The 72,089-nt window shown below is 43.3% G+C and overlaps 1 pseudogene; it reads right to left on the reverse strand.

Moving 5' to 3' along the window:
* Positions 1–4,037: 4,037 nt before the first annotated feature.
* Positions 4,038–46,731, reverse strand: LOC115743578 (annotated as a pseudogene).
* Between the last annotated feature and the right edge of the window lie 25,358 nt (positions 46,732–72,089).

Raw genomic sequence — 72,089 nt, forward strand, 5'->3', positions numbered from 1 at the left:
ATTTTGCAGAGAAAGTCCCTAGATTAGAAGTAATTTCAGAAATTAAAAATTCTAGGGACTAAATTGCAAAACTTTTGGGGATTCTTGTCTAATTCGTGCAATTCGTGCAATTGAGGGTGCAATTAATCAAATTGAAGTTCAAAGGGACTGCAATTGAATGTTTAGACAACAAATGTGCAAAAATTGCAAATAAAAAGACTCGATAGGTATTTTTTTATGGAAATTCAACCCTAGGCGTTGTGAAGGAACACCTAAAATTGAACTTAATTTTCAATTTTTATTGAGGTCAATATTAAAACGGAATTAAATGAAAAATATTGAACATTTTTGTGTATTTTTGTGACCTCGGAAAGTATTTTTTATGAATTTTGAAGTATTTTCCTATTTTCCGAAAATATTAAAAAATGTGAAAAATATGAAAAATTATTTTTTGTTCCAAATTGGTTCCTTAAGCTTGGCCAAGGCTTCCAATGTTGATTTTTAATTTTTTTGATTTTTTTTTGTGAATTTTTGAGAAATTTTAGAAAATAAAACTAAAGGAAAGATGACTAAAAATTCATGTGTCACATGTTGCCCCTCTTTGAAAGTAATCTCGGTTAGAGGTTGCTTTCAAAGACAAGGTGACACCTGAATCCTTAATCGACTCTGCTGGGGAAAAATTTAAAGAAAACTAGTCTTAACATTCAATTGCCTTTTCTTCGCAGTTTAAAGCTCTGACTTCGTGGGGAATTATTTCCAATTTATGCTCATTTCATGTGAAAGAGAGATGAGAAGAGAGAGAGAGACTTACCCGTAGCTCACCTGTCTATGGTTTGAGATTTGTCGATCCGAGGTTGAAAGATTCCGTATATGGAATTACCCGTGAATGGCGTGACGAGATTTGCAATGGTCGGCGTCCGTATGATGTCGAGCGGTGGTTTGAAGACTTAGAAGGGAGGTTCACCCTTGTAACAAAGGGATTTCACCTATTTAAAATGGTTTGACTATCCACTAGGGATTCATCATTTAAAAAGGGGCAGATCGGCTTTCATCTAGGAAGCTACTCACCGTCTGAAAGGGAGGTTCACCCTTGTAACAAAGGGGTTTCACCTATTTAAAAGAGATTGGCTATCCTCCATGCGGGGACTCACCATCTAAAACGCAGATCGGCTTTCGTCTATGCAGCTACTCACCGTCCGGAAGGAGAGGTTCACCCTTGTAACAAAGGGGTTTCACCTATTTAAAAGATATTAGCTATCCTCCATGCGGGGACTCACCATCTAAAACGCAGATCGGCTTTCGTCTATACAGCTACTCACCGTCCGGAAGGGTGCCATCTGAGGACCTAAGTTGACTAGTGTACCTACGTAAGCTCAAACCCTATTTCAAATTTTCTAAAAAGCAGATCGGCTTTCATCTAGGAAGCCACTCACCGTCCGATAGGGTGCCATTCGAGGACCTAGGTTGACTAGTGTACCTACAGAAGCTCAAACCCTATTTCAAATTTTCTAAAAAGCAGATCGGCTTTCATCTAGGAAGCTACTCACCGTCCGAGAGGGTGCCATCTGAGGACCTAGGTTGACTAGTGTACCTACAGAAGCTCAAACCCTATTTCAAATTTTCTAAGTTGAGGATCCGAGGACCCGGGAATGCCGGAAGACCCGCAGAGAATCAAAGTTAGTCAAATATTTCAAATGCAACTTTTCCGAGGATTTGGGATCACCGGGGAACTTGTAGAAAATTCAATTTAATAAAAAAATTTTAAAATGCAACTTTTCCGAGGATTTGGGATCACCGGGGAACCCGCAGAAAATTCAATCAAACATCATTAGAATGACAATTCTAAGTCATGTGGAGAAACTTAAGAATTCTTAGACAAATTTTCAAAGTGTATTTGCGAAGGAAATGTATCCAATCACAAGTTCAAATTTCCACTGGGGATGGATTTTGAATGACACATCTTGAGTGTTCTTCAAAAAGGTTGTTTTAAAAATTTTTCAAAAGGGTTTTCCTTCATCCAAGAGGGCTTCTCACCATTTTGGAAAGGCTTTTCTTAAAATTCGAATCTGCTCACGTAAAACCTAACCTTGAGGTTTCGGGATCATTCGAGATGCATACAATCCGACTAATCAGAGAAGGCATTTTAAAAGGGACCGTAATTCAGGCCAGGTCAAAGGCTCATCAAAGGATATTCATTTTGAGGCTTAAAAATGAACCCCGATTAACAATAGCTTCTTCGGGTTTACAAGTTAAGAACCCCGAAGTCATGATAAGACAGGATTGTACTTACCTCTTTAAGCGGTAGCTTCCTGTATGATTTCTTGCATCAACCCGAAACACCTCTTAGATCGAGAAAAGTTTTGGTGACGGGTTGTATCTTGGCTTAAGGTGGGCTCTTTAAGAATGGCCATATTTTCAAAAGAGGGGTGAACTTTGGTGATCACCTTGACATTTTTCCAGGATTCATTTGCTTTTACGGAAGATTCATGATCATTCTTTCTTCAATTGACTTTGAGGATTTTCCTCTTTTCATCTTGATGATCTTTCTTCAGGATTTTCCCCTTTTCGGGATGTTCTTTTCATGGGCTTTGGCCTTGCTTTTACCAGGCACTTTGCTTTTTCTAGCCCTTTCATTCCTCGTCATTTTTTGCATTGACCGGCTCTTTTGAGACCAGTATCAAAAGTTCTTCCAAATTATGCATTTTGACTTATTGCTAGCAATTCCTTTGTTTGCCCCAGTGTGGGGAGGTGATCACCAACAAGGGTTTAGAAATGAATATTCAAAGGCTCAAATTGGCTTTTCAAAGGGTAAGTGTTTGGGATATAGAAATGAAGTGCTTTTCTTCACTTTGAGGTGTTTCAAGTCTCTGCTAGAAATCACCCGAAGCTATCACAAAAAGATTGATGCAAGTTAGCACAATAAAGTCTTACCCGATCTTTTCTCCAAGGAATCATCCAATGAACCTCCAAATATGCCCCGGTGTGGGGTGGTTCTTGTGGGGGTTATATTCATAAAATTCTCCCTTTTTGGCTCGGAATGGTTATCAAGGGATATAAATGTGTATGGATAATTTTGAAATGGAAATGCCTTTCATCATTTCAATCCATGTAATCATCGCGAATGATCCCTACGTCCCAAAATTAAGCTCTTTCGCTCTATCACTCTCACTCATCACTCAAGTGTATCGGGGACGTGTTTGAGGATAATGCCCGCCTCTTTTCATCTGAAGGATCATTCTTTTGAAAAACTTTCAAAGCATGCCCTTTTATAGAAACTCAGGGCGTTTTCATCAAAATTCATCGTTTGCAAAATGTTCTCATCAAAAGATATATTCAAAAGATGTTTCTGAAACTTGTAATGAATGTCTCTTTGAAAGGGCCTTGTGGCTCTATGAATCTAAGTTTTTCAATTTCAAGCACGACGGCGTATGAAAAAATTCTTTGTAAAGGAAGAGAACCTCAAACCTGTCTTCTTCAAATATTGGCTTCTGTCCCCTGTAAAAACAAAAGGAAACAATCAGTTCAAGATATTCAAAATTTTAAGTTCCGAAGCGATTTCTTCTCATCTCCTCCGGATGTTGACTCCCGTTTCCTGTCTTCTTCAAATATTGGCTTCTGTCCCCTGTAAAAACAAAAGGAAACAAATCAATTCAAGATATTCAAAATTTTAAGTTCCGAAGCGATTTCTTCTCATCTCCTCCGGATGTTGACTCCCGTTTCCTGTAAAAACAAAAGGAAACAATCGGTTCAAAGATGTTCAAAGTTTTTTAAATCCCGAAGCGATTTCTTCTTGTCTCCTTCGGATGTTGACTCCCGTCTCCCGTAAAAAAACAAAAGGAATCAATCGGTTCAAAGATATTCAAAGTTTTTAAATTCCAAAGGTGACTTCCCTGTTTAATCCATGGCTCTGTAATATTTCCTCATGACTCCCGGTCTACCTACAAAATACAAATGTATGCAAATGCATGTATGCAAATGTCATGCGAATGCAAAATCTTATGTGACTCGGGATCTGCTCATCAATCGCTCCGAAGCTCAATTTTATTTCAAGGATAATATCTCTTCACGGCGTCGCATTTTCTTGGACTCGCCAATTCTTCTCCATCCATGTTTACAAGTATAAGAGCTCCCTCGGATAAGACCTTCTGAATCACGTAGGGGCCTTCATAATTTGGCATGAATTTGCCTCCTGGATGTTGAGCATTTGGGAGCATTTTCTTCACAACTAGCATCCCCGCTTCAAAATTTCTAGGCTTGACCTTCTTGTTAAAAGCCCTGGCTACTTTCTTCTGGTAGCTTTGACCATGACAGATAGCCTTTAGTCTCTTTTCATCAATCAAATTCAATTGCTCATGTCTCTGCCGGTTCCACTCATCTTACGTGAGTTCAACTTGAGACAGAATCCTTAAAGAGGGGATTTCCATCTCTACCGGTAGGACTGCTTCCATACCGTATACCAAAGAGTAGGGAGTTGCCCCGGTTGAAGTACGAATTGAAGTTCGATAGGCCATGAGAGCATATGGCAATCTTTCATGCCGGTCTCGATATTTTTCAGCAGTTTTAGCCAATATCTTCTTAATGTTCTTATTTGCCGCTTCCACGACTCCATTCATTTGTGGGCGGTAAGGTGAAGAATTAAGGTGTCGTACCTTAAATTGTTCCAATAGTTGATCGACAACCTTGTTGTTCAGATTGGAGCCATTGTCGGTGATGATGGCTCTTGGAACTCCATATCTTGAAATGATATCTCGCTTGATGAATTTGGCCACACTATTCGCAGCGACATTGGCATATGAGCTAGCTTCAATCCATTTGGTGAAGTAGTCAATAGCCACTAGAATAAAACGATGTCCGTTTGAGGCCTTTGGGTTGATAGGGCCAATCATATCAATTCCCCACATGCAAAATGGCCATGGTTCTGACATTTGGTGTAGCTCGGTTGGCGGCGCATTTATCCTGTCGCCGTATATCTGACATTGATGACAGGATCTAACATGCTGGTTGCAATCCGACTCGATAGTCATCCAAGAATACCCGAGCCTCATGATCTTCTTAGCGAGGAGGTGGCCATTCATATGCGGTCCGCATTCCCCTTCATGAATCTCTTTCATAATGAGATTTGCTTCTTACGAGTTTACGCACCTCAATAGGATTGAATCAAAAGACCTCTTGTATAGGATCCGTCCGCTAAGGAAAAATTTAGATGCCATCTTGCTTATGTACTTTTTATCTTCCGGTTGATCGTCTCGTGGGAATTCACCCTTCGATAGGTAATTCTTAATGTCATGATACCATGGTTCTTCATCGGGTTCTTTTTCAATGACCATGCAATATGCCGGTTGCTCAAGGATGTCAATCCTTAACGGCTCTATCTCAAGGCCATCTTACACTTGTAACATAGCCGATAGTGTGGCCGGAGCATCAGCAAAATGATTCTGGGTTCTTGGAAGATACTCGAAAGTGATCTCCTCAAAATGTTGGATCAATTCTTCAAGGTACTTATGATAGGGAATGAGCTTGGGATCCTTTGTCTTCCACTCCCCTTGGGTTTGTAAAATAATTAGCATGGAATCTCCATATACCAGTAGCTTTTTCACCTTTAATGATATGGCCAATTGTAATCCCAGTATGCAGGCTTCATATTTAGAAATGTTATTGGTGCATGGAAACACCAATTTGGCTGAAACTGGATAATGTTGATCTTTAGGGGATATCAGAATCGCCCCAGTGCCTGATCCAGTGAGGTTCACTGCGCCGTCAAAATACATTGTCCATTTGTCTTCGGATATGTTCGGGATTTGACCTCCTTTGTTTTGCTCTGAAACGTCTTTAGGAGGATTCTCGGCTAGCATGTCTGCAATTGCTCTTCCCTTGACGGACTTTTGGGGAGAGGTTTTGATATCAAACTACGAAAGAAGTATTTGCCATTTAGCCATCTTTCCTAACAATGTTGGTTTCTCCAAAAGGTATTTGATGGGGTCATTTTCGGTGACCGGTTCTATATGATAATGCAGCGTATCTTCGCCTCAATGCGTGGAGGACCCGCACCAATGCCACGCAAGTCCTTTCCATTGCTAGGTATTTGGCTTCGGACGTTGTGAACTTTTTGCTCAAATAATATATGGCCCGCTCTTTACGATCCTTGGGGTTGGTCTGAGCTAATAAAGCTCCCAAGGATTCATCATGGCCTGTCGGATATAGAGTTAATGGAACGTTAGGGATAGGAGGTACCAACACCGGAGGCTGTACCAAATATTCCTTGATCTTCTCAAACGCTTGTTGACATTACGCATCCCATTTTACTTTTGCGCCTTTCTTCGGGAGCTTGAAAAAGGGTTTCGCCGTTTCTGATAGTTGAGATATAAATCTGGATATATAATTCAATCTTCCAAGTAGGCCCCTTACCTCCTTAACAGTAGAAGGAGTCCCTATCTCCCATATGGCTTTGATCTTGGATGGATCAATCTCAATACCACGGCTGCTCACCACAAATCCTAGCAGCTTTCCGGATCTTGCGCCAAATATGCATTTTGCAGGATTCAACTTGAGCTTATATTTTCTCAATCGATCAAATAACTTCTTCATTACTTTAACATGGCCTTCTCCGGACTTGGACTTGGCAATCATATCGTCCACATAGACCTCAATCTCCTTATGTATCATATCATGAAAAAGGGTTACCATAGCCCTCTGATATGTTGCTCCCGCATTTTTCAATCCAAATGGCATTACCTTGTAAATGAAGGTTCCCCATTGCGTAGTGAATGAGGTCTTGATCTTATCTTCTTCCTTCAGCATGATCTGATTATATCCCGAGAATCCATCCATAAAGGAGAATAATTCAAAGCCCGCGGTACTATCAACGAGCACATCAATGTGCGGTAAGGGAAAATCATCCTTCGGACTAGCTTTGTTCAAGTCCCGATAATCCACGCATATTCTAATTCTCCCATCCTTTTTCTTAACTGGTACGATGTTGGCAACTCAATCAGCATATGGGACAGCCTCGATAAATCCAACCTTAAGGAGCTTCATCACCTCTTACTTGATCTTATCCGCAAGTTCGGGATTCATTCTTCTGGGCGATTGATTTACTGGTGTGCAAGAAGGATTTGTGGGCAAAACATGCTCCACAATTTCACGATCTAGACCCGGCATGTCAGCATATGACCAGGCGAAGATATCTTGATATTCTTTGAGCAATGCTGTCATTCTTAAAACATCTGCTGCCGACGTGTGTCCCCCTATTTTCACTTCCTTGACGTAGTCAGAATCTCCCAAATTAATAGTAATGGGTTCTTCGGAGATAGGGGGTTCGGATTCTTCAAAACAATCCCACTCTTTCTTGATATCCCTCACATCAACCTCTTCATGCATAATCATCGAGCCGATCCGAGTCACATATTAACCTGTTATGTATGGGTGGGATGACATGCCCGAAACGCACCATGAAAGGTTAGTATTCAAAGATGATAAAATCAAAGAATGCATGTATTTTTTTATCATGGAAACATTTTTCGAATTTTAATTTTGAAGAAAAAGGAAAGAGAACTAGTCCATAATTTCCCGGACATCCTTGTTCTCAAAAAGCTATTTAAAACCCAAGATCATATGGCGGATCGGGCCTCAAGTTTCATGGTAGAATCAATTGTCATCATCGGACCAATCCGTTGCTCCACATGTCCGTAATCAAATTTGTTTAATAAATGCAACTAAGAGCAATACAAGACCGCACTTCTTGGATCGCAGCATGCGACCCAAAGGGTGCTAAAACATCAAAAAGCTTTAAAGCAAATGCAGTAATCAAAATGCATTAAAAGATAAAGTTCGGAAAGAGCCTTTTACTCGGGGGTGGGGAAATCATCGTCCAGCCACTCAATTATCACGTTCACCCGATTATCCGGGAACGGGTTGAATAAGTCCGGCCCCGCATCCTCGGAGATGTCATCATCTTCCAGCCATTTGCCTCCTTTAGAGAATACCTTGAATAAGGGGTTTAGGAAAATTTTTCCTCTAGCTTTCCATGCATTGGTGCCTATAAAACGGCCACCTTGGTGTCCATGGCGTCCACGGTCTCCATAACACTTGTTTCGACCTCGGCCTCGACCCGTGTTATTCTTCACTATTCCATTATAACCCGGACCAACCTTGTGGTCATTTGAGCTCAAATTCAAAGGGTTACGGATTCCCCGACCGTGTTTCCCTAATCCAGCAACTGGAATAAATCCATTCGAGAGTAGCACTTTTCCCGCCATAGTCGCGGGTCTCGAAAGCTCTAGTGTAGCCACCTTTGCATCTGGTGACACATGCATGACAGATACAATGTCGAAGGTATGATAACTCAGCTCATCCTCCTTTGAAGGCTCGACGTATGGAACCATCCCTTTTAAAGCGGCCCGATGTCCCGTCTCGCCATGGACGGTGATCAACCGACCCTTGACCACAAATTTTAACTTTTGATGCGGGGAGGAAGGTACCGCTCCGGAGACATGAATCCACGGTCTTCCCGGGAGCAAGGTGAAGGCGCTAGAAATGTCCAATACTTGGAACGGTATAGAAAATGTTACCGGTCCAATGACAATGCCCAATTCGATCTCTCCCACCACATTCTTGGAGACTCCATCGAATGATCGGATTGTGGCTTTGGATGTCTTCACGAAATCTTCATTGATCCCCAAGCTTCTCAAAGTGCTCAAAGGACATAGGTTGAAAGCAGAGCCATTATCAATCGGGACGTGAGGGACCTCCTTCCCGTGGCACCTCACAGTAATATAGAGGGCTTTGTTGTGGACACGCCCCTCTCTTGGGAAATCCTCATCTAAGAAGGATATCTGGTCCTTCAGAAGGATAGCACCCACAAAATTTCCCGGTTGTACTTCGTTAATTGTTTCCGGAACATGCACCTCATCCAGCACTTTCAAGAGGGCATCCTTGTGCTTTTCAGAATTTTTGAAGAGATCCAAGAAGGGAAATGCGTGCGGGCATCTTCCGCAGTTGGTCAACGACCTCATATTCACCGGTCCTCACGACCGATTGCAACTTCTCGACCTCTTCTACGATCGGGACTTTCTTTTCGGAATCCGCCTCTCTCGGTGGATAACATCTTCCTGATCTCATTATGGCGTCAATCTCGCCCGTTCCATAATCCCAATGCACTGCCTTCGAGTTGTACTCTTCCAGGCAAGGTAACTTAATCTTCACTGGTATGATTTCTTCTTGTGATGACGGTTTTTTCGAACTAGAAGCTTCCAACTCCTAGCTATCAATTTTGTTTAAATCAATCACGAAACGAATCGGGGTATCTACCATCCCGATCATTTCGTCCTTATGAACATCTTCGGGGTTATGTTCTGGACCTGGCCTCGGCAACGTGGCATTTTCTTCATCCGGATCCCTCTGCCTTTCCTTTCTGACTCTCGGGATAATCCCCTCAATTCTCATACCAATCTCCACCGGATGTTGGAACGACGAGTACGTGTACGCATACATGCGGTCAAAATATTCAGCCGGAAGTGATTTTAGTACGAACTCCAGCATTTCCCTTTCCGACAGCGGCGGTTGCACCATCACAGCATGTTTCTTCCATCTCCTTGCAAAGAGTTCAAAACTCTCATCTTCACCTTTTCGGATGTTCATCAAATTAGCTTTAGTGAAATAACCTCCGATTCCAGCTTCAAAGTGTCGTATGAAGTGTTCTGATAAATCTTCCCGGCTCGGGACCCGGTCTAGGTCAATCAATCGAAACCATGCTAGCGCGGGGCTCGTTAAACTTTGTCCGAAGTTCCGGATCGGTGTTTCGTCATCTTCATGGTGGCCAACCATTTGGCGAAGATAGTATGAGATATGCGCCAGAGGACATCCAGCACCATTATACTTCGTGCGGAGGGTCACTCTCGGGTTCGCGCCTTGAGGCGGAACATTTCTTGCTTGAGTAAGTGGCTTAATTAGCTCCTTCAACTCATCCATTTTTCTCGACACGTAATCTCCTTGCTCTTGCAGTAGAGCGATCTTTCGATTTTGTGCCTCCATGGCCCGCCGCATTTCCAGAATCTGCATGTTCTCTTCTACTCTAATGGCGTCATTCTTAGCCATCGGTTGCGATAATTCCGCTACCATGGTTGTTAAATGTCGCATATGGGTCTCCAAATTAGAAAGTCGTACGTTTGACTCCCGATTCACCTGTTCATTCCGAGGAACCGCTTGGTCTTTGACTTCATCTACTGTCCCCACAAATTCTTCACTTTCGGGGTCGTCCATTCCACCCCATCCATCGGGGACTACATCTCCCGAGTCAACAAAGAAACTCGGGGGCGCCGAATATAGCACTTTAAAGTTGTAACTGCCACTATCCTCCCCCAGGTTGTCAACCATTTCGCCCCTCTCTAGGGCCCTTTGCAAAAACCTTCTATCGCCTCGGCGGGCCTTATCCAGACGGACTTCATATTCGTCTGTCTCTTCAATTTCTTGGCCATCTTTGATGCTCATCAAATATCCTGAGGGTATTTTCAAAATAGCTCCCCTCGTAGGTCTCATTGCGAACTCCTCACACAGCATATCCACCGCCACGTAGGTCCCCTTGAAAGCGACATCTTCCATTTTTCCTATGACACCCAAGTTAATCAGCTTTTCTAAGCAAGCTTCCTTTTGCTCTCGGGAAATACTCTCTTCTTCCGGGTATTGTGAGGCCAATGTCAAGACATCCCGCATTTTACTCATGTCCACTATGAACTCCAGAACCTCTTCTTCCTCGCCTCCAAAAATCGCATTCACCTCGCGATGCTCGGGTAACGGGTTCCGCTGCACATTTGGTTCAGCTTTATCAAACTCTAGAACTTTTCCATCGATCAATGCTTGCACCTTGAACTTGAGAGCGAGGCAATTGTCTACGTTATGCCCTCTTTCTCCCATATGGTATATGCACGCCTGGGTCTTATCATACCCAGGAAATCTTGGCGGGTGAGCTCTAGGTGGCTCTTTTGCAACTAAGCGATTCTCCAACAGCATGGGTAACAATTTGGATAAGGGTCGGGGTAGTGGGGTGAAAACAATTTGGTTCTTTTTTCTGAATTCCGGTGGTTTGGAAGCGGTCCAGGAGGACGTTCCTTGGGTAGGGATTGAAGGCGAGAAATTTCTGGGCTTTGGCGGGTTAGGGACAAAAGCTACTTCTCCAGTTTGCTCCCTATTATCCCTTCTCAAATGGTATTGGCGTTTGAAAGGCGCCTCGGGTATCTTCTTTTTTCTTAGTGCCCACTCGTGGCGCTCCGCCACCTTGATCGGGTGCGCAAATGTCCGACACCCTGAGGTGTTCAGCTTGTCGAAAAACTCAAAGGTAAGGGCCTTAAGAAACAGGTCTATTAGTTCTTCTTCCGGGACGGGTGGCTTTACCCGCACGGCCGGTGCCCTCCATCTCCGGGCGTAGGCGTGAACGGCCTCGCTCTTTCCCTTTGTAGTTCTCGGAAGGTCCTCTCTGGTGAAGGCGATCAAAGTGTTAAACTTGTATTGCCGAAGGAACTCGTTTGCCGGTTTGTCCCAATCGGCGAGCCTCTCTGGTTCCAATTCTATGAACCACGCCAGGGCTGCCCCAGATAGGCTCTCCTGGAAGGTGTTAACCAGGAGTGGGATGTTGTCGGAGAATTGCGACATTCGGCGCAAATAATACTTCAAGTACTCCTTGGGACACCCGGTCCCATTATATCTCCTCACAAAGTCCGGTTCCTTGTAGTCGGCGGGAACCTCTATCTTTTCAAACGGTGCAACCTTGTCAAACCTTGAAAGTTCATAACCCCGACTCGCCAAACACTCTTCAATCTTAGCAAGCCTTTTGATCTCCTCTTCCATTTTGAGGACCTGTTTCTCCTTCTTTTCCAAATCTATCACAACAGGAGGATCCTTAGGCGGTTTCTCCGAATTCAAAGTGGGATTAGCGCCGGGCGCCGGATTAGCGTTCGCTCCATCGGATGACCCCGCAGGGGCTTGGGGATTAGGATCAACGGGGTATCTCCCCCGGCTTGCAATCATCATTGCCTTCATCTCCGCCACCATTGTGGCGATCACATTCATTTGGTTTTCCAGATTACCCACACGAGGTGCGAGCTCTTCTTGTTCCATCCTTAATTTGCGCGTTTTGCTACGAGTCCTCGCATTTGTTACTCACCTGTTTTCAGAATATCAAATTAGTATGGGAAATATTAAAGGATTGGAGACATTGATCCGTGGTAATTGACTTTTCTATATGTATGCATGAAATTCTCATAAAAGAAATAATATGTATTTATTACAAACCAGATTGTTCAAAGGCATCTAAAAGATAACAAATATGTAAAATCTAAATAGGGGAATGGATCTATTCAAGTCGGGGACGCTTCCACTCTTCTTGCTCTTCTGACCCATCGGAATCCCACATGTATGGGTCTTCTCCTTCTTCCGACATCCACCGCTCCGGATCCTCGGGAATGTACGGCTCTACTCCCGGCACGTAGGGTACTATGTACTCCGGCTCATATGACTCCACCTCTTCAATCCGAGGAGATACGCACTCGGGTACATATGGCTCAACCGTTGATTGGCGATACTCCTTAAACTTCTGGATATACTCCTTGGAGGCTCTGTGAATGTTCATCTCGTCGTCCAAATAGTCCGGCCACTCAACTTGTTGCAGTGGGGAGTTCTTCAAAGCATGTAGAATGAGCTTGATCCGAGATTGATATAACTTCTTCGCCTCTTTTGTAAGCTTCCCACGTATCATGTCGAATGAGAAAATCCCGGGACAAACATCCGGTGGTATCTTTTGTAGAACTCCAAATTGTCTCACCACTCGGATGGGGTAATACGCCACAGCGCCAGTACATCCCAATAAGGGAATAAGGCTATCTTCCACACCCATAATGCGAGCCTCCACAATCTTGGGCCAAGTCGGGCGCCACCTAATGTGCTCGGGTTTCAAATTGTCCAATAGCTCAACCCACTTCTTAAACGAGTATTTGGGTATAAGGGATTGACACTTGAGGAAGGATCTAAGAGGGTGGACGTGCTCATTGATCTCATAGCACCCCACTCGGAGTTGAAAAGTCTTTATATGAGAGGTGAACCACATGTGAAGTAGCCCATTAGACGCTTGAAAAACAGCCTTTCTTGAAGTTTTGGAACGATTTAAGGAAAGAAAGGTCTCGACTAAGATCATGTACGTATAATCCCAGCGACAACATGCTTGTCTGGCTATATGGGTTATGGAAGGGTCAAAGGTAGTTCTAGAAGTTGGGAATAGGACAAATGCAAAGAAAGCCAAGATAAACACCTTTCCCGATTTATGACCGGTTTCGGTGGGTAGAGAGGAATAATTGTCGAAAAGGAATGAAAAGGTGAACTTGTTAGAATTGGACTTGTAAACTTTTTCAATCTCAGAAGTTTTAAGGCGAAGGAAACTCGAGAATAAACGAGTGGAGTCCATGTCCAAAGGGGGTTGACCTATACGTTCTTCAAATTTGGCCTCGATAATAGCGGTATACTCCTCAAGCGTAGGAGTCAACTCTAATCCTCGGAAGTTAAATGTCATTGTACGCGCGTCCCACGTCTTGGCTAGTGCTTAAATGAGCGCCGATTGGTATTCCACTTTGATCAAATCTACAAGTCGTCCCGGACGCCCTTCGACGTAGGCCTTGTTGACGATGTCGAGGCGATCCCACCATATAGCGAGTTCCTTGCGCGGTATTGGGATGACTTTGATGTCTCCATTCCCCATGATCTAAAAATGCAAAAATGATGATCCTAAAGTCAATTACCACGGTTTAATTTGCATATGCATGAAATGTGATGCAAATGTGCTAACCAGATTCCATGTCATCTTTTGGTAACATAAGGGTCAACTACTCCTACTTGACCCAAATAAGCCAAATAGGGTAGTTATGGACCTAATCTCACCCAAAGATGGCATGTAATTTGATTAGGATTGTTTAAGCGTAATCGGGGTAGAAAGTCACTCAAAATTTGACAACTCATGGAATTTACAAGTCTAATAAAGTCGAAAAAGATAGAACATGATAGTATCTAAAGATGTTCGGACAATAAATGCCAATGAAGGTACATAATAGACTCAAAATATAATGAAACCTAGAAAATGCCCCAAAGTCATACTAAACTAGGCAATCGGAACGGTATCCTCATCGGATGAAATCTCCACTATCTCGGGAAGCTTGACATCTTCTTCATCATCGGAAGATATGGTGATGACTTCCTCCTTCTTAATTGGGGAGTGCTTTGGGGCGGTCTTGGTCGCACGAGGCTTCTTCGCCAATTTCATGTACAACTCCCGGATTATCTCCTTTTCACGCTTCATTTCCAAATGGCGTCTACAACGGGTATAATCGCAACTCTCGCTACGGATGTGGTTCCGTCCATTGAGCTCTCGTCCATGAATAAATTCGAAAACCCGAAATGTAGCAGGCACTCGGTCTTCGCGTCGAATGGTCCTCCTCTCCCACGTGAATACGTCGGGTACATCAACACGACCTCGGGGCGCCATCTATCTAAAAAGGAAAATTTGACCTTCAACCCCGATCACTTAAACGATCTTACAAATTGTGATGATATGTCGTGAAAATGCATGATATGCAAAATTTAAATTTACAAGTTCAAAATAAAAAGGGTAGAAAGCCTTACCAACCGATGTTACTCTTTTTTTGGTTTTTGGTTTTAGGTATACCAACCGTCCATTTCACATGCGCATGAGACAAGTGAGGTTCAACTCTAAAGAAATCAAAAAGGCTCGGGTATGGACCTAAAAAGGCTCCCGCTATACAAATCGATGGGCCGCCCACAAGCGCAATCAAACAACAAGTGGGTAGGACCATCAATCTTGCATAGCGAGCGGGATCAAGTATGGTCAACCCAAGTGCAATCAAACACAAGGGCTTCGCATACCGATCCCTATCTATGGCGACCTATAAGGGTGAGTTCACGGCTTGGGTTTAGGCGCTTGTGTGTGCGGTGTCGTGATCCTCAAAATATGCAAGACATGCACCACAATTTATATTCAAAACACCGCTTCAAAATTTGCATAAATAAACAAACAATCCAAAACTCCATATCTGCATCAAAAATGATTAGCACGGACGCCACCCCTTATAACTCCCATCTGCATCAACATTTAACACTTTTCGTTAGTGGACGTACCTCATCTTCAAGAGCATCTGCAGAAAAGTGAGGTTAGAAAACAATCAACATTTTTATCGGCTTAAGTCCTCTTATAAATCCCCAACGGAGTCGCCGGTCGGTCGCGACCCTCTCCGTCGTCGGTCGTCTCCCGCGGGGGCGAGTGGGGTTAACGAACCAATCCCTATTATATATATATATATATATATATATATATATTTTATGGGATCGCGGGTCTCTCCCAAGGCCCATTACTCGAATCGCGATGTCGAGTAGAATTTATCAAATATCGAAATTGACCTTGTGTGGTCGGGTGGCATGTGCGAGGTGTACATGCAATTTAGAGTCGCCACCGATCGATTTATTGGGAGGTACGATCGGAAAACCTTACCGAGCGGTCGGGAGAAATGATTCGGTTCCACGAAAACCAGAGATTATTGGGTCCGGGGACTTGGTTATGCCGAGATTTTCATCAACGCCCTTTCGGTTACCAATGTTGAGTGTATTTCTAACCTAAAAATTCATGTAGACGCAATATCGGGTGAGGTAGGTTCTAACGGTTCTAAATGTACATGCAGATGGGAAATTTCTATTTCTAACAATCAAACTCAAAAATTAAAATGCGCATTCAAAACAATCAATATCAATTCAATCAATCAACCATACAGACATGTCTAAAAATGGCCCTATCGGCCCACACAAAAATCAAATTTGGGTGTCGGGATGATTTGGTAAAAATTTGGGGTGAAAGGCCCAGAAAGGGTAGAATGGTCATTTTTGGGGTTCGGGACACAAAAATCACAAAACCGGGGTCGGGCCAGTTGAATGTGGCCATTTCCCATTTTTTGTGATTTTCTTGAATTTTTATAATTTTTCTAATTTTTTTGAATTTTTATTTATTTTTCAAAAATATTGGGAATTTTCCGGATCGACATAGGTTGACCCTCGAAGTCTCAAAATTTTCGATCCAGACTTTATGAGTCCCGAATCGATCTACAAATTTTTAGAAATTTTTTGTGAAAATCTGGGAATTTTTTATGAATTTTTTAAGTATTTTTACAATTTTTTGGATTTTTTGGAAATTTCTTTTTATTTTTATTTATTTTTTTAAATAAATCGGACCGGGTCAAACCGGTCAACAACCGGTCAACCCGGTCCGACCGCCCATAGACCCGATCAAAACCCTATACGGTACCGTATATGTACTATCCTATTTATTTTTGATTTTTCTAAACTATTTTCTAATATTCGGAATATATTCAAAAGGAATGGACGGCTGAGATCAATCCTTAAATCAATCTCAGCCATTGACTCTATCTTAGTCAAAACGACGACGCTTCGGTCCATCCACATAAAACGACGCCGCATTTACTAATGAAACGGACGGTCACGATATGCTTTGCATTCAATCTCAACCGTTGGTCGCCCTATGATCAAAACGACGCCGCATTGTCTAACAAATGAACGACCACGATCTACTTTCAAATCTAATCTTGACCGTTCATTCTACCCGGACTAAAACGACGTAGCTTTAATTAATAGCACGGACGGTCACGATCTACGCCGGGTCGAATCTGAGCCGTTCGATCTCTATATGCCCTAAACGACATCGCCTAACACTCACTAATACGGCGCCGTTTCACCATTTTTTATTTTCTATCTAATATATCAATAACTAAAAAATGCAAAATCGGATCCGACGGCCACAGATCAAACTCATCTAATAATCCCGGCCGTCGGATCAAGGCCGATTCAGCCTATTCGCGCGCTCGTCCAGGCCGAGTCGGCGACAAGATGGTCCAACCACAGCACGACACGCATACTTTGACCCGTTGACCGGGCCACGTCACCTTCGTCTCCTACATCTCGACGACGCCTAAACGGACGGCCAAAAAGCTTCCGGCGAGATCCAACGGTGAGATCTCGCCGGATCGGCGCAAAACCATCGCCGATCGACTCTATCTAACCTCTATATTTACATACCTCGGAATCAAAGCATTTCATTCATAGAATCACGAGAATCAGATCATATACGATCGCAGTATCTAGAACTTCAATCAAGCAATGTAGAGCATAACAATGGAATTCAAGCTTCGGGCACGTTTAGATTAGGTCGAGAATACTTACCTCGGGCTCCGATTGAGCCCGGAGTTGCCGGATTTGTCCGGCCGAAGTCCGACCGGACTTCGAAATGTTGGAGGCTCGACTCGGGATTTTCAAGCAAAATCGATGCACAAACAAGACGCGATCGTGGTCGGTGAAGCTCAAGAAGGAAAACGCACACTATAATTTCACCAATCATGCTCAGAGCGGAGGGATGCCATGATCGCGCAGAAGAGAAATCGAGAGCTCACCTTGCAGTTTTTGGACGTTATAGACCGAGTGAGCTGGTCCGATCGTCTTCTCCAAGCTCGGGCGAACTTCCGGTGGTAATCCGGTGGTTCGATTTGGCCTGAATCGCCTAGGGCGAAGTTGCACGATCTCGGTTGAAGCTCCGGCGAAGGTATCGCTCGTAGTCTGTGTCTCTACTTCTCTCTCTTTCTCTCTCTATTTCGGTAGTCGAGCGAACGTAATGAGCCTCCCTCTCTTGATCCGGAACCTTCTCACCTTTTATACTTGGTTTTGAATTTGGGCGCGCGGACGGGCGAGCTTTCCCGAGCTGTCCACACGTGTGGATACGCGCAAATGAGTCGCCGGACGGCGACGGAATCACTTAGGATTCCGTCCGCGTCCGTTAGGCCTCCGTTGATCACAAAACGCGCGCTAATTTGACACGGGATTGAGAATGTTGACTTTTTGCCTCGCCGGAGCTTTGACCGTTGATTCCGCCGTACTCCGGCGGCCATTGGGTGTGCTGCCGGTGGCGATCGACGCCCCTTGATATGCACAACAAAAGCCCTAAATCAATTGGCTCAATTATACGCGAATTGACCTTCAATTTGGCCATTGAAATCCAACTCTCAATTCTGCAAATGGCGCGGCCGAGCTGGGGAAGACGACACTATTTGGACCGGTTCGATCGGTCCGACCGGCGATCCGACCGGTCCGAACCGGTTCAGACAGTGTTCTCTGTACAATTTTCAAAATTAACCACAATTGATGGGGAATTTTTGCAATTAAACCTCAAAATTAGACTTAGGACCCTGGATATTATCTAGAAAAGTGTTTTTGCCCAAAATTTCCCATCAACTTGCACAAAACCCCCAAATTTTTCTAAATTCCCAATTTGGGGAAATGTTCAATTGGATGTCAATTTGACCAAATTGGACTATGAGACCCATTCCAATCGATTTAGAATGCATGAAAACCCTAGGGGTAGTCCAATTTTGCAGAGAAAGTCCCTAGATTAGAAGTAATTTCGGAAATTAAAAATTCTAGGGACTAAATTGCAAAACTTTTGGGGATTCTTGTCTAATTCGTGCAATTCGTGCAATTGAGGGTGCAATTAATCAAATTGAAGTTCAAAGGGACTGTAATTGAATGTTTAGACAACAAATGTGCAAAAATTGCAAATAAAAAGACTCGATAGGTATTTTTTTATGGAAATTCAACCCTAGGCATTGTGAAGGAACACCTAAAATTGAACTTAATTTTCAATTTTTATTGAGGTCAATATTAAAACGGAATTAAATGAAAAATATTGAACATTTTTGTGTATTTTTGTGACCTCGGAAAGTATTTTTTATGAATTTTGAAGTATTTTCCTATTTTTCGAAAATATTAAAAAATGTGAAAAATATGAAAAATTATTTTTTGTTCCAAATTGGTTCCTTAAGCTTGGCCAAGGCTTCCAATGTTGATTTTTAATTTTTTTGATTTTTTTTGTGAATTTTTGAGAAATTTTAGAAAATAAAACTAAAGGAAAGATGACTAAAAATTCGGGTGTCAACACCAAGTTAATCAAATCTTTAAAAAAGTAACTTTTCTGAGGATTTGGGATTACCAGGGAACCTGCAGAAAATTTAATCAAACATCATTAGAAAGACAATTTTAAGTTCTGGGGAGAAACTTTAGAATTCCAGACAAATTTTCAAAGTGTATTTGTGAAGGAAATGTGTCCAATCACAAGTTCAAATTTCCACCGAGGATGGATTTTGAATGACACATCCCGAGTGTTCTACAAAAAGGTTGTTTTAAAAGTTTTTCAAAAGGATTTTCCTTCATCCAAGAGGGCTTCTCACCATTTGGGAAGGCTTTTCTTGAAATTCAAATCCGCTCATAGAAAACCTAACCTTGAGGTTTCGGGATCATTCGAGATGCATACAATCTGACCGATCAGAGAAGGCATTTTAAAAGGGACCGTAATTCAGGCCGGGTCAAAGGCTTATCAAAGGATATTCATTTTAAGGCTTAGAAATGAACCTTGATCAACAATAGCTTCTTCGGGCTTACAAGTCAAGAACCCCGAAGACATGATAAGACAGGATTGTACTTACCTCTTTAAGCGGTAGCTTCCTGTATGATTTCTTGCATCAACCTGAAACACTTCTTAGATCAGAAAATTTTTGGTGATAGGTTGTATCTTGGCTTAAGGTGGGCTTTTTAAGAAAGGCCATATTTTCAAAAGAGGGGTGAGCTTTGGTGATCACCTTGACATTTTTCCCAGCATTCATTTGCTTTTTGCAATAGATTCATGATCATTCTTCCTTTAATCGATTTTGAGGGTTTTTTCTCTTTTCATCTTGATGATTTTTCTTCAAAATTTGTCCCTTTTCGGGGTGCTCTTTTCATGGGCTTTGGCCTTGCTTTTACCAGGCAATTTGCTTTTTCTAGCCCTTTCATTTCTCATCATTTTTTGCATTGACTGGCTCTTTTGGCGACCAGCATCAAAAATCTTTCCGATCATGCTTTTTGACTCATTGCTGGTTATTCCTTTGTTTTGCCCCGGCGTGGGGAGGTGATCACTAACAAGGGTTTAGAAATGAATATTTAATGGCTCAAATTGGCTTTTTCAAAGGGTAAGTGTTTTGGGATATAGAAATGAAATGCTTTTCTTCACTTTGAGGTGTTCCAAGTCTCTCGCGTAAATCACCTGAAGCTATCACAAAAAGATTGATGCAAGTTAGCACAATAAAGTCTTACCCGATCTTTTCTCCAAGGAATCATCCAATAAACCTCCAAATATGCCCCAGTGTGGGGTGGTTCTTGACGGGGTTATATTTAGAAAATTCTTCCCTTTTTGGTTCGGATTGGTTATCAAGGGATACAAATGTGTATGGATAATTTTGAAATGGAAATATTTTTCGTCATTTCAATCCACGTAATCACCGCTAATGATCCCTACGTCCCAAAATTAAGCTCTTTCGTTCTGTCACTCTCACTCATCGCTCAAGTATATCGGGGATGTGTTTGAGGATAATGTTTGCCTCTTTTCATCTGAAAGATCATTCTTTTGAAAAGCTTTCAAAACATGCCCCTTTTATAAAAACCCAAGGTGTTTTCATCAAAATTCATCATTAGCAAAAATTTTCATCAAAAGGTTTATTCAACGAGATGTTTCGTAATTTGGAAGGAATATTTCTTTGAAAGGGTCTTGTGGCTTTGCAAATCCAAAATTTTCAATTTTTAAGCATGACAGTGTATGAAGGTATTTCATAAAGGAGAACCTCAAACCTGTCTTGTTCAAACATTGGCTTCTATCCCCCGTAAAAATAAAAGGAAACAATCGGTTCAAAGATATTCAGAATTTCAAATCCCGAAGGTGACTTCCTCCTGTCTTCTTCGGATGTTGACTCCCGTTTCCCGTAAAAACAAAAGGAATCAATCGGTTAAAATGTTCAAAATTTCAAATCCCGAAGCGACTTCCTCCTATCTTCTTCGGATGTTGATTTCTGTTTCCCGTAAAAACAAAAGGAAACAATCGATTAAAGATATTCAAAATTTTAAATTCCAAAGGTGACTTCCCTGTTTGATCCATTGCTCTGTAGGATTCCTCGCGACTCCCAGTCCACCTACAAAATACGGACATATACAAATACATGTATGCAGATGTCATGCGAATGCAAAATTCTATGTGACTCGGATACGCTCATCAATCGCTCCGAAGCTCAATTTTATTTCAAGGGTAATATCTCTTCACGGCGTCTGCATTTCTTGGACTTGCCAATTCTTCTCCATCCATGTTTACAAGTATAAGAGCTCCCCCGGATAAGACCTTCTGAACCACGTAGGGGCCTTCATAATTTGGCATAAATTTGCCTCCTGGGTGTTGGGCATTTGGGAGCATTTTCTTCACAACTAGCATCCCTGTTTCAAAATTTCCGGGCCCGACCTTCTTGTTAAAAGCTCTGGCCACTTTCTTCTTGTAGCTTTGACCATGGCAGATAGCCCTTAATCGCTTTTCGTCAATCAAATTCAATTGTTCGTGTCTCAATCGGTCCCACTCATCCTCCGTGAGTTTCGCCTGAGACGTAATCCTTAAAGAGGGGATTTCCACCTCTACTAGTAGGACTGCTTCCATACCGTATACCAAAGAGTAGGGGGTTGCCCTAGTTGAAGTACGAATCGAAGTCCGGTAGGCCATGAGAGCATATGGCAATCTCTCATGCCGGTCTCGATATTTCTCAGCAGTTTTGGCCAATATCTTCTTGATATTCTTGTTTGCCGCTTCCACGACTCCATTCATTTGCGGGCGATAAGGTGAAGAATTAAGGTGTCGTACCTTAAATTGTTCCAATAGTTGATCGACTACCTTGTTGTTCAGATTGGAGCCATTATCGGTAATGATGGCTCTTGGAACTCTGTATCTTGATATGATATCTCTTTTGATGAATTTAGCCACGTTGTTCGCAGTGACGTTGGCATATGAACCGGCTTCAATCCATTTGGTGAAGTAATCAATAGCCACCAGAATAAAACGATGTCCGTTGGAGGCCTTTGGGTTGATAGGGCCAATCATATCAATTCCCCACATAGAGAATGGCCGGGGTTCTGACATTTGATGTAACTCGGTTGGTGGCGCATTTATCTTATCGCCATACACTTGGCATTGATGACAGGATCTCACATGTTGGCTGCAATCTGACTCAATAGTCATCCAATAATACTCGAGTCTCATGATCTTCTTGGCGAGGAGGTGACCATTCATATGCGGCCCGCATTCCCCTTCATGAATCTCTTTCATAATGAGATTTGCTTCTTTCGAGTTTACGCACCTCAATAGGACTGAATCAAAGGATCTCTTGTATAGGATCTGTCCGCTGAGGAAAAATTTAGAAGCCATCTTACTTATGTACTTCTTATCTTCCGGTTGACTATCTTGTTTGAATTCACCCTTCAGTATGTAGTTCTTGATGTCATGATACCATGGTTCTTCATCGAGCTCTTCTTCAATGACCATGCAATATGCGGGTTGCACAAGGATGTCAATCCTTAACGACTCTATCTCGAGGCCATCTTGCACTTGTAACATGGCTGATAATGTGGCCTGAGCATCGGCAAAATGATTCTGAGTTCTTGGCGGATACTCAAAGGTAATCTCCTCAAAATATTGAATCAGCTCTTCAAGGTATTTATGATAAGGAATAAGCTTGGGATCCTTTGTCTTCCACTCTCCTTGGGTTTGTAAGATAATCAGCATGGAATCTCCATATACCAGCAGCTTCTTTACTTTTAATGATATGGCCAATTATAACCCAAGGATGCGGGCTTCATACTCAGAAATGTTGTTGGTGCATGGAAACACCAACTTAGCTGAAACTGGATAATGTTGATCTTCGGGGGATATTAAGACCGCCCCGGTACCTGATCCAAGAAGGTTCACTGCGCCGTCAAAGTACATTGTCCATTTGTCTTCGGATATGTTCAGGATTTGACCTCCCTTGTTTTGCTCTAAAACGTCCTTAGGAGGATTCTCGACTAGCATGTCAGCAATTGCTCTTCCCTTGACGGACTTTTGGGGAGAGGTTTTGATATCAAACTCTAAAAGCAATATTTGCCATTTGACCATCTTTCCTAGCAATGTTGGTTTCTCCAAAAGGTACTTGATAGGGTCATTTTCAGTGACCAGTTCTATATGATAATGCAGCGTATCTTGCCTTAATCTGTGGAGGACCCAAACCAATGCTACGCAAGTCCTTTCCACTCTTGGGTACTTGGCTTCGGATGTTGTGAACTTTTTGCTCAAATAATATATGGCTCGCTCTTTACGATCCTTGGGATTGGTTTGGGCAAGTAAAGCTCCCAATGATTCATCATTAACTGTCGGATATAGAGTTAAAGGAACGTTAGGGATAGGAGGTACTACTATCGGAAGTCGTACCAAATATTCCTTGATCTTCTCAAATGCTTGTTGACATTCTGCATCCCATTTGACCTTCGCACCATTCTTTAACAGCTTGAAAAAGGGTTTCGCCGTTTCTGATAGTTGTGATATGAATCTGGATATATAATTCAATCTTCCAAGTATGCCCCTTACTTCCTTAACAGTAGAAGGAGTCCCTATTTCCCATATAGCCTTGATCTCGGAAGGGTCAATTTCAATACCACGATTGCTCACTACAAATCCTAGCAGTTTTCCAAATCTTGCGCCAAATACGCATTTCGCAGGATTCAGCTTGAGCTTATACTTTCTCAATCGATCAAATAATTTCTTCAGCACTTTAACATGGTCTTCTCCGGGTTTGGACTTGGCAATCATATCGTCCACATAGACCTCAATCTCCTTATGTATCATGTCATGAAAAAGGGTCACCATAGCCCTCTGATATGTTGCCCCTGCGTTTTTCAATCCAAAGGGCATTACCTTGTAACAAAAGGTTCCCCATTGTGTAGTGAATGATGTCTTGATTTTATCTTCTTCCTTCAACATGATCTGATTGTATCCCGAGAATCCATCCATAAAGGAGAATAATTCAAAGCCCGCGGTATTATCGACGAGTACATCAATGTGCGGCAGAGGAAAATCATCTTTCGGACCGGCTTTGTTCAAGTTCCGATAATCCACGCATATTCTAATTCTTCCATCCTTCTTCTTAATCGGTACGATGTTGGCGACCCAATCGGCATATGGGACAGCCTCGATAAATCCAACTTTAAGGAGCTTCATGACCTCTTCCTTGATCTTATCTCGCCGTTCAGGATTCATTCTTCCGGGTGATTGATTTACTGGTGTGCAAGAAGGATTTGTGGGCAAAGCATGCTCCACAATTTCACGATCTAAACCTGGCATGTCAGCATATGACCAGGCGGAAATATCTTGATATTCTTTGAGCAATGCAGTCATTCTTAAAGCATCTACTGCTGACAAGTGCCCTCCTATTTTCACTTCCTTAACGCAGTTAGAATCTCCCAAATTAATAGTGATAGGTTCTTCGGAGATAGGGGGTTCAGATTCTTCAAAACAATCACACTCTTTCTTGATATCGCTCACATCAACCTCTTCTATATCAACTTCGCATGCATAGTCATCGAGCTGATCCGAGTCACATATTAACCTGTTATGTATGGGTGGGATGACATGCCCGAAATGCACCATGAAAGGTTAGTATTCAGAGATGATAAAATCGAAGAATGCATGATTTTTATCATGAAAACATTTTTCAAATTCCAATTTTTTGACAAAGAAAGAAGAACTAGTCCCACAATCTTCCAGACATCCCGGTTCTCAAAAGCTATTTAAAACCCAAGATCATATGGCGGATCGGGCCTCAAGTTTCATGGTAGAATCAATTGTCATCATCGAACCAATCCATTGCTCCATATGTCCGTAATCAAATTTGAGATGATTTTCATTAATAGATGCAACTAAGGGCAATACAATATTGCACTTCTCGGATCGTAAGATGCGACCCAAAGGGTTCTAAAACAAATAAAAGCTTCAAAAACAAATGCAGTAATGAAAATGCATAAAAAGGTAAAGTTCGGAAAGAGCCTTTTACTCGGGGGTGGGGAAATCATCCTCCAGCCACTCAATGATCACATTCACCCGATTATCCGAGAACGGGTTGAATAAGTCCGACTCTGCATCCTCGGAGATGTCCTCATCTTCCAGCCATTTGCCTCCTTTAGAGAATACCTCGAATAAGGGGTTTAGAAGCATTTTCCCTCTTGCTTTCCAAGCATCGGTGCCTATAAAACGGCCACCTTGGTGTCCACGGCCTCCTTGGTCTCCATAACGATTGTTTCGACCTCGGCCTCGACCCGTATTATTCTTCACTATTCCATTATAACCCTGACCAACCTTGTGGTCATTTGAGCTCAAATTCAAAGGGTTACGGATTCCCCGACCATGTTTCCCTAATCCAGCACCCGGAATAAAACCGTTTGAGAATAGCACTCTTCCCGCCATAGTCGCTGGTCTCGAAAGCTCTAGTGTAGCCATCTTTGCATCCGGTGATACGTGCATGACAGATACGATGTCAAAAGTATGATAACTCAACTCCTCCTCCTTTGAGGGTTCAATGTATGGGACCATCCCTTTTAAAGCGGTTCAATGTCCCGTCTCACCATGAACGGTGATCAACCGACCCTTGACCACGAATTTTAACTTTTGATGCGGGGAGGAAGGTACCGCTCCGGACACGTGGATCCATGGTCTTTCAAGAAGCAAGGTGAAGGCGCTAGGAATGTCCAGTACTTGGAATGGTATAGAAAAAGTTACCGGTCCAATGGCAATGTCCAGCTCAATCTCTCCTACAACATTTTTAGAGACTCCGTCAAATGACCGGATGGTGGCCTTGGATGTCTTCACGAAATCTTCATTTATCCCCAAGCTTCTCAAAGTGCTCGGAGGACATAGGTTGAAAGCGTAACCGTTATCAATCGGGATGTGAGGAACCTCCTTTCCATGGCACCTCACGGCGATGTAGAGGGCTCTATTATGCACACGCCCTTCTCTTGGGAAATCCTCATCCGAGAAGGATATCTGGTCTTTCAAGAGGATAGCACCTACGAAGTCCCCTAGTTGAACTTCGTTAATTGTCTCTGGAACATGCACCTCATCTAGCACTTTCAAGAGGGCATTCTTGTGTTTTTCGGAATTCTTGAAGAGATCCAATAAGGAAATCAGGTTTGGCATTTTCCGCAGTTGGTCAACGACCTCATATTCACCGGTCCTCACGACCGATTGCAACTTCTTAACCTCTTCCGCAATCGGGACTTTCTTCTCGTAATCCGCCTCTCTTGGTGGATAACATCTTCCCGATCTCATTATGGCGTCAATCTCGCCCGTTCCATAGTCCCAATGAACCGCCTTTGAATTATACTCCTCAACAAGCGGCAACTTAATCTTTACTGGTCTGATCTCTTCCCGAGGTGATTCAAAGGTTGACGGCTTTTTCGAAGTGGATGCTTCGCAATTATCCACCTTATTCAGATCGATAATGAAGCGAATCGGAGCATCTACCATTCCGATCATCTCGTCTTCATGGACATCATCGGGGTTATGTCCTGGACCTGGCCTTACCAGCGTGGCATTTTCTTCATCCAGTTCCCTTTGCCTTTCCCTTCTGACTCTTAAGATAATTCCCTCAATTCTCATACCAATCTCCACCATATGTTGGAATGACGAGTATGTGTACGCATACATGCGGTCAAAGTATTCCGCCGGAAGTGACTTCAAGACGAACTCCAGCATTTCCCTTTCTGACGGTGGCGGTTGCACCATCGCAGCATGTTTCTTCCATCTCCTAGCGAAGAGTTCAAAACTCTCATCTTCACCTTTCCGGATGTTCAACAAATTAGCTTTAGTGAAATAACCTCTTATTCCAGCTTCAAAATGCCGTATGAAGTGTTCTGATAATTCCTCCCGACTTGGGACCCATTCCGCATCAATCGATTAGAACCATACCGGTGCGGGGCCCGTCAGACTATGTCCTAAATTCCGGATCGTTGTTTCATCATCTTCATGATGGCCAACCATTTGGCGAAGATAATATGGGATATGTGCCGGAGGACACCCGGCGCCATTATACTTCGTGCGGAAGACCACTCTTGGGTTCGCGCCTTGAGGCGGAACATTTCTTGCCCGAGTAAGTGGCGTAATCAACTCTTTCAACTCATCTATTTTCCTTGACACATCGTCTCCTTGCTCTTGCAGTAGGGCAATCTTTCGATTTTGTGTCTCCATGGCCCGCCACATTTCCGGAATCTGCATGTTCTCTTCTACCGCCGTGGCGTTCCTTTTGGTCACCAATTGTGATAAATCTGCTACCATGTTTGTCAAATGACGCACGTGAGTTTCTATATTAGAAACCCGCATATTTACTTCCCGATTCTCTTGTTCATTCCGAGGGGCCTCTTGATTCTTAGCTTCATCAACCGTTCCCACAAATTCTTCACTTTCGGAATCATCCATTCCACCCCAACCATCGGGAACAACTTCTCTAGAGTCCACAAAGAAACTTGGGGGAGCAGAATACAACACTTTAAAGTTGTAACCGCCACTATCTTCTCCGAGGTTGTCCACTATCTCGCCCCTCTCTAGGGCTCTTTGCAAAAATCTTCTATCGCCTCGGCGGGCCTTATCCAGACGGATTTCATATTCGTCTATCTCTTCACTTTCTTGGCCATCTTTGACATTCATCAAATATCCAGAGGGTATTTTCCAAGCAGTTCCCCTCGTAGGTTTCATCGCAAATTCTTCGGACAGCATGTCCACAGCCACATAAGTACCCTTAAAGGTAACATCTTCCATTCTTCCTATAACGCCCAAATTAATCAGCTTTTCTAAGCAAGCCTCCTTTTGCTCCCGGGAAATACTCTCTCCTTCTAGGTATTGTGAGGCCAATGTCAAGACATCCCGCATTTTACTCGTATCTACTATGAACTCCAGAACCTCTTCCTCTTCGCCTCCGAAAATCGCGTTCACCTCGCGATGCTCGTGTAACGGGTTTTGTTGCACATTTGGTTCAGTCTTATCAAACTCTAATACCTTTCCATCGATCAATGCTTGCACCCCGAATTTGAGAGCGAGGCGCTTGTCCACATTGTGCCCCCTTTCTCCCATATGGTACGTGCACGTCCGGGTCTCATCGAACCCGGGAAATCTTGGAGGATGAGCTCTAGGTGGCTCCTTTGCAACTAGGCGGTTTTCCAGAAGCATGGGTAATAATTTGGATAATGGTCGGGGTAGTGGGGTGAAAATAATTTGGTTCTTTCTTCTAAATTATGGTGGTTTGGAAGCGGTCTAGGAGGACGTTCCTTGGGTAGGGGTGGAAGGTGAGAAATTTCTGGGCTTAGGCGGGTTTGGGACAAAGGCTACTTTTCCAGTTTGCTCCATATTATCCCTTCTCAAAGGGTATTGGCGTCCGAAAGGCGCTTCGGGTATCTTTTTCTCTCTCGGTGCCCACTCGTGGCGTTACGCCACCTTGATCGGGTGCGCAAACGTCCGACACCCAGAGGTGTTCAGCTTGTCGAAAAACTCAAAGGGAAGGGCCTTGAGAAACAGGTATATTAGTTTTTCTTCCGGGACGGGCGGTTTTACCCGCACGCCCAATGCTCTCCATCTCCGGGCGTAGGCGTGAACGGCCTCACTCTTTCCCTTTACGGTTCTCGGAAGGTCCTCTCTAGTGAGGGCGGTTAGAGTGTTAAACTTGTATTGCCGAAGGAACTCGTCCGTCGGTTTGTTCCAATCGGCAAGCCTCTCTGGCTCCAATTCAATAAATCACGCCAGGGCTGCCCCAGATAGGCTTTCCTGGAATGTATTGACCAGCAGTGGGATATTGTCGGAAAATTGCGACATTCGGCGCAAATAATACTTCAAGTGAGCCTTGGGACACCCGGTCCCATTATATTTCCTCACAAAGTCCGGTTCCTTGTAGTCGGCAGGAACCTCTATCTTCTCGAACGGTGCAACTTTGTCGAACCTCGAAAGTTCATAACCCCGACTTGCCAAGCATTCTTCGATCTTAGCAAGCCTTTTGATTTCCTCTTCCATTTTGAGGACTTGCTTTTCCTTTTTCTCCGGGTCGATCACAACGGGAGGATCCTTAGGCGGTCGCTCCGGATTCAAAGTGGGACTAGCGGCGGGTGCCGGATTAACATTCGCTCCATCAGAAGAGCCCGCAGGGGCTTAGGAATTAGGATCAACAGGGTATCTCCCCTAGCTAGCGATCAGCATCGCTTTCATCTCTGCCACCATTGTGGCGATCATATTCATCTGGTTCTCCGGATTACCCACACGAGGTGCGAGCTCTTCTTGTTCCATCCTTAATTTGCGCGTTTTGCTACGAGTCCTCGTATTTATCACTCACCTGTTTTCAGAACATCAAATCAGTATGGGAAATATTAAAGGATTTGGAGACATTGATCCGTGGTAATTGACTTTTCTATATGTATGCATGGAGTGCTCATAAAAGAAATAATATGTATCTATTACAAAACAAATTGTTCCAAAGTATCTAAAAGATAACAAATATGCGAAAATCTAAATGGGGGAATGAATCTATCCAAGTCTAGGACGCTTCCACTCTTCTTGTTCTTCTGATCCATCGGAATCCCACAGGTATGAGTCTTCTCCTTCTTCCGACATCCACTGCTCTGGATTTTCGGGAATGTACGGCTCTACTCCCGGTACGTAAGGTACTATGTATTCTGGCTCATATGACTCCACCTCTTCAATCCGAGGAGATACGCACTCGGGTACATATGGCTCAACCATTGATTGGCGATACTCCTTAAACTTCTGGATATACTCCTTGGAGGCTCTATGAATGTTCATCTCGTCGTCCAAATAATCCGGCCATTCAACTTGTTACAGAGGGGAATTCTTCAAAGCGTGAAGAATAAACTTGATCCGAGCCCGATATAACTTCCTTGCTTCTTTTGTAAGCTTTCCTCGTGTCATGTCAAACGAGAAAATCCCGGGACAAACATCCGGTGGCACCTCCCGTAGAACTCCAAATTGCCTCACCACTCTGATGGGGTAATATGCCACAGCGCCAGTGCATCCCAATAAGGGAATAGGGCTATCTTCCACACCCATAATGCGAGCCTCCACAATCTTAGGCCAAGTCAGACGCCATCTAATATGCTCGGGTTTCAAATTGTCCAATAGCTCAACCCATTTTTTAAACGAGTGTTTAGGTACAAGGGATTGACACTTGAGGAAGGATCTAAGAGAGTGGACGTGCTTATTGAACTCATAACACCCCACTCGGAGTTGGAAAGTCTTTATATGATAGGTGAACCACATGTGGAGTAGCCCACTAGACGCTTGGAAAACAGCCTTTCTTGAAGCTTTGGAACGGTTTAAGGAGAGAAAGGTCTCGCCTAAGATCATGTACGAATAATCCCAGCGACAACATGCTTGTCCGGCTATATGGCTTATGGAAGGGTCAAAGGTAGTTCTAGAAGTTGGGAATAGGACGAATGCAAAGAAAGCCAAGATGAACACCTTTCCCGATTTATGACCGGTTTCGGTAGGTAAAGAGGAATAATTGTCGAAAAGGAACGAGAAGGTGAACTTGTTAGAATTGGACTTGTAAACTTTTTCAATCTCAGAAGTTTTAAGGCGAAGGAAACTCGACAAAGAACGAGTAGAGTCCATGTCTAAAGGGGGTTGAGCTATACGTTCTTCAAACTTGGCCCCGATAATAGCGGTGTATTCCTCAAGAGTTTGGGTCAATTTTAATCCTCGAAAGTTAAATGTCATTGTACGCGCGTCCCATGCCTTGGCTAGTGCTTGAATGAGCGCCGGTTGGTATTCCACTTTGATCAGATATATAAGTCGTCCCAAACGTCCTTCCACGTAGGCCTTGTTGATGATGTCGAGGCGATCCCACCATATAGAGAGTTCTTTGCGTGCTACCGGAATGATCTTGATGTCTCCATTCCCCATGATCTAAAAATGCAAAAAATGATGATCCTAAAGTCAATTATCACGGATTTAATATGCATATGCATGAAATGTGATGCAAATGTGCTAACCAAATTCCATGTCATCTTTTGGTAACATGAGGATCAACTACTCCCATTTGACCCGGATAAGCCAAATAGGGTAGTTATGGACCTAATTTCACCCAAAGATGGCATGTAATTTGATTAGGATCGTTTAAGCGCAATCGGGGCAAAAAGCCGCTTTTACAACTCCAAATTTGACAACCCATGGAATTTACAAGTCTAGTATAATAAAGTTGAAAGAGATAGGACATGATAGCATCTAAAGATGTTCGGACAATAAATGTCGATGAAAATACATAATCGACTCAAAACGTAATGAAACCTAGAAAATGCCCCAAAGTCATACTAAACTAGATAGTCGGAATGGTGTCCTCATCCGATGAGATCTCTACTATCTCGGGAAGCTTGACATCTTCTTCGTCATCGGAGGATATGATGATGACTTCCTTCTTCTTAATCGGGGAGTGCTTTGGGGCCGTCTTGGTCGCACGAGGCTTCCTCGCCAATTTCATATACAACTCCCAAATTCTCTCCTTTTCACGCTTGACTTCCAAATGGCGTCCACAACGGGTATAATCGCAACTCTCGCTACGAATGCGGTTCCGTCCGTTAAGCTCTTGTCCATGGACAAATCCAAAGACTCGAAATGTAGCGGGTACTCGGTCCTTACGTCGAATAGTCCTCCGCTCCCATGTGAATACGTCGGGTACATCAATATGACCTCGGGGCGCCATCTACCCTAAAAAGGAAAATTTGACCTTCAACCCCGATCACTTAAACGATCTTACAAGTGGTGATGATATGTCGTGAATATGCATGATATGCAAAATTTAAATTTACAAGTTCAAAATAAATAGGGTAAAAAAGCCTTACCAACCGGTGTTACTCTTTTTTTTGGGTTTTTGGTTTTAGGTATACCAACCGTCCATTTCACATGCGCATGAGACAAGTGAGGTTCAACTCTAAATAAATCAAAAAGGCTCGGGTATGGACCTAAAAAGGCTCCCGCTATACAAATCGATGGGCCGCCCACAAGCGCAATCAAACAACAAGTGGGTAGGACCATCAATCTCGCATAGCGAGCGGGATCAAATATGGTCAACCCAAGTGCAATCAAACACAAGAGCTTCGCATACCGATCCCTATCTATGACGACCTAAAAGGTGATTCGCGGCTCGGGTTTAGGCGCTTGTGTGTGCAGTGTCGTGATCCTCAAAATATGCAAGACATGCACAACAATTTATATTCAAAACACCGCTTCAATATGTGCATAAATAAACACACAACCTAAAACACCATATCCGCATCAAAAGGGTTAACACGTACGCCACCCCTTATAATTCTCATCCGCATCAACATTTAACACTTTTTGTTAGTGGACGTACCTCATCTTCAAGAGCATCTACGGAAGAACGGGGTTAGAAAGCACTCAACATTTTTATCGGCTTAAGTCCTCTTATGGGACTCCCCAGCTGAGTCGCCGGTGTTGTCGCGACCCTCCTCCGTCGTCGGGATGCGCGCGGGAGGTAAACGAGGGTTAACGAGCCGACCCATTTCTTTTAAATCTAAGACCCCGGTTGTCGGCAGGATTTTTTGGATCGCGGGTCTCTCCCAAGACCCATTACTTGAATCGCGATGTCGGGTAAAATTTATCAAATAACGACCTTTATGTGATCGGGTGGCATGTGCAAATGTGTACATGCAATTGGAGTCGCCACCGATCGGTTTATTGGAAGGTACGATCGGAAAACCTTACCGAGCGGTCGGAAGAAACCGTTCGGTTCCGCGAAAACTAGAGATTTTTGGGTTCGGGGACTTGGTTACGCCAAATTTCATATTGACGCCCTTTCGGTTACCGATGTCGAGTGTTTTTCTAACCTAGGAATTCATGCAGATGGACTTTTGGGTGAGGTAGGCCCTAACAATCTTAAGTATTCATGTAGATGGGAATTTTCTATCCTAACAATCACAATCAAAAATTAAAATGCACAATCAAAACAATCAATGTCCAATCGACTAGTCAATCCAATAAAGGAGTCTAACATGGCCCTATCGACCCACGGAAAAATCAAGTTCGGGTTCCAAGGATGGTTTGGGAAAATTTGGGGGGAAAGGCCCGGAAGGGTAGAATGGTCATTTTTTGGGGTTTGGGACCCGAAAATCACAAAATCGGGATCCGGCCAGTTGAATGTGACCATTTCCCATTTTTTGTGATTTTATGAAATTTTTCTAATTTTTCTAATTTTTTTTGAATTTTTTATTTATTTTCTAAAAATATTGGAAATTTTCCGGATCGACACAGTTCGATCCCGAAGTCTCAAAATTTTCGATCCAGACTATATGAGTCCCGAATCGATCTAGGAATTTTTAGAAATTTTTTTGTGAAAATCTAGGAATTTTTATGAATTTTCTAAGTATTTTTGGAATTTTTTGGAATTTTTGGAAATTTCTTTTTATTTTTTTTATTTTTTTATTAATATTCTGGACCGGGTCAAACCGGTCAACGACCAGTCAACCCGGTCCGATCGCTCATAGACCCACTCGCGAACCACCTACACACTAAACGGTGCCGTATTCTAATTTCTAATATATTTTTTTGATTTTCCTTATTGATTTTCTAATATTCGAATATACTAAAATAAATGGACGGTTGAAATCAATCTCAACCGTCGACTCGAGTCTGAACGAAACGGCGACGTTCTGGTCTATGTACTCAAAAACGACGCCGCATCTAAAAGAACGACGGACGGACACAATTTGATCTAAAGCTCCATCCGAGCCATTCACTCGCTCTGGCTATGAAACGACGATGCTTTGGCACCCCTTTTAAAACGGCACCGCATCACCCAATCTAGCGGACGGCCACGATTCAAACTTAAGTCTAATCTGAACCGTTGAATCGCTCGGACTAAAAACGACACCGTATTCATTAAATGCTCGGACGGTCACGATCTAACCTAGACTCGATCTCGGCCGTTCATTCTCTTTGCACATGAAACGACGATATTCTGGCCTTCTTATCCTAAACGACGTCACTTCATCTAAGTATACACGACGCCGTTTTTGCATTTTTTATTTTCTGCCTAATATAAACTAATATTCAAAAATACGAAAAAGCTAATCCGACGGCCTAGAATTAAAACCAACGATTTATGGTGACCGTCTGATCAAGGCCGACTCGGCTCGTCCGCGCCAACAGCCGAGTCGAGTCGGCGACGAGCTGGACCAACCAGCACTCGACACGTCATAACTTTGACCGCGCTGACCGGCTACGTCATCATCTTCAACCTTTCGCCGGCGAGCGGATGAACGACCGAAAACGTTCCGGCGAGATCCAACGGCGGAATCTCGCCGGAATGACATGAAACTAAACCTAATCGACTCGCCTTTCCCCGCAGATCAACATATACAAGAATCACACAATTTCATCTACGGGATCGCAAATAATCGAACTCGCACAGTTTCAACATTGTATAGTTCAATCACACAATACAGACCATAACTATTCAATTGAAGCTTCGAGAACATTTAAATCGAGTTCGGGATGCTTACCTTGAGCTCCGATTGAGCACGCATCGGCGGGAATCGCCCGGCCGAAGTTCAACCAAGCCGTGACTGGTTAGAGGTCGGACTCGAGGTTTTCGGATGAGATAATGCAAAACAAATGATGCAAACCGAGTCGGTGATGCTCGGAGAACAAAACGCACACAAGAATTGAGATGATTATGCTCGTAGAGGCAAGACACCATGAACACACAGAGAGAGAATCGAGAAGTGGACTTACCGTTTCGGGAGGTCTCGGGTCGATTGGCTTGGCGCGATCGCTTTCTGGAAGTCTAAGGGAGCTTCCGGCGGTGGTCCGGTGCTCCGATTTGGTCTGTGGTGGCCGGGCGAACGTCTCACGGTCGAGCTCCGACGAGGCGGCGTTGAAGCTCGCGAGCGCGTCTCTCTCTCTCTTCTCTCTCTTTCTCTCTCTATTCTGTTTCTTCACGAGCACGAATGAGCCTTTTTTTGATCTAGAGCCTTCTTGACTATTTATACCCAATCTTTGAAAATGCGCGCGCGGGAGTTTGAGTCGGCCGAATCTCTCACATGCTAATCACACGCGTTTAGGCTCGCCGGACGGTGACGGAATCGTTAGGATTCCGTCCCGGTCCGTTAAGCCTTCAATCGCTTGCAAACGAGCGCGAATTTGACACTATTTTGAGAATGTTGACTTTTCTGGGTGCCGGGGCTTTGACCGGCAATGTCGCCGTGCTCCGGTGACGACCGTCCCCGCCACCGGTGGGAATTGATGCTCCTAAACCTTAAAAAACAAAGCCCTCAATCAATTGAATCAATTAGAGTCGAATTGGCTCTCAATTCGACCATTGAAATTCATTGTCAATTCTGCAAAAATGGGATGGTCGCGCGAGGAAGAAGAAGCACTGTTCCGGACCGGTTCGACCGGTCCGACCGGCAATCAGACGGGTTCGAACCGGTTCGGACGTGAATTTCATGCAATTTTCAAAATTAAACAAAATTGGCTGGGAATTTTTGCAATTAAACCTCAAAATTGGACTTAGGGGCCTGGATATTATCTAGAAATGTGGTTTTGCCCAAAAGTTCTTGTCAATTTGCACAAAAACCCCAAATTTTTCAATATTGCCAATTTGGGGAAAAGCCTCAATTGAGTGTCAATTTGATTAAATTGGACTATGAGACCTATTCCAATCGATTTAGAATGCATGAAAACATAGGGGGCCAGTCCAATTTTTCCATGAAAGTCCCTCAATTAAAAGTAATTTCAAAAATTGGCAAGTTGAGGGACTTAATTGCAAATATTTTGGGGATTTTGCGCAATCCGTGCAATTGGCGCAATTGAGGGTGTAATTGATCAAATTGAAGTTCAAAGGGACTGCAATTGAATGTCTAGACACAAAATGTGCAGAAATTCCAAATAAAAAGACTTAATTGGTATTTTTTATGTAAATTCAAGCCTAAGCGTTGTGAAGAAACTCCTAAAATTGAACTCAATTTTTGGTTTTTCTTGAGGTCAATATGAAAAGGGAATTAAAATAAAAATAATGGACATTTTTCTATATTTTTGTGACCTTGAAAAGTATTTTTTATGAATTTTCAAGTATTTTCCTATTTTTCGAAAATATTAAAAAAGTGAAAAATATGAAAAATTATTTTTTGTTCCAAATTGGTTCCTTATGCTTGGCCAAGGCTTCCAATGTTGATTTTTATTTTTTTTTTTTGATTTTTTGTGAATTATTAGTGAATTTTGCAAAATAAAACTAAAGGAAAATTGATTAAAAATCGGGTGTCAACACCAGATCGTGAGTCCCTTCCTAGAGGATAACCGGTCTACGTTTTTTTAATCGGCAAGTCCATTCCTAGAGGATAGCCAATCTCATTTTAATAGGTGAAACCCGTTTGTTACAAGGGTGAACCTCTCTTCCGAATGGTGAGTCCCTTCCTAGAGGATAACCAATCTGCGTTTTAATAGGTAAAACCCTTTTGTTACAAGGGTGAACCTTTCTTCCAAATCTTCAAACCACAACTCGACACCGGACGGACGCTAACCATCATAAAATTTAGCCAACCATTCAAAGGTAATTCCATACATTCATTCACTCGACCTTAAATCAACAAATTTCGGACCACAAACAGGTGAGCTACGGGTAAGTCTCTCTCCTCGTCTCTCTCTTTCACATTAAAATGAGCATGAGGTGAAATAATTCCCCGCGGAGCCAGAGCATTAACGACGAAGGTAAGACAATTGGATGTCAAGACTAGCTTTCTTTAAATTTCTCCCCAGAAGAGTCGATTAAGGATTCAGGTGTCACCTTGTCTTTGAGAGCAACCTCTAATCGAGATTACTTTCAAAGAGGGGCAACTGTTGACACACGATTTTTAATCGGTTTTCCTTTAGTTTTATTTTCAAAAAATTCTCAAAAATTCACAAAAAATCAAAAAAATTAAAAAAAAAATCAACATTGGAAGCCTTGACTAAGCTTAAGGAACCAATTTTGAACAAAAAATAATTTTTCATATTTTTCACATTTTTTTAATATTTTTGGAAAATAGAAAAATATTAGAAAATTCATAAAAAATACTTTCGAGGTCGTAAAAATACACAAAAATCTTCAATATTTTTATTTTAATTCCCTTTTAATATTGAACTCAGGAAAAATTGAAAATTGAATCCAATTTTAGGTGTTTCTTCATAATGCCTAAAGTTGAATTTGCACAAAAAATACAAATTGAGTCTTTTTATTTGCAATTTTTGCACATTTGTTGTCTAGACATTCAATTATAGTCCCTTTGAACTTCAATTTGATCAATTACACCCTCAATTGCGCGAATTGCACAAATTGCATAAAAATCCCTAAAATTCTTTGCAATTTAGTCCCTCAACTTGCCAATTTTTGAAATTACTCTTAATTGAGGGACTTTCGTGGCCAAATTAGACCGTCCCCCCTAGGTTTTCATATGCTCTGGATTGATTGTCGGGGTTGATTTGGTCCAATTTGATCATTAGGGCACTCAATTGAACTTTTCCCTAATATGCCAATTTAGAAAATTTTGGGGTTTTTGCATAAATTGATAGAAACTTTTGAGCAAAATTACATTTCTAAATAATATCCAGGCCCCTAAGTCCAATTTTGAAGTTTAATTGCAAAAATTCCCAATCGATTTTGATTAATTTTGCAAATTTTAAAAATTCATTGTCTGAACCGGTTCGCACCGATCTGACAGCCGGTTGGACCGGCTGAACCGGTCCAAACAGTATCATCTTCTACCTCTCGCACGAGCCATTTGCAGAATTGAACGATCAATTTCAATGAGCAAATTGGGGACCAATTCGACCATAATCAATTCAATTGACGTGGGGCTTTTGATCCTCAGGTTGTGGCGCGTCGATTGTCACCGGCGGCACGGCCAATGGCCGCCAGAGCGCGGTGGAATTACAGGTCAAAGCTCCGGTGGTGAAGAAAGTCAACATATTCAAGAACGTGAGCAATTGGCGCTCGTTTTGTGATTAACAGAGGCCCGACGGACTTGGACGGAATCCTAATGATTCCATCACCGTCCGGTGAGCCAAAAATCACGTGATTGCACGTGAGAACCTCTCGGCCAGCTCACACCCGACGCGCGCAAATTCAAAACAAGTATAAAAGGGGCTGAGAAGGTTCTAGAGAGGGAGAGGCTCATTTGGCTCGCGAGACACTCGGGAAGTTGGAGAGAGAGAGAGAAAACGAGAGAGAGCTCGTTCTCCCGCTCGCTCGATCGAGAACTTGAGCTCGACCGTGCGATCTTCGTGAGGCGAATCCAGGTCCAATCAAAGCTCAAGATCACTCCCGGGAGCTTCACACAGGTGCCAGAAGTCGATCGCACCAGCTCGCTCAGTCTGCGAACTCCTCAATCGGTAAGTTGAACTCTCGAACTTAGCTCGGCACGTTCATGGCATCTCATTGTTTTGGACACGATCATTGCAATTATCGTGTACATTTTGGCTCTTGAACATTGCTGACCATCTTCGCATCCGTGTTTTGCTTCAATTTTGTACAAAAACCTCGAATCAAGTCCGTGAAATCCAGCCTCCATCGCACGTCACTGTTGAAGTCCGCCTAGGGAATCCTAGGCCAAACCAGGTCAATCGGACCTGCGGGTAAGGTTTCTAAACCTTATTTAAGTAAATCCTGTGAATGAATTGAACTAATGTGCTCTGGATCATGTGATTGAGTTTCGCGATTTCGGTTACGTGTGTAGCATGTATCTCTCAATCTACTTGGTGAAATTGCTTTATTTTCGAATATGTTAATCTAGATGGTTAAGCGAGTCGATTCGTGGCGGTTTCATCTATTTCCGGCGAGATCTCATCGTTGGATCTCGCCGGAGCAACCTCGGCTGTCCATTCGCTCGCTGGCGCGAGGAAGAAGACGAGCTGAGGTGGCGAGTCGGCCAGTCAGCAGGCTGAAGTGTCAAGTCCCCATTGGTCCGGCTTGTGCCGAGTCGGCTCGGCCGTTGGCGCGAGCGAGCCGACTCGGCCTTGATCCGACGGTCCGGATAATTAGGCAAGTTTGATTCCGGACCGTTGGATCGTCTTTTATATATTCGTTTATTAGATAGAAATTAAAAAATAAGGAAACGGTGCCATTTTGCCAAGATTGTGCGTCGTCGTTTCATCATTCGAATGAGCGAACCGTCGAGATCAAATCTAGAATCAATCTTGGCCATTCAAGGTATTAACTCATACTACGTCGTTTTTGTCATAGACTAGTGAATGGCTCGGATCAAGCCTTAGGATCTAATCGTGACCGTCCGTCCCTTTTAGTTATGCGGCATCGTTTTAGCATAGAGAAGTCGATGGCCCAAATTAGATTTAGGTTAGATCACGGCCGTCCATTTGATTAATGAAGACAGCGTCGTTTTGAGTGTGCAACCTGGGACGTCGTCGTTTCGTCTAAGAGGGAATCGACAGTGAGATTGATCCGGGAGATTGATCTCAACCGTCCATTAATTTCTTTTATAGTTGAATATTAGAAAACTAATTCTAAAAATAAAAAAATAGGTAATAAATAGATCCGACGTCATTTGGTGTCGAGCGGTTCGCAAGTGGCTTCGACCGGGTTGACCCGGTCCAGAAATATTAATAAAAAATAAATATAAATAAATAAAAATTTCCAAAAATCCAATAAAATTGTAAAAATACTTAGAAAATTCATAAAAATACCCGGATTTTCCCAAAAAATTTCTAAAAATTTCTAGATCGATTCGGGACTCTTATAGTCTGGATCAAAAATTTTGAGCCTTCGAGGGTCGACCTATGTCGATCCAAAAAATTCCCAACTTTTTAGAAAATAAATAAAAAATCCAAAAAAATTAGAAAAATTAGAAAAATTCAAGAAAATAACAAAAAATAGGAAATGGCCACATTCAACTGGCCCGACCTCAATTTTGTGATTTTCGGATCCCAAACCCCCAAAAATGACCATTCTACCCTTACGGGCCTTTCGCCCCAAATTTTTCCTACACTACCCCGGAACCCAAACTTAATATTTACGTGGGTCAATAGGGCCATTTAGATATGTCTATATGATTGATTGACTCGATTGACTTTGATTGTCCTAATTGTGCATTTAATTTTTGACTGTGATCGCTAGGATGGAAATATCTCATCTGCATGATATCCTAAGATCGTTAGAACCTACCTCACCCAAAATTTCATCTACATGAATTCATAGGTTAGAAAATTACTCGACATCGGTAACCGAAAAGGCGTTAATGTAAATTTTGGCATAACCAAGTCCCCGGACCCAAATCTCTGGTTCTCGTAGAACCGAACGGTTTCTCCCGACCGCTCGGTAGGGTTTTTCGATCGTACCCTCCAATAAATTGATCGGTGGCGACTCCAAAATACATGTACACTACGCACATGCCACCCGACCACACTAAGGTCGATATCGATAAATTTTTTCCTTACATCGCGATTCGAGTAATGGGTCTTGGGAGAGACACGCGATCCTAAAATCCCGCTGACAACCGGGGTTACACCCATATAAAAAGGATCGGCTCGTTAGCCCTCGCCCGCGCCGGAAGGAGGGTCGCGACAATTAGTCACCGAGAATGACCCTATCAAGTACCTTTTGGAGAAGCCATCATTATTGGGGAAAATGGCCAAATGGCAAGTGCTCCTTTCGTAATTTGATATCAGAACCTCTCCTCAAAAATCTGTCAAGGGAAGAGCGATTACTAACATGCTAGCTGAAAATCCTCCTAAAGACGTTTCGGAACAAAACAAAGGAGGTCAAATCCCGAACATATCCGAAGACAAGTGGACGATGTACTTTGACGGCGCAGTGAACCTCATTGGATCGAATGCTGAGGCAGTTTTAATATCCCCCGAAGATCAACATTATCCGGTTTCAGCCAAGTTGGTATTCCCATGCATCAACAATATTTCTGAATATGAGGCTCGCATACTAGGATTGCAATTAGCCGTTTTATTAAAAGTGAAGAAGCTAATGGTATATGGAGATTCTATACTCATCATCTTACAAACTCAAGGAGAGTGGAAGACAAAAGATCCCAAGCTTATCTCTTATCATAAATTTCTCGAAGAGTTGATCCAACATTTTGAAGAGATTGCTTTCGAGTATCTACTAAGGACTCGGAATCATTTTGCTGATGCTTTGGCCACACTATCAGCCATGTTACAAGTGCAAGATGGCCTTGAGGTAGAGCCCTTAAGGATTGACATCCTTGATCAACCCGCATCTTGCATGGTCGTTGAAGAAGAACCCGATGAAGAACCATGGTATCATGACGTAAAAAATTATCTGCTGAAAGGCGAATTCCCACAAGGCAGTCAACCGGAAGATAAGAAGTACATTAGCAAGATGGCTTCTAAATTCTTCCTCAGTGGACGGATCCTGTACAAGAGATCCTTTGACTCGGTCCTACTAAGGTGCGTAAATGCCAAGGAAGCAAATCTCATTATGAAAGAGATCCATGAAGGAGAATGTGGGCCTCATATGAATGGTTACTTCCTCGCCAAGGAGATTATGAGACTCGGGTATTCTTGGATGACTATCGAGTCGGATTGCAATCAGCACGTCGGATCTTGTCATTAGTGCCGGATATACGACGATAAGATAAATGCGCCGCCTAATGAACTACATCAAATGTTAGAACCATGGCCATTCTCAATGTGGGGGATTGATATGATTGGCCCTATCAACCCAAAGGCCTCCAATGGACATTGTTTTATTCTGGTGGCTATTGACTACTTCACCAAGTGGATTGAAGCCAGCTCATATGCCAACGTCACCGCAAACAGTGTGGCAAAATTCATCAAGCGGGATATGATCTCAAGATACGGAGTTCCAAGAGCCATCATTACAAACAATGGCTCCAATCTGAACAACAAAGTTGTCGATCACCTATTGGAACAGTTTAAGGTACGACACCTTAATTCTTCACCTTACCGCCCACAAATGAATGGAGGCGTGGAAGCGGCAAACAAGAACATCAAGAAGATATTGGCCAAAACTGTTGAGAAATATCGAGGCCGGCACGAAGGGTTACCATATGCTTTGATGGCCTATCGAACTTCGATTCGTACTTCAATTGGGACAACTCCCTACTCTTTGGTATACGGTATGGAAGCAGTCCTACCGGTAGAAGTGAAAATCCTTTCTTTAAGGGTCTTGTCTTGAGTAGAACTCACGGAGGATGAGTGGAACCGGCGGAGACACGAACAGTTGAATTTGATTGATGGAAAACGATTGAAGGCTATCTACCATGGTCAAAGCTACCGGAAGAAAGTGGCCAGAGCTTTTAACAAAAAGGTCAAGCCTAGAAATTTTGAAGCGGGGATGCTGATTGTGAAGAAAATGCTCCCAAATGCTCAACACCCAAGAGGTAAATTTATGCCAAATTATGAAGGCCCCTACGTGATTCAGAAGGTCTTATCCGGGGGAGCTCTTATACTTGTAAACATGGATGGAGAAGAATTGACAAGTCCAAGTAAATGCGACGCCGTGAAGAGATATTATCCTTGAAATAAAATCAAGCTTCAAAGCGATTGATGAGCAGATCTGAGTCACATAAATTTTCCATTCGCATGACATTTGCATACATGCATTTGCATACGTTTGTATTTTGCAGATGAACCGGGAGTCATGAAGAATCTTACAGAGCAATGGATCAAACAAGGAAGTCACTTTTGGGATTTTAAATTTTAAACATCTTTAATTGACTGATTCCTTTTTTTTTTTTTTTTGGTAAGGTAAGTATGTATAGATTTATCAAACTGCTAGGTAACAAAGGAGGCCGGACACAAAAACCTTGAGCCAATTAGGACATAAGTTGTCCTAGGGGGGTCAAAGGTGATGCGGCGCAAAATATGTACATGGACTAGAGCTGAAAATCACAAAGGCCAAACATTCGGCCAAAGGACAAGCAAAACGGGCAAGAAGCCAAAGGACTACCCGGCCAAAACAGTAGGCAACCCCCAACTAAGTAGCTAAGACCGAACCTCAAAGATGGTGGTGGAGAAGCCCCTGCTTTGCTGCAATCGCCGGTTGAGGGGGAGGTCGGCAATGCTTCCTAGAGAAGTAGCTTTGTCCCTAACGACCTTAATAAGGTGCTTGGTCATACCCAGTACAAAAAGAGGCTTACCACGGAATAATATGTCGTTCCTCGCCGTCCATATAATGTGGAGAAGGGCCGCAAGAGAAAATCTGGAGATCCGATGGGCAAAGGACTGTCCGCCTATGTGCTTAATAGCCCACATAACGTGAGCTTGCCACGGTCGGTTCGTCCAAGGAAGGTGGCACTTGGTGGCCCAAAATCGAGCCAAGCTTCGTGTGATGTAGCACCCGAAGAATAGGTGGTCAACGGAGTCCGGTCGCATCCTACGGAATGCACAAGTTCCTTCCGTAATCCCGCGGTAGTGTAGTAGCAAAATTTGGGTGGGAATACGGTTTAGAGTGACCAGCCACATGAAGAATGCATGGCGGGGTGTAATAGCCCGATCCCAAACAAAAGAGTGCCACGGTACAACACTTCTCTTGCTCCTAATGAGCTCCCAAGCCGAAGCAACCGAGAAAGAGCCCGAGGGGTGAGCTTTCCAAATGAGTGTGTCTTCCTTGTCATCCACAAAGGAGGGGGTTGGTTCCGACCATTTTGTGATAGTGTCCAAAGCATAAGACGGAGGCCAACCGGAGTCATGAAACGATCGGACAGAGGCATCATAAGGTATCTTGGAGCGGTACATGTCTCTGGTGGAAAAAAGTTTATAGAGGGGGCCTTTAGTGTGCCACCGGTCATACCAAAAGGACGCCGAACGTCCATTCCCCAATCTCCATGTAAACCGTAGGGAGAATTCCGGACGGATATCCAAAATTTTCTTCCATGCCCAAGAACAAAACGTTGGTTTAGGGGCAACCCAAAAGTTGGTATTCTTCAAGAACGTCGAATGGATCCACTTACACCATAATGATTCTTTGTCGGTGAAGAGGATCCATATGTGTTTAAGTGTCATCGCCTTATTGCAATCAACAAGTCTACGAATCCCCAAGCCCCCCTCTTTCTTAGGAACGCAAATATCCGCCCAAGATACCTTGGCGCCTCCCACCCCTAAATCGGGTCCTTTCCGGAGGAATTGTCTAAGGGTGCGTTCAATGTCGTGCAAAATGGATTTCGGAAGGGTGAAAATACTAGCCCAATAGACATGAATCGAGTGTAGGACGGACTTGATGAGTTGCAAGCGTCCAGCATACGATAAGAATCTTTGGGACCATGACTTTGCTCTTGCCGTGATAGACTCCACTAGAGCCTTGCAATCCGATTTGTCTAGTCTAGATGCTATAACGGGAACTCCAAGGTAACGGAATGGGAGGTTACCTTGTTGGAAACCCAGGCAAAGCCGGATCTGAGTATGAAGAGCCACCGAGCCGCCCGAGAAGAATACATCACTCTTGTTCCGATTCGACTTCATACCCGACCATCCCGAGAACATGTCCAATCCGTCCTTAAGCAGCTGCACCGAACCTACATTGGCCTCGGTGAATAAGAGCACATCATCAGCAAAGAATAAATGAGACAACCTTGCTACTTTACATCTCCGGAAGTATTTGAAGCCGGGGAGATTGGTTTTGGCGCGAAGGATGCCCGAGAATACTTCCATGACCAAGATGAACAAGTAGGGAGACAAAGGGTCGCCTTGTCTTATACCTCCGGTAGTAGAGAAAAAATCGTGGAGCTCTCCATTGATGGCAACCGAGAACCGCGGTGAGGAAACACATTCCATGATCAGCTTAATAAAGAAAGCCGGGAGCCGAAATGCTTGTAGTACCAACTCAAGAAAGGTCCAATCCACCGTATCATAAGCTTTCCGGAAGTCAACCTTGATTGCGCATTTTGGAAGGTACGGCTCATGGTGGAAGCCCGCAAATAATTCTTGGGCAAGCATAATATTATCACTAATCCTCCTCCCTTTGACGAAAGCCGTTTGTGATGGATTTATGATAGAGGGCGGAACAATAGCAATCTTGTTTGCTATGATCTTGGTTATGCATTTATAAATTGTATTGCAACATGCAATAGGCCTAAAATCACTCATAACCGAAGCATTTGGTGTTTTAGGGACCAAGGACAGTATGGTGGTGTTGGTTTGCTTGAGCAGGGAACCGGACAAGAAGAAATCCTTAATTGCCAAGATGACGGAGGGCCCAACGATCTCCCAAGACGATATAAAAAATTCAACATTGAAACCATTAGGGCCAGGAGCTTTACCTCTAGCCAGAGAGAAGAAGGTGCGGCGAATTTCTTCATCCGTTACTTGCCGGGATAGGGAGTTAATCTGGTCATCATCCAGTCGGCGTTCAATGAAATTGCTAATGTCCGATACTCCAAGTCGAGTAGAGGCCGGCTCTCCATTGAGCAGCAGCTGAAAATGCTCGACAATATGTTCCCGAACTAGGTTCGGTTCGGTGAGAACTCCCCCAGCAGAGTCAGAGACCGAAAGGATGCGGTTGCGGAGGTGCCTCTTATTGACGGAGTGATGGAAGTATTTCGTGTTTTGATCACCTTCCTTAAGCCATATGATTCTGGACTTTTGTTTGTAGAAGGACTCCTCTTGGAGTCTAAGGGCGAAGAATTCCCGAAGGTGCTCCAATTCCCGGTCAACCAAGCTGCGATTGAAGGGGTCAAGTTCTAAAGCATCTTAGACAGAGGTAAGATCTTGCCTTGCACGTTCTGTCCCGATTGAGATGTCCGAGAAGGCTCTTCTATTGAGCTGCTTGAGGCGGCCTTTGAGGAGTTTAAGCTTGAAGCAAACCGAATACATGGAGGTACCCCGGACATCAGTATTCCACACCCGTGTCACAATATCCTTAAAGGAGGGATGAGATGTCTACATGTTAAAGAACTTGAAAGGTTTCTTAGACACGGGAGGAGGAGCAATCCCGACCACCATAGGGGTATGATCCGAAATGCCGGGAGCCAAGAAGGAGGCCTCGGAAAAGGAAAATAGCCGACTCCGGTGCTCATTGACCGATACTCGATCAATTTTACGTTGCTTGCGAGATTCACCGGATGAGGTGGACCATGTGAACCTATGCCCCACATATCTGAGGTCATCAAGTCCCGCTTGTGCTAGGCAATCTCCAAATTCATCAAAGGCGGGGATCCAAAGATTGGAGCCACCCATCCGATCAGTACTATCCCGAATAGCATTAAAGTCGCCCGCCACCAGCCATGGCTCTTGACATTCACCGAGTTGAATAAGGTCAGCCCAAAGGGCTCTCCGAGCAACGAAAGTGTGCTCCCCATAAGCAACAGAAATATAGCACAGCTTGTTCATATTAAGAAATCTGACCTGGACATGAATCAATTGGGCGGTAACCAATCGAACAATTGTGTCGATCTCCCGAGGGTCCCAGCCAAGCCAAATTCTCCCTCGAGAGGAGTAATCATAATTTGAAAGCCAACGCCAACCGGGAAGTATACCTCCGGATATAGATCCAAAAAGAGACGGTTTAACCTTTGTCTCCAAAATACCTATACAAGAAATATGGTTGATCCTGACGAGGGATTTGATTTCGGCTTGCCGAAGAGGGTTTACGAGGCCCCTAATATTCCAAAAAGCAAGAAACATATCTGCAAAAAAGGAGCGAGTTACCGGTGTTTCTTCTTAGCCTTCTTCTTCTTAGACTTTGGACCTGTCTTCGAAGAGGAAGGGCTGCTGTCCCCCTTAGTAAGAGTCATCTCCGGTTAGGGGGCGTTTCGAGTGGGGTCCTCCGCATGAGCAATGACTGTGGCCCGGGCTCTTGTAAACGGAGGGGAGGGCGAGGAGAAATCCTCGTCAATGTCATTTCCTGTCAAACTCCGGGCTTGGCTATTATTCTCCGATGCAAAGGAGTGAACTGAAGAAGCTCGAGGTGAGCTAGCCGAGTAAAATGGCTGGTGATCCACTGCAGCCCGCATTGGGCCGATCGAGGAGGAGGGCTGCTGGTCCACCATAGCATCATGACGTGGAGGAGCTGCAGAAAGTATTAAGGGCTCCTGAGCAAGAGGGTGTAATGTTTCATCGTTCAATCCGGGAGAAGTGGGGCCATCACGGGGTAATGGTTGCTGCTGTGGTTGTGCATCCCGATGGTCGGGTGCATCTGATTGGGACCGATTTGTCCCCATGTTATGCTTGCCTTTCTTGCCCCGCACCTGCCGCCAGATGCCTTGAGAATGGGCCCGAGGATTGGTTGTGGAGGGCTTGTCCTTAAGAGGATGGACAATTTCACACGGATGACCACTTGCCCCTTCTTTATGGCTAAAGATGGCACAAGTGTTACATGAAATGGGGTTCCATTCATATTCAACCCCAATGCTAATCAATTCACCATCCCATCGAATCTTCACCGATTGAGGGCGAGGCCGGGAAGCCTTGATCTCCACACAAACTACGGCGAAGGACAATCTCTTCATTTGTTCCGTATAGGCATCCACATATAGAGGATTGCCTATCGCACTAACAATACGACCGATTCCTTGAGGGAACCATAAAGAGAGTGGTATCTCCTTCATCCTTATCCACACCGGAAGGGTATCCCGTGCTCCTCTCCCGAGCTTGAACTTTGAGTGCCAAGATTGCAGCATCATGGTGCTATTAAGGATGGTGATTGGTCCCATATCTAGGACCTTTCTCCTGAATGTTTCATCCGGTATATGGATAAGATAAAATCCATTCTCGTGCATTCGAATATCCATCACATGTGGCCCCTAAGCTTTCCCGATGGATTCCTCTGTAATTTTGAAGAAGATCTTCTTCCCAAGGAAGTATCCCACAATAGATTCCCTCAACATCGGGTTTTCATTGGCTACTATGTCGGGGGTGATGTCCACAATGGGCTCTCCATCGACTATCTCCGGTGCCACAAAAGAAAGGTTGTAGCCCTTGGTCATTACTTTGGCAATATTTGCCCACGTTTGTGGCCGATTGCCCTGTATTTTAGCCTTACTAGAGCTACGGCCCAGCTGCTCTGCCACCGGCCGAGAGGGGGCAGTAGCTAAGTATCCCTTTTTATGTCCTAACGGGGGTTTGGACTTCCTCCTAGTCGATCTGCCCCTACTACGGCTTCGTCTATCGTCACGTTCACCCATTCGTGACCCCCCAACTGCAGATTTATCCATTGCGACAGCAGGTATCTCAATCGCATCAATAGCAACAGTTTTGCCTTTCAAAACCGTGACATTCCGTGCACTATCCAGACCAACCGCATTGATTACAGGCTGAGAGGGAGGTATAGAGGAAGGAATTACCTCATCCGAAGAAGCCATAGGGACATTCGGGTCCCGCAGAAGAGGAACCGGGCTGGCCATCGAATCCGCAGGAGTCATTAATCCCCAACAACCGGAATCCAGCCACCAAGGATATACTCCACCCACCAGTCAACCAAAGGAAGTAGCTATATAGCGGTGATCGAGGCCCCCAAGTCGTCACACAAAGTTGAAGCACCCCAGTTGAATAGGAAGAGCTGCTGCAACAGGACAGCGTAGATCCACTCCACGGGTCTGATCTTTTGTGGAATGAAGAAATCGTTCATAAGGGACGTAAAGGAGCCGAAGGCGACCACAAGGCTGGAGGTGAACCAAAGGCACTAGTCGGTTGGGCAGAAACAAGCCAAACAAACCGTGGCCCCACACCAGAAAAATCGCACCTTTCGGGACTTCCACGGGCTAGAATACTTCACCTCGGTACGCCAGTGTTTGAGGGAATATAGTAGGGGGGTGGAGGGACCATGTTTCCAAAAATCAGCCCCGGCGGGCGGCGGAATAGCCGGGAATCGCAAGCTTCGTATGGGGGAACAAGTGCTAGAGATGGAGGGACTTGCGGGGCAAATACGGGACCAGATACTCCACGAGAGCTCACCAAATTTGGAGGGATTGTAGGGGAGACGAAGAGCTGTGTATCCTCCGAAAATCAGCCCCAACGGCCACCGGTCCTGGCCGGAATCAGAAGAAATCCGACGGGTGAACAGTACCCACGAGTTCTACCAGTTGGAGCATTTTGGAGCGTAGCGTGAACAATACGCGTGTGGCCTAGCTTTTTTTATCCTATAATGTTGTTTTTAATTGACTGATTCCTTTTGTTTATACAGGAAACAGGAATCAACATCCGAAGGAAACGAGGAGGAAGTCGCTCGGGATTTAAAATTTTGGATATCTTTAACTAGTCGGTTCCTTTTGTTTATGCAGGCGGCGGAAATTGACATCCGAAGAAGACGGGAGGAAGTCGCTTCGGGATTTAAAAATTTGAACGTCTTTGAACCGATTGTTTCCTTTTATTTACGCGGGAGACAGAAGTCAACATTTGAAGGAGACAGGTTTGGGATTCTCCTCTTTTATGAAGTATCTTCATACACTGTCGTGCTTGAAATTGAAAAACTTGGATTTGTAAAGCCATAAGGCCCTTTCAAAGAAACATTCCTTTCAAGTTTCAGAAACATCTTTTGAATACACCTTTTAATGAAAACTTTTGCAAATGATGAATTTTGATGGAAACGCCTTGAGTTTCTATAAAAGGGTATGTTTTGAAAGCTTTTCAAGAGAATGGTCCTTCGAGATGAAAAAGGCAAACATTATCCTCAAACACGTCCCCGATACACTTGAGCGATGAGTGAGAGTGATAGAGAAAAAAGATTAATTTTGGGATGTAGGGATCATTCGCGGTGATTACATGGATTGAAATGACGAGAGACATTTCCATTTCAAAATTATCCATACACATTTATATCCCTTGTTAACCACTCTGAACCAAAAAGGAAGAATTTTCTAGATAAAACCCTGTCAAGAACCACCTCACACTAGGGCAAATTTGGAGGTTCATTAGTTGATTCCTTGGAGAAAAGATCGGGTAAGACTTTATTATGCTAACCTGCATCAATCTTTTTGTGATAGCTTCAGGTGATTTCTGGCAGAGGCTTGGAACACCTCAAAGTGAAGAAAAGCATTTCATTTCTACATCTCCAAACACTTTACCCTTTGATAAGCCAATTTGAGCTTTTAATCTTCATTTCAAAACCATTGTTGGTGGTCACCTCCCCACAGTGGGGCAAAGCAAAGGAATTACTAGCAGCAAGTCAAAAGCATAATTGGAAGAATTTTTAATCCTGGTCTCCAAAAGAGTCGGTTGATGCAAAATGGCAAGAAACAAAAGGGCTAGAAAAAGCAAAGTGTCTGGTAAAAGCAAGGCCAAAGCCCATGAAAAGCGTCCCGAAAAAGGGACAAAGTTTGAAAAATCAAGATAAAAAGAGGAAAATCCTCAAAGCAAGCTGAAGAAAGATGATCATGAAAATTTCTCAAAAGCAAATGATTGCTGGTAAAAATGTCAAGGTGATCACTCAAGTTCACCCCTCTTTTGAAAATATGGCCTTTCTCAAAAAGCCTACCCTAAACCAAGATGCAACCTGTCACAAAAAAATTTTCTGATCTAAGAGGTGTCTCAGGTTGATGCAAGAGATTACACAAGAAGCTACCGCTTAAAGAGGTAAGTACAATCCTGTCTTATCATGTCTTCGGGGTTCTTGACTTGTAGACCCGAAAAAGCTATTTCTAACCAATGTTCATTTCTAAGCCTCAAAATGAATGTCCTTTGATAAGCCTTCGACCTAGCCCGAATTACGGTCCCTTTTAAAATGCCTTCTCTGATCGGTCCGATTGTATGCATCTCGAATGATCCCGAAACCTCAAGGTTAGGTTTCCTGTGAGCGGATTTGAATTTCAAGAAAAGCTTTCCAAAAATGGTGAGAAGCCCTCTTGGATGAAGGAGAATCCTTTTGAAAAATTTTTAAAACAACCTTTTTGTAGAACATTCGGGATGTGTCATTCAAAATCCATCCCCAGTGGAGGTCCGAACTTGTGATTGGACGCATTTCCTTTGCAATTATACTTCGAAAATTTGTCTGGAATTCTTAAGTTTCTCCCCAGAACTTAGAATTATTATTCTTTTATCCGACATTCAAGGGCCTCAACCCATTGAATTAATCTGAAAGCCATTCTAATGATATTTGATTGGATTTTCTACGGGTTCCCTAGTGACCCCAAATCCTCGGTAAAGCTAAGTTTTTAAAGATCTGATTAACTTTGATTTTCTGCGGGTCTTCTAGTATCCACGGGTCCTCGGAATCCTTCTCTTTGAAAATTTGAAAATAGGGTTTGAGCTTCTGTAGGTACATTAGTAAACCTAGGTCCTCAAATGGCACCCTCTCCTTTGAAATTTGAAAGTAGGGTTGAGCTTCTGTAGGTTCTCTAGTAATCCTAGGTCCTCAGATGGCACCTTCTCTTTTGAAATTTGAAAATCGGGTTTGAGCTTCTGTAGGTATACTAGTAAACCTAGGTCCTCGGATGGCACCCTCCTCTTTTAATAGGTGATTCCCTAGTGGATAGCCAATGTCTCTAAATCGGCGAATCCCTTCCTAGAAGATAGCTAATCCATTTTAATCGGCGAGTCCATTCCTAGAGGATAGCCAACCCATTTTAAATCGGCGAGTCCCTTCCTAGACGATAGCCAATCTCATTTTAATAGGTGAAACCCCTTTGTTACAAGGGTGAACCTCTCTTCCAGACGGTGAGTCCCTTCTTAGAAGATAACCGATCTGCATTTTTAAATGGTGAATCCCTTCCTAGAGGATAGCCAATCTCATTTTAATAGGTGAAATCCCTTTGTTACAAGGGTGAACCTCTCTTCCAAACGGTGAGTCCCTTCCTAGAGGATAACCGATCTGCATTTGTAATTGGTGAATCCCTTCCTAGAGGATAATCAATCTCATTTTAATAGGTGAAACCCCTTTGTTACAAGGGTGAACCTCTCTTCCAGACGATGAGTCCCTTCTTAGAGGATAACCGATCTGCATTTTTAAATGGTGAATCCCTTCCTAGAGGATAGCCAATCTCGTTTTAATAGGTGAAACGCCTTTGTTACAAGGGTGAACCTCTCTTCCCGACGGTGAGTCCCTTCCTAGAGGATAACCGATCTGCTTTTTTAAATGGTGAACCCCTTCCTAGAGGATAGCCAATCTCATTTTAATAGGCGAAACTCCTTTCTTACAATGGTGAACCCCTCTTCCAGCATGTGAGTCCCTTCCTAGAGGATAACAGATCCGCTTTTCAAATGGTGAATTCCTTCTTACGGGATAGCCAATTTCTCCAGATGGTGAGTCCCTTCCTAAAGGATAACCAATCTGCGTTTTAATAGGTAAAACCTCTTTGTTACAAGGGTGAACCTTTCTTCTAAATCTTTAAACCACCGCTCGACACCAAACGGACGCCGATCATCATAAAATCGCGCTAACCATTCAAAGGTAATTCCATGCACTCATTTACTCGACCTTAGATCGACAAATCTCGGACCACATACAGGTGAGCTACAGGTAAGTCTCTCTCTCTCTTCATTTCTCTTTCACATAAAATGAGCATAAGCTGAAATAATTCCCCGATGAGTCAGAGCTTTAACGACAAAGGTAAAGCAATTGGATGTCAAGACCTGTTTTCTTTAAATTTCTCCCCAGCAGAGTCGATTGAGGACTCAGGTGTTACCTTATCTTTGAAAGAAACCTCTAACCGAGATTACTTTCAAAGAGAGGCAACTGTTGACACACGATTTTTAATCAATTTTTTTTTAGTTTTATTTTCTAAAAATTCTCAAAAATTCTCAAAAAATCAAAAAATTAAAAAATCAACATTGGAAGCCTTGGCCAAGCATGAGGAACCAATTTTGAACAAAAAATAATTTTTCATATTTTTCGCATTTTTTATTTTCCGAAAATAGGAAAATATTAGAAAATTCATAAAAAATACTTTTCGAGGTCACAAAAATATAGAAAAATGTCCAATATTTTTATTTTAATTCCCTTTTCATATTGACTTCAAGAAAAATCAGAAATCGAATTCAATTTTAGGTGTTTCTTCACAATGCCTTGAGTTGAATTTCCATAAAAAATGCCAATTGAGTCTTTTTATTTGTAATTTTTGCACATTTTAGGTCTAGCCATTCAATTACAGCCCTTTCAAGCTTCAATTTGGTCAATTGTACCCTCAATTGTGCGAATTGTATGGATTAGACAAAAATCCTCAAAATGTTTGCAATTTAGTTCCTAGGATTGGCAATTTTTTGAAATTATTCATAACCTAGGGACTATCATGGTAAAATTGGACCGTCCCCCTAGGTTTTCACATGTTTTGAATCGATTGGCATAGGTCCCATGGTCCAATTTAATCAAATTGACCCTCAATTGAACTTTTCCCCAAATTGGGAATTTTGAAAAATTTGGGGCTTTCATAGAAATTGAAGTGAACTTTTGGGCAAAATTGCATTTCTAGATAATATCCTGGCCCCTAAGTCCAATTTTGAAGTTTAATTGGAAAAATTCCCAGTCAATTGTGATTAATTTTAAAAATTATGAAAATTTCAGCATCTAAACCGGTTCGGACCGGTTTGACCACCGGTCCGCCCGGTCGAACCGGTCCCGAACAGTGCATCTTCTTCCTCGCACGAGCACCTTATTCTGCAAAATTGAAGGCGAGCTTTGGTGATCAAATTGGATGTCAATTCGATCCTAATTGATCCAATTGCCTTAGGGCTTTTGTGTTTCAGGTCAAGCCCTGTCAATCGCCGCCGACGGCACGGCCAATCGTCGCCGGGAAACGGTGGCATTGCCGGTCAAACTCTCGGTGCCCAAGAAAGTCAACCTTTGTGAAATTGGCCAAATTGAAGCTCAATTTGCGCGCGCCGGAGTGTCAAACGGACTTGGACGGAACACTGTTCCGTTCCCGTCTCCGTCCGGCTCACTTCGCACGCGTGGGCACGTGCGAAGTGAGTCGGCGAGCTCTTCCTCGACGCGCCAAATTTCAAAATCCCAATATAAATAGCCGAAGAAGGTTCTGGATCAAGGAGGCTCATTTGACTTGCGAGACACTCGGGAAGTTAGAGAGAGAGAGAGAGAGAGAGAGAGAAAGCGAGAGAGAACTCACCTTCTCGCCCGCGCGATCGAAGGTTTAAGTTCGATCCGTGAGTTCTTCGCGAAGACAATCCAGAGTGAATCAAGACTTCAGACCAAGTCCGGAAGCTTCATACGAGCTCCAGGAGTCGGTCGCACCAGCTCGATTGCCCAGGAACCGTCAAAACCGGTAAGTCGAGCTTTAAACATCGTTACTGTGCATCAATGGCATATCATGCTCACGAGCTTAATCCTTGCAATTAGTGTAGGCGTCTTGCTTCTTGAACATCACTAACCACTTCTGCATATCCGTTTTACTTCGATTTTGCATAAAACCCGCCAATCGAGTCCGTGAAATCCAACCACCACGACCGATCACCGTCGAAGCTTGTCTAGACAAATCAAGACCAAACCAGGTCAATCGGACACCGTAGGTAAGGTTTCGGACTTGATTTGAGTCAATCCTGTGATTGAATTGAACTGTGATGCTCTGTATCACTTGATTGAACTATGCGATGTCGATACTGTACGAAGCTTGTCATTCGCGATTCCATGGATGAAATGCTGTGATTTTTGGATATGTTAATCTAGAAAGAGAGGCGAATAGAATGGCGTTAGTTTGGTTTCATTTTGGCGAGATCTCACCGTTGGATCTCGCCGGAGAAGTTCTGATCGTCTGTTGCGTTGTTGGCGGGAGGTTGAAGACAAAGATGACGTGGCGGTTAGCGAATCAAAAAGTCTGAGCTGTCATCGCCTGGTTGGTCCGGCTGGAGTCCGGTCGGCTCGTTCGTTGAGCGAGCCGGGCGACTAGGATTAGATAGACGGTCGAGATAATTAGGTTAGTTCAATTCTCGACCGTCCGATTAGATTTTCTGTAATTGATATATTAGATAGAAAATAAAAAAAATCAAAACGGTGCCGTTTCTATTAGTAGCATGCGTCGTCGTTTAGGGCAGATTAGGATTCAACGGCCCGGATCAAACCTAGAATCAATCGTGGCCGTTCGGTGTATTAAAGGGTGCGGCGTCGTTTTGGTTATAGGTGAATGAACGGCCCGGATTAGGTCTGAAGTTTAATCGTGGCCGTCCGTGTGTTAGATCGATGCGGCGCCGTTTCGTTTAGTAGAAGATCGACGGCCGAGATTGATTCACAGATTGATCTCAGCCGTCCATTCATTTATTTTATATTCGAATATTAAGAATTTATTTTAAAAAATAAAAAAAAATAGAATAAATAGGACACGGTGTCGTTTAGTGTTTGGGCAAGTCACGAGTGGTCTAGACCGGGTTGACCGGTTGACCCGGTTCAAAAATATTACTAAAAAATAATAAAAAATAAATAAAAATTTCCAAAATATCCAAAAATTCATAGAAAATTCACAAAAATTCACAGATTTTACCAAAAAATTTCTAGAAATACTTAAGTCAATTTGAGACTCTTATAGTCTGGATCGAGAATTTTCGAGGTTTCGAGGGTCAATTCACATTGATCCGGAAAATTCCAACTTTTTTTAGAAAATAAATGAAAAATCCAAAAAATAGAGAAAATTAGAAAAATTCAAGAAAATCATAAAAAATTGGAAATGGCCACATTCAACTAGCTCGACCCCAATTTTGTGATTTTCGGGTCCCGAACCCTCAAAAATGACCATTCTACCCTTCCGGGCCTTCCGCCCCAAATTTTCCCAAACCACCTCGGGATTCAAAGTTTGCATTTTTGTGGGCCGATAGGGCCATATTAGACTTTTCTACTTGACTTATTGCTTGAATTGACTAAGATTATATTGATTGCATAATACCCTATATCAATTCTTGATTGTGACGGTTAGGATAGAAAATCCCCATCTGCATAATACCCCATATCAATAGAGCCTACCCGACCTGAAATTTCATCTGCATGAATTCTTAGGTTAGAAAATCACTCGACATCGGTAACCGAAAGGGCGTCAATGTAAATCTTGGCGTAACCAAGTCCTCGGACCCAAATCTCTGGTTCTCATAGAACCGAACGGTTTCTCTCGACCGTTCGGTAGAGTTTTCTGATATACCCTCCAATAAATTGATCGGTGGCGACTCCAAAATGCATGTACATTATGCACATGCCACCCAAGCACACTAAGGTCGATATCGATAAATTTTTCCCTACATCGCGATTCGAGTAATGGGTATTGGGAGAGACCCGCGATCCAAAAATCCCACCGACAACCGGGGTCATATAAAAGGATCAGCTCGTTAACCCTCTCGCATACCGGAAAATTTTTCCGAAGGGTCGCGACAGTCCGCCATTGACGAGAGCTTGAGCGAGGTCTGCAAGTTCTTCGCCCAGCCGATCCAGAACAAATCAAAGCCGGAGACCAAGTCTAGAAACCTCACACCAGCTCCAGGAAGTGATCGCACCAGCTTAGACGCTCTACAATCTCGAAAATTGGTGAGTCTGCTTCTCAATCTTCATACTGTGCGATCATGGCATCTCATGCTCTCGGGTTTAATCATTGAAATTATAGTGTGCCTTTTGCTTCTCGTACCTCATTGACCATGATCGCATCCTTTTTCTGCATTGATTCCGCTTGATTACCTCGAGTCAAACCTTCGACATACCTCGGTCCGGTCGGACTTCGGCCGAGCAATTCTAGCCCTCGCGAGCTCAATCAGAGCTCGAGGTAAGTTTCCTCAACTCCTTCCGGAGCTTCTATGTGATGGAATTGGACTATTATGCTCTGTACTTCGAGATTGAACTTCTCGATCTTGTTTTGTGCGTGACTTGATTCTTGCAATCTAGTGAATGAAATCTCGCGATTTTTAGATATGTTAATCTGCACACTTAGGCGAGTCGATTGGTGTCGGTCTCGAGTCATTCCGGCGAGATCTCACCGTTAGATCTCGCTAGAGCAATTCTGACCGTTCATCCCGTGTCGTCGCGAGGTAGACGACGAAGCTGAGGTGGCATGGTCAAATGGTCAACAGTCAAGGTGTCAATGTCTGATAGGTCCGGCTCATCGCCGACTCGGCTCGGCCGTTGGCGCGGGCGAGCCGAGTCAGATTTGATCTAACGACCAAGATAATTATTCTAGTTTGATTTAGGGCCGTTGGATCTAATTTTTGATATTTTCTGTTATTTCCAATATTAGATAGAAAATAAAAATAGGCGAAACGGTGTCGTTTAGATTATAAGCACGCGGTGTCGTTTAGAGCAGAAGCCAAATGTGTCGTCGTTTTAGTCTTAGAGAGAATGGATGGTCCAGATCGGGACTAGGAGAGATTGTGACCGTTCAAGGTATTAATCGATGCGGCGTCGTTTTACTTAAGGGTGAAACGGATGGCTCGGATTAGATCTAGAGGAGATCGTGGCCGTTTGTTCGTTTAATAGATGCGGTGTCGTTTTGTACCTAGGCCGGATACGTCGTCGTTTTGAGCTAGAAAGGAGTCGACGGCCGAGATCGAGTCTAAGGATTTAATCGTGGCCGTCCATTCAATGTTAGGATGCGGCGTCGTTTTAGTTAGATCGAGTTGACGGTCGAGATTGGTTCCGGGATTGACCTCGGTCGTCCATTAATTTTGTATATATTCGAATATTAGAAAATGGTATTAAAAAAATAGAAATAAAAGGAAAACGTCGCCGTTTAGTGTTCAGCGGGTTGCGAGTAGGTCCGGACCGGGTTGACCGATTGTTGACTGGATTGACTCGGTCCGAAAAAAATTAATAAATTAATAAAAATAAATAAAAAATTACAAAAAAATTTCTAAAAAATCCAAAAATTCATAGAAAATTCATAAAAATTCCCAGATTTTTCCAAAAAATTTCTAAAAATACTTAGGTCGATTCGAGACTCTTATAGTCCGGATCGACAATTTTTGAAATTTCGAGGGTCAATTTACATCGGTCGGGAAAATTCCCAACTTTTTTAGAAAATAAATAAAAAATCCAAAAAAAAAAATAGAAAAATTAGAAAGATTCTAAAAAATCACAAAAATAGGAAATGGCCACATTCAACTAGCCCGACCCCAATTTTGTGATTTTTGGGTCCCGACCCCCAAAAATGACCATTTTGTCCCTCCGGGCCTTCCACCCCAAATTTTCCCGAACCAACTCGGAATCCAAAATTGATATTTTGGTGGGCCGATAGGGCCATATTAGGCGTGTCTACTTGATTGATTGTTCAATTTGGCTGCGACTATCTTGATTGCGCATTTAAATTTCTGATTGTGACTGTTAGGATAGAAATTCCCGTCTGCATGTTAGAGCCTACCTACCCGAAATCTCACCCGCATGAATTCTTAGGTTAGAAAATCACTCAACTTCGGTAACCGAAAGGGCGTCAATGTAAATCTTGACATAACCAAGTCCTCGGACCCGAATCTCTGGTTCTCGCTGAATCGAACGGTTTTTCTCGATCGCTCGATAGGGTTTCCGATCATACTCTCCAATAATTGATCGGTGGCGACTCCATATGCATGTACATTATGCACATGTCACTCGACCGCACTAAGGTCGACCATGATAAATTTTCTTCACATCGCGATTCGAGTAATGGGTCTTGGAAGAGACCCGTGTGCCGAAGATCCACTGTCAACCGGGTCGGAAGCGTGGCTTGTTAACCTCTATCGTATCTCTGGTTCTCGCAGAATCGAACGGTTTTTCCCGACCGCTCGATAGAGTTTCCGATCATACCCTCCAATAATTGATCGGTGGCGACTCCATATACATGTACATTATGCACATGTCACTCGACCACACTAAGGTCGACCATGATAAATTTTTTTCACATCGCGATTCGAGTAATGGGTCTTGGAAGAGACCCGCGTGCTGAAGATCCACTATCAACTGGGTCGGAAGCGTGGCTTGTTAACCTCTATTGTATCTCACCCATCTCACTTGCGGAAAAGTCCGGAGGGTCGCGACAGCAGGATACGACCAATGATTGATGGAAGGCCACTAGGGGAAGAGTTTTCCATGAGGGTACAACTTTGAATTGGACTATCTTCACTGAAGTCTTCAACAGGAAATATTTCTCGGGAATAAAAGATGTTAGAATTTCAACAACTCCGTGAGAACCGGATGACAATCAATCGGTATGAGGCAGAGATTTCAAGATTGTCAAAGTATGCGCCAAGAATGGTGGAGAATCTGCTGGACGGAGCGAGAAGATTCCGGGATGGATTGAGGCCGGAACTTCGTAGCCGATTGATACTACCGAACCCGAGGGACTACGATGAACTGTATGAGCGGGGTCGGATGGTTGAAAGAGATATGAAAGAAAGGGCTACCGCATCCGGATCGCGGTTCATGCCAGCTAGGGATAATCGCTAGTTTGGCAAGAAGCCAATGATGGGAAACCGACGCTTTATCCCTCCGGTCGGGAGAAATAACGGGAAATCGGTGTACCAGTTCAACCAGAATTGTTGACTTTGTAGAAGGAGGCACGAGAATGGGCTTTGCCCGAGCGGGATTGAAGCATGTTTCAAGCGTGACAAATTTGATCATCAAATAAGAAACTGCCTGGAGCAAGTCCCAAGGCCTCGTTTTCAGCCCCAAAGACCCCAAGCAAGACCTCGGATTGGAGCAGCTCCACAGAATAACCGGAACGGACCGCCAATGCAAGGGAGAGTGTATGTAGTAGCGCGCAATGGGCCGGAGAATGCGTCGGGCGTGATCATAGGTACGGTCTCCTTATGTAATCATGCTACATATGCTTTATTTTATTCATGAGCATCGCACTCTTTTGTGTCTACACAATTTGTGGAATTAGCTGGGATTGTGTTAAAACCGCTAGAAATAATGCTGTACGTAACTACACCCTTAAAGGATAAGGTATTGGTTACATTAGGGTGTTTTAGATCTAAGATAGTCATTGGTGGTAGAGAAGAATTTATAGACCTAGCAGTTTTGACTATGCATGATTATGATGTGATAATTGGAATGGATTAGTTGGGAAAGCAAAGGGCTGTCTTTGATTGTGGTAGCGGGGTAATCCAATTCAATCCGATTGGTCATCATAGATTTGAGTTTGTGGGAAGTCGAGGAGGAATCTCGATTCCCCTAATCTCGTCACTGGAAGTGACTAAGTTGTTAAACAAAGGATGCCAAGGATATTTGGTTGCTGTGGTGGATTCGTCGATTGAAGGATCGAGGCTAGAGGACATTGTCGTGGTGCGCGATTATCCCGATGTCTTTCCTCAAGAATTACCGGGATTACCCCCCGAAAGGGAAGTAGAGTTCGTAATTGAGTTAGTACGTAGGACAAAACCGATCTCTAAGGCGTCCTATAGAATATCCCTCTCGGAATTGAAAGAATTGAAGGTTTAGATGTAAGAGTTGCTGGATAAAAGATTTATCCGCCCTAGTGCATCGCCGTAGGGAGCGCCAGCATTATTTGTGAGGAAAAAGGACGGGTCATTGCGATTATGCATTGACTATCGGCGATTGAATCAAGTAACCATTAAGAATAAGTATCCATTGCTAAGGATAGATGACTTGTTCGATCAACTGCAAGGGGCTGCGGTATTTTCTAAGATCGATTTGAGGACAGGCTACCATCGCTTGAGAATTAAGAGGGAGGACATACCCAAGACTACTTTTCGTACTAGATATGGGCATTACGAGTTTACGGTCATGCCTTTTGGATTGACAAATGCCCTATCTGCTTTTATGGATATGATGCATCGGGTGTTCAGAGAATTCTTGGATCGGTTTGTCATCGTGTTCATCGATGATATCTTCGTGTATTCAAAGAGTCTAGAGGAACATGAGCACCATCTGAGCATCATTCTACGGACTTTAAGAGAACATGCTCTCTATGCTAAATTCAACAAATGTGAATTTTGGCTCGATCGAGTAGCATTTCTTGGACATATCGTCTCTGGGAATGGAATCTCGGTAGACCCGGCGAAAATTGAGACCGTGGTGAATTGGCCAAGATCAACATCCGTTATGGAGGCTCGAAGTTTTCTAGGTCCGGCGGAATATTATAGATAGTTTGTGGAAAAGTTCTCTTCGATAGCTATTCGGTTGGCACAGGTGACGAAGAAGGAAACTTGCTTTGAATGGATAGATAAGTGCGAGAGGAGTTTCTAAGAACTGAAGCATAGGTTGACGACAGCACCAATTCGGACAATACCATCCGGTCCTGGAGGATTTGAAATTTATAGCGATGCTTTGCTAAAGGGGCTTGGATGCGTATTAATGCAACATGGCAGAGTGGTCGCATATGCGTCGCGACAGTTAAGGCCTCATGAATAGAACTATCCAACGCATGATTTAGAGCTTGCGGTGATCGTTTTTGCCTTGAAGATTTGGAGGCATTATTTGTGGGGAGAAAAGTTTCAGATTTATACGGATCATCAGAGTTTGAAGTATTTGTTCTCCCAAAAAGAGTTGAATATGAGGTAGCGCCGTTAGATGGAATTATTGAAGGACTACAATTGTGATATTTTATACCACCCCGGGAAAGCTAATAAAGTAGCGGATGCTCTTAGTCGGAAATCGAGCATTGCGCATTTGATGGTGAAAGAGTGGACTTTACTTGAAGAATTGAGGGATTCAGAGTTTAAGTTTGAGGTTTGCAATCTCTCAAGTTTGTTGGCAACTCCGAGAGTTGAGCTAGAGATTCAAGTAAGAATTAAGGCATTGCAGTCGGAGGATCCTAATATCCAGAAAATTTTGGAGATGGATACAACCAAGACGAAACCTGAATTTCAAGTGGCCTAGGACGGAATCCTGAAATTCCGTGGACGTCTATGTGTCCCTAATGATGAGGAGCTTTAGGAAAAGATTTTATCAGAAGCTCATCGAAGCACCTACAGTGTGCATCCAAGTAGCACCAAGATGTATTAGAATTTGTGTCAGCATTACTGGTGGAATGGATTGAAAGTCGACGTGGCTAAACACGTAGCTAAGTGTTTGACGTGCCAACAAGTAAAGGCACAACATTGCAAGCCTGAAGGTTTATTTCGACCACTAGAGATTCCTGAGTGGAAATGGGAACACATTACCATGGATTTCCTTATGGGACTATCGAGGAGCCAGAGAGGACACGATTCGATTTGGGTAGTCGTCGACAGATTGATGAAGTCTCGCATACTTTCCGCGGTGCGAAAGGACTTTGCAATGGAAAAGTATGCCGAGTTGTATATGCGCCGGATAATTCGACTACATGGAGTTCCAGTGACAATTACGTCGGACCGAGACCCTAAATTTACCATAACCTTTTGGAAGAGACTTGAGAATGCTATGGGAACCCAAGTGCGATATAGCAATGCTTATCATCCACAGACGGATGGACACTCGAGGACATGCTGTGGGCATGCGTGATAGATTTTAAAAGGGGTTAGGAAGAGCAGCTACATCTAGTCGAGTTCGCCCACAACAACAGCTTCCAGCAAAAGTATCGAAATGGCACCCTTTGAGGCGTTGTACGGTAGAGCTTGCAGAACTTCGGTATGTTGGGATGAAGTTGGCGAGAGAAGTATAACGAGGTCTAGAGTTGGTTCAACAATCTGTTGATATAGTGAAAGTGATTAGAGAAAGGCTAAAGGCTGCCCGTAGTCGTCAAAAGTGTTATGCGGACAGACGACGTAGACCTTTGGAATTCTAGGTGGGAGACCACGTTTTCCTGAAGGTATCGCCAATGCAAGGTTTATCTCGATTTGGAAAGAAAGGGAATTTAAGTCCGAGGTACGTAGGCCCATTTGAAATCCCGGAACGGATTGGGACTCTAACTTATCGACTTGTCTTGCTGCTGAACTTGTCCCAAGTCCATAACGTCTTCCACATATCCATGTTGAGGAAATACGAACTGGACCCAACTCATGTCTTGGATCACGAAGTTATGGAAGTAGATGAGAGGGTATCTTACGTGGAGAGACCGGTGCGAATAGAAGACAGAAAGGAACAAGTTTTGAGGAACAAGACAATTCCATGGGTGAAGGTGATATGGGAGTACCATGGAACAGAAGGGGCAACTTGGGAAAATGAAGAAACGATGAGGCACCAGCACCCCCATTTATTTGAGTAGACAAGTTTGTTGTAAATTTCGAGGACGAAATTTTTGTAAGGGGGGAAGAATTGTGAAATCTTGTATTCCGACTCGTTTTCAAAGCTTTGAATAAATGAAAGGTCTTATTGATGTATTTTAGTATAATCTCACTCAGAAATGGTCCATTTTGAACGGACTAACCAAATGGGAATGACTAGTTAGGAAAATCAAGTATGTTGATCTAAGAACTTGATCATGGATTGACTCTCTAGCCATGAAAATTGTCAAGGGAATATTTTGGATCAATATAGGCCGATTCTAGAATGATTAAGGAACGATTTGGATAATACCCTAAGCTTTGGATCACGGGTGATTCCGTTTGACCTTGTATGGGTTCCGAACATTCCTAAATGATTTTCCAACGATTGTGTCCATCGAGACTAGTGATTGACCCTCCCAATTGAATGACAACCAAAGTCGCCATGGCTCGAGAAATTCTTAAGCGTAATATTAATCACAAGTCGATATGCGTAATTCCTAAAAGCCGCCCGTTAGTTTGAGATACGCTGAAATTTCAATTGATCGAGATTGATCGCAAATCGAGCTTTAGAATTTGATGTCGGACCTTCAGGGGTTTCAATAATTAAATTTTGGACGTTTCCTCATCCAGAGTGCGATTATTTCGTAGTTTGCCCCAAAGGGTTCGGGAAAATAAATTTTGGACTGGAAATGGGAAAAGACCCATTTACCCTTGGAAAATATCCAATTTTCCACTTTGGCTCAAGGGCATTTCGGTCAAATCACCCCCTTGGCCAAATTTGACTAGTCTTTGGTGGGGGGAAATTACTTTTTTGCCCTTCTTGACTTTGAAGACCCCAAAATATCTAGCCCAATTATTATCCTAATCTTATACTAATAAATTTTGGTTTTCTTCTCCAAAAATTCAAGAACACACTCTCTCTCTACCTCACTTTCTCTCTCTTGGCCGAAACTCCCCTCTCACCATCCTCCATTGCCGAAAATTTTCCAAGCTCCCACCGGTTTCGCCTTGAACCGCCAGAGCTCAACCTCCATCGTGAACCGCCCAAAACCGCCGGAGTAACATGGGTTGAAGCCGATCAAGAGGAATTGCCGAAGCCACGGGTTGGGATCAAAAATTTCTCTTGACTGCTCGTCGGAAAATTTGGTAGACTTCAGGTAAGTTGGTTTCTAATCTTAGATTAGATATCTAGGTTGCTAATGGACATTAGGTTGGGTAGTTTTGATGAAAAATTGGTTGGATTTACTCAAGAACTTGCTTTGGCCGAAATCATGAATGGAGGAGAGAGAAAGTTTGTGTTCTTGAGTGAATAGTGATTTTGCATGATTGATAATGGATGGCTAGGATTTAAGCTAGCTTTATCACACTTTAATCGAACGGCCCATATTGAAAATTGCTTAGGAAGATTGATCGGACGACCGTGATTAAATCCTGCTTTATGTAGATTAATCGTGTGGTGGAGAATTAATGCACGTGAGGATATTTTAATCGTACGGCCCCGATTAATTGCCACGTTACTATAGATTAATTGTATGGTACGTATTAATTGTACGTTAGTGAAACCTCGATCGAACGGTGATTATTAATTGCTACGTTAGCATAAATAATATTGTGTGGCGTAGATTAATTTTTGTGGTAGCGTAGATTAATTTTTGTGGTCCCGATTGGCCGACCGCTTGAGTGTGATTTAATCGGGTGGTCCCGATTTATTATTTATTCAATGTGAGAGAATCACGTGGTTCCGATCGAGTATTTATTCGGTATAATTAAATCGAGTGATCTCGATTGAGCAGTTGGGAAAAATTAGGAAGATCGTGTGGACCCGATATTTTATTGGAGAAAAATTGGTGAGATCGGGTGGTCTCGATCTGCTAATCGGGAAGTTTAGCAAGATCACGCGCGCGAAGATTGATCAATCGGAAGGATTTAAGAGGTCGTGTGGCATCGGACAAGCGATCGAGGAATTATTGTTGTTATATAGTCTTTATGAGGATTAATTGAGAGGAAGTGTGGAATTTTACCCTGAAGCGTTATGACGCGGGGTTCATATTTTATAGGACCATATTTTGCCCGAGGCGTTATAACGCGGGCTCTGTAAATATTATTTTACCCTGATATGTTAAACACGGGATATTAACCTGAGGCGTTATTACGGGGGTTATAGTGACCCGAGGCATTATTACGCGAGTTCGGACTATATAATAGCCTGAGGCATTATTACGAGGGTCTATCCATACGTATTGTAGCTCGATGCGTTAAACGTGGGCATTGAAATGACGTGAAATATTTTATGTTAGCCTGATGCGTTAAACATAGGCTTTAAGTCAACGTGGAATTTTATATGATAGCCTAAGGCGTCGAACGCGGGCTCTGGAGTACGTGGAATACTTTTATGACAGACCGAGACGTGGAACGCTGATATAGGAGTAACGTGGAATTTTTGTAAAGGTGTGGCAATTTTGGGAGAAAGAATGAAATATTCTGGAATTTATTTGTGGAATTATTGATTGAAGAAGTAATTGTTGAGAAATTGCTCACCTATGACTTGTCTGGAGGCACTAATGCCCTAACCTGGAATTAGGGACCTTATTACCGAGATTTATTCTCACCCCGTCGTGGGGTCTCTTTTTCAGACCCTCCGCCTCAACAATGAATGACCCACCTCGGAGGTTTGGCATTCCCCGAGATATGGATGCGTTAGTAACGGAGTATCCGGTAGGGGAAGACAATGTCTACTATAGGCACGCGACAACTATTTGGGTGGACACGGAAAGCTCTACTTGGAAGCCCCATACATACATGGCGTGGATGTACCGTTGCGGGGATTTATCGGTGGGTCCACTAAGTGGGTTCAATATTCCATATGACGGTATTGGGGAATGGGACCCCACTAGTGCTGCACCTCCGGATGGCATAGTGGTGCACCCGGATGCTGGACCGGCGGGTTTAGAGCCCGACCTTGAGGTCATGGTACCGATCGCAGATGGGAAAGTTGTGGAACCATCAGATGCGGAACAGCCATCGGAAATGGACGAGGACGAGTTGGCAGCTATAGATGAGATAGTAGCGGATAGTGAGGATGAGGGTTAGGGTAGTTGGCCTCTTGACCTTTTGTAGAGTGTTATCTTTTGGAAGCATAGTGGGCTTCGACCATGTAATCTTTTTGTTATAGGTGGTCATAGGCTTGTACAGTGGCCTCTGAAGCCCTAGGTTTGAGAGCGGTAACAATTATGTATATATGTACATAAGTTTGTTTTTACCATCCCAAGTTATCGTATTGATGTTGGTTTTCGTACGGGGATATGTTTCTACTTGTGCATGTTTTGTTTTTGTTGGCCTTTGGATCCTGGAGAACTGTACGATAATATGGCTAGGTGGGATGTCGACAGGCTCGTAGTGTTCGGGTCGTTACAGCAGCCATAAGTCGGATGTACTCTCTCGGCCCTTCCGTTCCAGCTTATTTACCGTCGACGTGTCTTCGACACTAGTAGGAGGATGAAGACTTTCTTGTGTTGGGATAGGCTCAACGTTCGGAATGGGAACAACGTTGATATTATCATCGTCGTCTTCTCAATATGTATACTCACGAGGATCATATCTAGGAATAGGAAACTCGGAATCTCCCATCGCTATCTTGGCCTTTCCAGTATTTCCGCTTCTACTTGCCATTTTTTAGAGAATTGATCGGAAATCTGATTGAGAGAATTGAGGCGGGATTGAGAGAATTTGAGAGAATTTAGAGAATTGTTGAGAGGATTTGTGAGAAAAATGAAAAGGTGAGGATAGGTATTTATAGAGAAGGGGAGGATTATTTAACTTTAAAAAAAAATTGGGGGGAGCCAATTTGGCTATTGTAATTTGCAACGACCAAATTGGCCATTGCACTTGCAACGGCCAAATTGGCCATTGCACTTGCAATTGCAATTGCCCAAAGAGCCATTGATTTGGGGGGAGCTTTTTCCCCCCGGGCCCCCTTTCTTTTTTTTTTAACCGGTCGGAACCGGCGATTCTGGGCCGGTTCCGAATGGCCACGTCTAGTCAGAATCGTTGATATTGACAAGGTATGTATTTGGCCAAGTGGGAAAAGTACACTAGAAGTGCTATAATTTTTGTTCGGCGTTCACTTGAGTGCCATTAATTTCAAAACGTTTACTTAAGTGCCATAACTTTTAAAAATGGTTCACTTGAGTGCCATGTTGATGTGGTAGCTGGAAAAGGCGACGTGGCAGCCGGGAAAGTTACTGTAGATGCCGGAAAAGTTCTTGTAGCACACCGGAAAAGTTGCTGTAGACGCCGGAAAGATGACGTGGCACACCGGAAAGCCGACATGACATGCCGAAAAAGTTCTTGTAGCACTCAAGTGAACGATTTTGCTCCGACGTAGCACTCAAGTAAACGAGTTTTGAAAGTTATGGCACTTAAGTGAACGTTTTGAAAGTTATGGCACTCAAGTGAACGTCGTACATAAGTTATGACACTTCTAGTGTACTTTTCTCTGGCCAAGTCCTTGTGGAGCAGTTAAAGGTACATATGCAATTAGTATTCTGATGAGGTCCACGGTTATGGAAAAGTTCAAGCGCGACTTGTACTTGGATGATGTCTGTGGCGGTTGAGCTCATGGGGGCTGTGGAGGAGTAGTAACGCTGTTCGAATTGTTAGCGAAGTGATTGTGGCATGGCTCAAACATCAAGCCAAGATGGAGATTAGTAGAAATATGTCTCGAATTTGAGCTCGAAGCGAAAATTTGAATATTTTGAATTGGATATTTCTTTTTTTATTTTGTTGATATCACGTTGGTTAAAGAAAGTTCGAATTCAAATATTCGTGGATATCTATAACTGTGCACTATGGAATGTATCTTCTATTCAGTAATATCCCTCGAAGATTTCTTGACTTGAAGTCGGTCAAGGAAAAAGAAAAGTCCAACTTGGACTGTTGACCAACTCATGGACTGTTGAACGAACTCCTCTGGATATACATTATATATATTCTGATTTAAGGGAGCTCCGTGGGCACCCTTTGTTGAGAAGCGTAGGCAGAGGAAATTTTGTGCATGGTTACATCCGAAGCACTCTTCTTCGTCCGTGAAATCGAAGATAGGGTACGTGTATCTTTTGGCCGATTAAATCTTGTTATTAGATTTGTGTAATTCATTTATGAGATTGAGAAATTATTTCGCTAGGAATTGGAGGCTAAACAACGTGTACGTTATTAGATGTAATTGGGACCGAGAAATACCGAGAGTATTTGAGTGACTTGAGTGTGATCTGTAATCTCCGTGTATCGCTTGTTCTATAGTGGAATTCGTTTCTGCTCTCTCATAGACGTAGGTCTCTACGACAGAATCAAGTATAGCCGACATCCGATTTATTTTCTTGTTCTGTCTATCTATCATTCAATTGCTTGTTCCTCACAACAAGAATTGTGCAATGTTTCTATCGGACAGTAGTAGATGCAAATAAAAGAATAGAGGACAATGCACAATAGATTATAGTGATTTGACTTTTGGTAAAGCTTATGTCGACTCTCTCACACTAACAGCGTAATAGTTAAATTCCACTAAATAACAAAATTCTTTTTTGGTCGAAAAATAACCAGATTGAGAGATTATAGAAAGATGTGACTACTTGAACACAAGCACTTCCAACGGAAGCGAGTGATGCTTCTACCAAAGCTATCTTAATAATCTTGTTGTCACATGTGAGCTCAATTTTAGATATATACCCCTATATTAAGATGTCCTTCATCGAGATATTTGTTGATACCTAATTTTGGCGATCTCGTATTTTGTTTTGTTTTGTTTTGTTTTATCTTATTTTATTTTATTCCGTTAGAATAATGTCTAATGGGTTAATTATGCGTTTTTATGTGTTATATATATATATATACATATATGTGTTCTCTTATTTTTATTCCCAAAATGGAAAAGAAAAAAAAAATATGAATTTATAAAAAAATTTATTAAAAAATTATTTTAAAAAAAGCAAAAGAAAAAGAAAAAAAAAGTCTGATATGGTCAGCCCAGCCCAGGCCCGCTCGAGCAAGACCCAGCCCACGTTTTCTCTTTCTCTCGTGCGAAGAGGCCTACGCGGGCCAGCCCAACCGGGCTTCTTTTATCCCCAAGCGGATAACCCATCTCATTTTTTATTTTCCTTCAGCCCATCTCCTTCTTTTTTCCTCCTCAGCCCATCTTCCCTTTTTATTTTCGGACGGCCCATCTCCCCTTTTTTTATTTCTCCTCAAGCCATCCCATTTTCACCCCCCCACATCACTCTTTCCCGCAAACACTCACGTCACTCACAATCTCACCGTACGCCTCACGTGGTCTCTCACTAAACCACGTCCACATCATCCGGTTTTCACTCTCATCCACGTATGAAAGCATGGGGAAGGAGTCAAGAAGATGATAAAAGAAGGAGAAGTGGGCGGGCGATTGGCTGGTTCGTTCGTTTGGCTCCAAGGAGAAGTAGAGGGTTCCAAAAAAAAAAAAAGAGAGGGCAGCTATGGGTTGGTTCGGGCTCCAGATGAAGAAAGGAGAGGAGAGTTTACGATAAGGAGGAAACAAAAAGAAAAGCAGATAGAAACTTCTTTATAGCAAACAGAGGTGATCCGCACGAACGAGAAGAAAGGTTTTGCACCGCCCAACCGCCGTCGCACCTTCTTACATTGTAGCTCCGGCTCGTGAACAAGCCAGCACTCCCTCGGCCACCTAGTGCTCTATTTCACACTTGCAAACTCGTAGGGCCGAGGCTATTAGCTTATCCAGTCCGGCGAGTTCTCTAGTTAATTCCCGTGATATGTGCTTTGTTATAGTTGCTTTTGACAGCTGATCTTAGACTAGTCCTCGCATTGCTTGTCCTGGTTAATCCCCTGTTTTGGGTTCACGAGTTGAGATCGACCTTTTTGGACCCGGGTTCGTGTTTGTTTCTCATATTCTACCGTTAAGTGCTTAAGCATTGCTTTAGATGTCTTGTGTCGTTTCAAGTCACGATTCGGCCTTCGTCGTCGATTCGTCTAGACCAAAAGAAGAAGAAGCCCGAGCCAGTGGTATACGAGTAGACCCATGCGACGCAGCGGCAACGTGAGAGCGGGGCGTGGTGAACAGTAGCTACGAGTGCGCTAGCGATGCGATGAATTGATCCCGGCAGGTACGGAGGCGACTTGAGCACGGGCTTAGCTAGCGCGAGTGTAACCAGAGGCGATATGGGTCGAACTAAGGCGAGGTGAACTTCAATAGAAGCGGTGGCGTGGTGGTCGGACCTCGGCATCGTGGTCTCGGTATTGGATAAACAGACCAAAGTTTGTGGCGGTAGGATCTGTTCGAGCGTGACCTAGCGGCGGTGAGGTCCCGGTGGTGCCGCAGCAAGGCGAGCGACAAAACCGGTTCGGTGTCAAAGGTGCGGTCTTGTTTTGGGATGTTGCAGAGGAGAAAACATCGCACGAGGAAGACAATGAACATGAGCATTTGGGCCTGGTTATTGTTACTCCTTTGGTCATGTGGGCCGAACACTTGGGTTGGTGTGGCGGAAGAGAGGGATATTTGGGCTTGTGTGGCTCTAATCCATGGAGTCGACGGACGGGGGCCGGCCAAATGGAGATTGGGCTCGAGTGGGCTAGTCTAAGAAGGAGGAAGAGCAGAGGCTGGTAGGCTGGTCCGAAAAGACCGAAAGAGAGGAGATTTGGCTCGGGTGGGCTGGTCTAGGAAGAAGAGAAGCGGCTAGGCTGAAGAAAGGCTTGGACCCGGTTCGGTAGTGATAAAGAAAAATGGGCCCGAGCCATCTTTGTGCCAAGGCCCGATTCGAGTCCTTTCTCCTGGGCTCGATCGGGTCCGACGGCCTGATCCAAGCCCAGGTCCGAGAACCCGACCCGGACCTGGCTCCCATTAATAAAAAATAGTAAAAAAAAAATTAATTATTAATAAAATAATAAAAATTAAATAAAAATTGGAAAAATATATAAAAATTAAAAAAAATATATAAAAAAATCAAAAATAAAAAATCAGGAAAATTTCAGAAAATTACAAAATTGATTTTCATGACCTTTTTATCCCTAATTTGAATTTTCAAGCCTGAAATTGGCGTTGATCGAAGATCGATGTCCAACCCGGTCCGATCTTGTCGTAATTCAACCTTCGAGTCGAAATTGTTTGTTTAAATATCGCCATTATAGATTTGGTATGCATGTGCTTATCATAATCTTTATTTGGCATATTTACCTGATTGAGTGTTCATTATAACAATGTCTTTTGAAAAATTGCATGTTAATCATTTTTTCTATCCGTTAGGTTAAGGATAAATAGGTAATTGCACGAAATGACAGAAAAACATTATGCATGATCATTTAATATTTGTTAGATCACCGATAAGCTTAAAATGATATGCAGAATGTGTGGTCACCTTAGGGAATATCAAGCGATTAGGTATCGAAAGGACACTAATTATCTAGTTAGCGTAAACAAGTCCCCAAACCTGGAAGGTCTAGTTGCGTAGGAATCGAGATAACCCTCTTGTGTCTCGATTGGTTTCTAGCCGACCCCATTAGGCTAGTAGCGACTCTTAATAGCATTTTAATTTGCTAATTAGTAAAAGAAATCCAATGTCACGCGAGGTAGGACTTGAGAGAGTTCACGCCATTGACCGATGGTAATACCTCTAAACCCGCCAAACCCTTAGGGGAGGCAAAAGGCGGGTCGCAATAGCTTGGCGACTCCATTGGGGACAATAGGTTAAAAACCTTTGTAAACGTAGGCCGTAATAACCAGTTGATTGTTCGATAACTTTATCACCATTTTGCCGTGTTGCTAGAAAAATCGGGTTAATCTGCTAATTTTGTGATTAGATGTTCCTGCAGGTTGGAAGTTATAAGGGGTAGAGTGATTGCTGACATGTTTGTTTTGCGAGGAGTCGTAAGAATGTATGTTTTCTAGATGTATATTGAAGCGATGTTTGATATACCTTGCTATGCATGTCTCTCATACACTACACTTTTTGCACACACATCCAGTAGTCAAACTCGAACTGCGACCCTAGGAAATCCTTAGGAGGCGTCAGAAATAGATTGGGCCATACGCAAGTTTGCAAATGGCACGATCATTTCTGATCCCGCTCATCACCTCGAAATGTAT

The sequence above is a fragment of the Rhodamnia argentea genome, chromosome 7 (assembly GCF_020921035.1).
Source record: "Rhodamnia argentea isolate NSW1041297 chromosome 7, ASM2092103v1, whole genome shotgun sequence".
Lineage (NCBI taxonomy): Eukaryota > Viridiplantae > Streptophyta > Magnoliopsida > Myrtales > Myrtaceae > Rhodamnia > Rhodamnia argentea.